At 43.5% G+C, this 72089-nt stretch overlaps 2 protein-coding genes across 2 annotated transcripts; both read left to right on the forward strand.

Moving 5' to 3' along the window:
• Positions 1-3336: 3336 nt before the first annotated feature.
• LOC147612293 (uncharacterized) lies at positions 3337-4209 on the forward strand. Its single transcript, XM_086782877.1, has one exon. It carries the CDS (start codon positions 3337-3339, stop codon positions 4207-4209), a length of 873 nt encoding a protein of 290 aa, XP_086639003.1.
• A 3734-nt stretch (positions 4210-7943) lies between these two features.
• LOC147612294 (sodium/hydrogen exchanger 1-like) lies at positions 7944-37089 on the forward strand. Its single transcript, XM_086782878.1, has 14 exons — positions 7944-8118; positions 17283-17577; positions 17949-18046; positions 18229-18288; positions 18425-18471; positions 18563-18757; positions 18869-18915; positions 27478-27544; positions 27653-27753; positions 27879-27980; positions 35479-35617; positions 35802-35864; positions 35977-36048; positions 36204-37089. The coding sequence occupies exons 1-14, from the start codon at positions 7944-7946 to the stop codon at positions 36555-36557; spliced, it is 1815 nt and encodes a 604-aa protein (XP_086639004.1). The 3' UTR covers positions 36558-37089.
• Positions 37090-72089: the final 35000 nt, after the last annotated feature.

The raw sequence follows: 72089 nt of genomic DNA on the forward strand, positions 1-72089 counted from the left end.
CTTGTTGTTGGTTCCCTAGTGGGGGACCCTGCAGAGTAGGTGTTAGAGCATTACCCCCTCTCGACCCCCAATTTGGGGCAGAGCCAGTGTGATGACCTGGTCTTTCTGAGACTTGGCAGAGCCAGTTGTGGAGTGCTCTGCGTTAAGGCGCCGACACTTAAAAACCTTGACTTTCAAGTCATCCCCCTCTTTAATAGTGAATTTTTGGATTTGATTCTCAAGATCAATGCAACGCGTCCGATCACATGCTACATATCTCTCTGCAAGGTGTGCCCATCTGTCAGAGACAGGGGACTGCTAGAGCTGCGAATGAAACTCCGGCAAAAGGCCTTGCATGAGCTCCACTATGGCAGTGGCATTCCTAGCTTCCCAATAGCGGATGACTTCAAGAGGTGCCAGTGAGGGGTGGGATTTCGGTTCAAGTCTCTTCACACTAGGTTTCAAGAACCTTGGAAAGTGAAAACCTGTTCCATAAGCTTAGCCCAGGTGGTGTAATTAGACCCATTGAAACGAGTCTTTTTTATGAAAGCATTTCTAGACATAGATACATGGAGGGAAGGAGATGGTGGGGCCCAAGATGGCTGGTACCCATATCCAAAGGGTAGAGGATTAGGTGTCACTCCAGAATAACCAATAATACCTGGCACATGTGAAGGACCTAGCGAGGGTACTCCATAAGATGGGATATAAGGCTGGGCACTTGGCGCAGGTGGAATGCCTATTTGAGGCACAAATCCTTGAGTAGACACATAAGCTGGTACTGGTGTAGTACCTGTGATGGGTTGGTAAACTACCTGATACCCCGGAATGCTAGGTGGTGACACAAAACCGGTGGGCATAATGCCGAGAGATCCCTATGTTGGGTAAAACCCATACGCAAGTTGATCTCTCGCACATTTGATCCTTTCATCCTTTTTTTCCTCACAAATACTATTAAGAAAGTTACAAAAGCTTTTGATGTTTTTCAAGGCTTAACCACAAACATATCGAGTTGTTGGTGTGGATGGAGTGAACACCTGATTCCACAGAAAAGATCCTCATGAGATATCGAGCTTAACTAGCTGCGGACATTGATGACACGCCTGAGTGATAGCTTTTGCACTTACGCCATTGGCATGATTGGTGAGATTATGGTTGATATGTTGCCAGTGGATGATAGGTTGTGTGACAACCACTTTGGAGTACTAGAGTTATAGCCATAGTCACAAGGGACGTGGGGGACGGGGGAACGTCGTCCCATAACGTGCGGGAACGGAAACGGACAGGGGACGTGTGAGCCCATGCTGTAACAAGGGGACGGCGATTCCGGGACGACGATTCGTGTGGGATGGAATGGGACGGGACGATCAGCTGACCGATGCGCAGCGTTGACCAGTCTGCCGTTGCGCCCTGTAACCGTTGGGCGCCTAGCCGTTGAGCAACCCTCCCCACTTGGCCCATGGCTATAAGAAGAGCCCCCATTGGCACATGCTATAGGAAACTTTCAAGTCTTCAAGTCTTCAAGACTCACCTCGGGTCTCCTTGGCACTTGCTCTAGCCTCTTAGCTCTTGCCTCTTGGCACTTGCAACACTCCTCAAGGCTCAAGCAAGGCTCAAGCTCAAGCCTCAACGCTCCTCAACTCTCAAGGCTCAAGTGGAAAGCTCATTGGCTCAACACTCCTCAACTTTCAAGGCTCAAGACTCAAGTGGGCATTGGGCAACCCAGCAAGGCTCTAGCTCTCCTCAAGCCTCAAGGCTCAAGTGGCATTGGGACCTTGGGTAAGTTGTAATTTCAAGTTGTCACTTGTAGTCTTGTTGCTCTCCTACACTCACCTCTTGCTCTAGCCTCTCCATTGGCAAGCCTCTCCTACATCTCTGTCCTACTCTCACCTCCATTGCTCAAGCCTCTCCTACATCTCTCTCCTACACTCGTGGTCTCACCTCCTCTTGCTTTAGCCTCTCCTACATCTCTCTCCTACACTCACCTCCATTGCTCAAGCCTCCTTGGCACTTGCCTCCATGGCATCTTCATCGCGACCATCCCCCGCACCTCGTTCCGGCGGCGCCAATACGAATAGAGGAAGGAGGACCGAAGGTTGGTCTTGGTGGGAAGAGGTCAACTCCGATCATCCCGGAAGTGGAGGAGGCTCTCGCCCATGGTCCTACAAGCTATGTCCATATAGGTGAACGGGTGGGGTGGATAAAGTGAGAGCTCACCTCTTGCATGAGCCCGGTCATGAGGTCCGATTTTGTGATCAAGTCACACCGGAGACGAGGAGGAGGCTTCTTGAACGTGTTGCCGCACATGAGGCCTTGCTTTCAAGGAGGAGAGTGCCGCATGTGGCCGTGGATCCTGCAACACTAGTGAGGCCATCCCAAGGTTCGGCATCCACATCGGCATCCCCATGTGCATCCACTTCATCGGCACCCGCGGGCGCATCACCCGCCCCACAAGAACGGGCCCCAACACCATCCTTCTCCATGCCGACCGCATCCACACTCATGCCGGCAAAGTACTCTTGAGGGTAGTTGGGACCCCAAGAAGAAGGAAGAGGTGGATACGGCCATAGCCCGCTTCTTCTTTCATGACCACATTGCTTTCTATGCTGCCAGGTAATCAAGAATTAAGATGTCTAGCTTAAGATCTATCATTTTACAATGTTCCTCTTAAAAGTTACTTGAACTTTGAACTTTGAAGTTGATCGGTTATTAAATTATTCATTTTTTGTGGATAGATCAGACTACTTCAAGGTCATGGTGAAGAAGATAGGGGAGTATGGTCCAAACTATACGCCCCCATCATCAGAGTCCTTGCGCACCACATTGCTAGAGAAGGAGAAGAGGCTTGTGGAGCAAGCAACAGAAAACACGAAGCGACAATGGGCAAGGAATGGAGTGTCCCTGATAGCCAATGGATGGAGTGATACGCGGAAGAGGTCCATCCATGGCCTTATCGCATATTCATGCGGTGAGATGTACTTCATCGCCTCACATGATGCTTCTGGGACCGGGAAGAGTGCTGATGTGCTAGCAGCAGAGTGGGCTAGTGGCATAGAGATCATTGGCCCAGACCTAGTTGTGGGCTTTGTTGCTGATGGGGAGGCTTCAAACAGGGCAGCCGGAGCGATCATTGAGAGCATGTACCCCAACATCACCGTGTCATTTTGCATGGCACATTGCTTAAATAATATCTTGAAGGATATTGGGGACTTGCCATGGATCCGGCATATCATCCAAGTGGGCAGCCAAATAGTGACATTTGTCACAAACCATTAGTTCCTACGCCATGAATTCTCCAAAAAATCTAGCCGTCAGCTCCTCAAATACTTAGATACGAGGTTTGCCTACAACTTCTTGATGCTCCACCGATTGAAAGAGTGTAGTGGTGCATTGAGACAGTTGTTCATTAGTGACGAGTTCACTTCTTCACCATTGGCTTCCACTAAGACAGGAGCTCTATGCAAGGAAAAAGCAGAGAGCCCTGATTTTTGGGAAAAAGTGAAGTGCATTGATGCTATGGTTCAACCTATTGTCCACTTGATGAGGCTTGTGGATGGTATGAAGCCATGCATCGGCAAGGTATATGAGGCTATGGATAGCATGATAGAGAAGCTGAGGGATTTGGAGCCAGATGAGGACAGGTACGAGGAGATCCGTGCCCTATGTGTGCGTAGGTGGAACTCCTACTCCTCTCCTTTGCATGCAGCAGCCTATGTGGTGGACCTTGAGTTTCAGGGTAAAGGGCAAGAAAGTGACGCAGAGGTGAGCAAGCTATGGAGACTTGTCTTTGACCTAAATGTTAGGCGGAAGATCCGTGACCAGTTGTCCAGGTATAGGAGCTTTCAGGGCTCTTATGGAGACATGGATGCACAGGATGATCACTTCAAAGTTGGGGCTGCTTTGTTGTGGGAAGATTTTGGTTCGGATGGACCTGAGCTTCAGCATCTAGCCATCCGCATTCTCAGCCAGGCAGTGAGTTCCTCTTGCCTAGAGCAACTTTGGAGCTCATACAGTCACATTGCATCGAAGAAGAGGAACCGTCTTGCAAATGATCTAGTCTTTGTGAGTGCAAACTTGCGAATGCTTTGCAAGAGTGCAACTGCAAAAGCTGATGCATTTACCGAGTGGGAGATGTCTCAAGATGACGAGGAGTTGGAGGAGCAAGTGGAGGACATCTCTATGGGGCTTGCACGCATTGCAGGGACCCATGATCGTGAGGCCAGCACTTAACATGCCCCTTGAGACTTTTTGACATATGTACTACTCTAGTGATAGTCTCTTTTTTGTATGCCACTTACGTGGTTAGGGCCTAGGCCTTTGCCCTTGTCTTTTGCTTTAGCCTTTGGCGACTGGGTCCTGGGTGCCCGATCTCCTTTTTTGTAACACCCATTTTTTTTGCTAGTATGACTTAATATTGATGCTTTGGAAGTGTAAAGTGACTTTGTTTTAGTATTGTTAAGTTTCTTAAATGAGTGCTTACTTAAAATTGCATATTTTGTATGCCGTCCCATGCCAATCCCCGTTCCCGATCCCGGTTCCCAGGAATCCCCGTCCTCGTCCCCATTCCCCGTTACGTTTCTCGTCCCTGTTCCTTGTCCCATGTTACTATGGTTATAGCATAGTTATAGCACCAGCTCATATAGTTGAATTCACACTATGGACCGACCATTGTATGTTATAGTATGAGAGCACTTTTCCTTATAGTATATACTTTTATTAGTTTATGGTTATAGAGAAGAAGAAGATAGAAGAAAATTTAGCCATCCATCTCTCTCTTGTGTGTGTGTGTTTGCTTACAAGGAACTCAAGCTCTCTCTCTTCCCCGCATTTTCTTTATCGTATCAGAGCTCTGGTTCGTGTGAGAGCTAAGGAGGCAAGCAAGAGGCAAGAACAAGGTAAGCAAAGCAGCAGTACACGGGTCAGGGTATTTTCATCTCTTTTTCTCTTTGATTTGGAGCAACATCTTCGGTAGCTCTATGAGAGCTTTCGGGAGATAGGGAAGTCATTGTCTTAGATTGAGACATCCTTTTGGATGAAGAAAAAAGACCATATTGTGTGTAGTTAATATAGTTAACTACACATAATAGTTAACATGATTTACTACAATTTTGTGTGTTTCAAGCACGTTTCGGGTCCCGTTTTGGCTTTTCAAGTTTTCTACAAGCACTCTGTGAAGTGTCAATTTTTATTGTATATGCTCAATTTCTGGTTTGATGTAAAATTGCAGCAGAAATTTGGTTGTAGGACAGTCTGTGTAGAGAATCTAAGTGTTGGAGGTGTTGGTGGATGTGTGTATGTGACTAGCTCACATACAATGACATTACAACAGGTTTACAGTACTGCTATTGAAGGTTGCAGATTTGTTGAAAGTGTAGAAGTTTTTTTGCAAGCACTATTTGGTAAGTTGTTGCAAATAAAGATGTCTGACAATCTATTACAGATTATGAGTGAGAAGTTAGACAAGAATAACTTCTAGGCATGGAAGTTTAGGATGACTAGTTTTCTTATGGGAAACGGATATCGGGAGTTCATCATAGGTGATGAAAAGGAGTCGGAGATTGCTGAAGAAAATTCGATCCCTCAACAAGTGCAGGCATACAAAGCATGGCATGAAAAAGTCAGAAAGGTGTTATATTGGTTGTCTGTGAGTGTGACAGATTCTATGATTGTGCATATATAGGATGCACAAAGGCTTAAGAAGGCTTGGTACACCTTGGTGAAGATGTACAACATAAACACCCAAGCTCGGAAGATGCAGCTAAGTAGGAGCTGCATAATGTGACCAGAGGAAAGCTAAGTATAAATGATTACTCAGTGAAGGTTAAAGGGCTTGCAGATGTCCTTGCTTCTATTGGATTACGAGTAGATGATGATGATATGGTGTCCATGACCTTGAATGGCCTTGGCAAAGAATACAATCATTTTTAGACCTTCGTTGGAGTTCGTGAGAATTTTCTTGATTTTCAAGAATTGATTGCTCTTCTCATCCATGAGCAGATGAATATTGGGAGAGATTCATCCTTTGAAAATTCAAGCGAGAAAGCCTACGCACATGGCAAAGGATTGTTATAAAAAGCAGAATGATATTAAAAGTGGAAAGTTGCAACAAGGCAACTATCCATCATCAAGTAAATAGGGTGGTGATAAGAGAAGTGAGCAGTTGTTTGTGATGCAGCAGATGCTCAGTTCCATAACAGGAGATGTGTTAGGATCTAGAGATGTTTGGTATGTGGATTTTGGTATCTCTAACCACATGACAAGTCATGGTGAGTGGTTTAGAGATATGCAGAAAATGGAAAAACCAAGTTATGTAGAAACAGGTGATGAAATTGCACATCTCATTGTGCATGTTGGTAAAATGCCATTGTCTATGCAGGATCTGAAAATAAAGTACTTGGTAGATGTACTTCATGTTCCAATTTGTCAACATGTAACTTGTATGTGGATGGTGACTCTAGTGGCTGTGAGCAAAGCCTTGATGAGGAGCTTGGCATTTTATTAGTAGTTCTCCTGGTATAAGGAGAACCAGGATTGTTTTGAGAACACCTGGCAATGATCCAGGTATATGCAGGTCTAAAATGGTTAGATACCCTGTTGATAGGTTAAGATATGATGGATATATAGACCATCATTATGCTTACATGGTTAAAGCAATACAAGACTTAGAGTCCACTTGTTTTGAGTAGGCACTTGGAAATAAAAAAATGGAAAGATGCCATGAATGAGGAGGTAGCAGCATTGGATGCAAATGCAACATGGGAGTTAGTGCCTTTGCCTAAGAAAAAGAAGGCAATTGGGTGTAAGTGGGTGTATAAGGTCAAGCATAACTTAGATGAATCAACGTATAAGGCAAGATTGATTGCCAATGGTTATGCACAGATCTATGGCATTGACTATGAGGAGACATTTAGCCGGGTTGTGAGAATGGCAACTGTGAGAGTTGTGATTGATATGGCTACAACAAAGGGTTGGTCTTTACATCAAATGGATGTAAAGAATGCATTCTTGCATGGTGATTTGCAAGAAGTATACATGATGCAACCACCAAGTTACGAGAGTGATGCACATCTAGATTTTGTGTGTAGGTTACGTAAAGCCTTGTATGGCTTGAAGCAGGCATCCAGAGCATGGTCAAATAAGATCGGAGAGTATCTTGTCAACATTGGTGTGACCGCTCCCTACAGGAGGCCTACAGATCGGAAGACAATATATACATATTTAGAACACTTAATTTAACTGTTATTAAACAATGGAAACAACATCAGCAACACAAATACTGGAAATATTGAAAATACAAATGACACCAGCACTGGGGTCGGAAAGGGCCGGCCCCCTCTCAATACTTTTTGTATTTCTTGGAGTATTTATATTTGTACAAGTGTCACGGGCCTGACAGGCTAGATTTCTCCACAAGGGAGTGAAAACAACCAAATAGAATTGGTTCAAGTCGATGAAGAGGTGTTGGTCGGAGTAGCCCCAAATCACAGGCTCATTCCCACCTTCACTGGGTGGACACTTGCCTTTCACTGGTCTTCTGGGACTGTGCACCAACAGGCACGTCCGTACTAACGCAGGCCAAGGGTACACCACGGAGGGAACATGGCCTGGTTCTCCCCAATGAGCTTTGCTCCCAAATTCCCTGGTGAGTCTAACCTTCACTGGCTCTCAGAAGCTCTGAGAGCGCGGTTAACAACACCACAGGGAAATATACTAGCCACACCAAGAAGAATTTCCTGAACATGGTCAGCATATACATGCCATGCTCCTGCACTACGCAACTCAAAGCATTTTTCTGAATTTAAATTAGCAAATTTCAGATTTATACAAATGAGAAAAAGAATACGAGAGCACTTGGTACGGTGAGTACAATCTAGATACAACCGGTACAATTTGTAGCAGGTACAATCAAGCACATTAGGTACTTCACACGTGTGCAGGTACACGTGGGCAGCCAACAGGTTCACATGGGCAGCCAGCAGGTACAGCAGGTACACAAGGGCAGCCAGCAGTTACAAGCGTGGGCAGCCAGGTACAAGCGTGGGCAGCAGGGCTGTGTGGCGGGTACTGCAGGGCTGGTACAGGCGTGGACAGCAGGGCTGTATGGCGGGTACAGCAGGCTGGTACAGGCGGGTACAGCAGGTACTGGCGTGGGCAGCAGGCGAGTACAGCAGCCAGGCGATGGATAGAAGAGGCTGCAGGTGATGGAGAGAAAGAAGCCACCAACCTCACACATGGGTAGCTTTGAATAATGTTCCATGCAAAAGCCTTTATCAAAGGTTATAAAACCTTAATACATAATTAACACTTATGGGCACCCACCTTGGCTATACACGGGTGGCACCAACAGGCTCCCATCCATACAGCACGAAGCAAATCACACACGGGTGACACGAAACCGGTTCCCGTCCATGTGACGCAGCACTGGTCGCACACGGGTGGCACTAATCTGGCTCCCGTTCATGTGACACCATAAAATTGGCCCTTTCTCATGGGACATTGGCCTGGCCCCATGTGAACATGGCACAAATCTAGCCTCTCTATGGAGTGAAAGTCCCATAGAAGTGGCTCTAGAAATGGAGATGGACCAAATGTGACATTCCCCCAGGCTTCTAAACAGTTGACCTCAATTGAAAAGCCTCAAGATATGCTTGTAGAAGCTGAGGGTAGTCAACAAAATAATCCTCATCTACCCACTTTGCATCAATTGGTAAATAATTTTTAAATTTCACAAGGTATCTCCTGGAAAGCTTCCCATGTGGTAACTTTCTCTCCTTGTGAAATACAATCTGCTCTGGCTGAAGGATCTCCTCAAGCTCATCAACTTCTGGCGGATCTTCTGTGACAGTCTCCTCTGGATCTGGCCCCACATACTTCCGCAAAAGACTCACATGAAAAGCATTGTGAATCTTCCAATGGCTGGGTAAAGGAAGCTTAAAGGACACTTCATTGATCTTGTCAATCACTTGGAAGGGTCCATAATATCGAGTAGAAAGCTTTGGATTTGATCCCTCTCGTCCTGGCCTCTTCCAAAGCCTAGCTTTCTCAAATTTCAGCAATATCCAATCACCTTCCTTGACTTGCATGTCTCTCCTATGCTTGTCAGCAGCCCTTTTATGCTTATCTTGTGACCTTGCAATGGTTGTCCACACCTGAGCAAAGGCTACATCCAAGTCACGCACATACTCATCAGTTGCAAAAATCTCATCCTTTGTACAAAGGATGGGTGGCAAGACCACTCTGCCATAAATAATCTCAAACGGGGCCTTTCTCGTGGAGGCATGAATTGTGTTGTTGTGGGCAAACTCTACAAGTGGAAGATACTTCTCCCATGCAGTCTTTTGATCTGCCACATAACACTTCAACAAATCCAACACGGCTGAATTTGCAGCTTCACTTTGGCCATCCGTTTGGGGATGAATAAGCTAATGAAAACTCAAGTTTAGTGTCCATGCTATCAAATAAAGCCCTCCAGAAGAGACTCGTAGTCCTGGGATCTCTATCCCCAACAATGGACTTAGGCATACCATGATGCTTGAAGATGTTAGCAAGAAAAAGCTTCACCATATGATCAACTTTAATGGTTTTCTTGACGGGAAAGAAGTGAGCTTGCTTGCTAAACCTGTCCACAATGGTCCAAATAGCATCATTCCCATGCTGGAATCTAGGCAAGTCCATAATAAAGTCCACAGTAATACTTTCCCATGGCTGCGAGGGAATAGACAATGGCTGAAGCAAACCTCGAGGCTTTTACCTGTCAAATTTCACCTTTTGGCAAGTAAGACATGCACGTACATATGCCTCAATGTCTTTACGCATGCTTGGCCAAAAGAAATATCTCAATCATGCGTGTAGTAGGCATGATACCTCTATGACTAGCATAAGGTGGAGCGTGACATTCCTCCATAACCTTTGGACGCATTTCCTTCACCACACATAAGCAGTTATCCTTCATAAGATAACCCTCTTTGATCACATAAGAGGCATGTGAGTGACCAGCCATCAAATCAGTCCATATATGGCAAAATCAGCATCCAAATGATACAAATCTCGCATGGCAGATAAGTCCCCATTAGAGGCCACTGAAACATAATACAATCTGAAAATGAAACATGGAAAGAAAGTTTGCCATTCTCATCTGCTTCTCCGAAAGCTTTGTTTGAGATAGAAAGTATCTCAAGCTTTGATGATCTGTCTTGACTACAAATTCAGCCCCAAGAAGATAATGTTTCTATATCTTTAAGGCATGAATTACAGCCAAGAGCTCTTTCTCATAGATATCCATATGAAGCTCGGCATCATGCAATCGACGGCTCTCATATGCAACTGCATGACCTTCTTGATTTAGGACAGTCCCTATACAATCGCCACAAGCATCACATTCCACTATGAATGACCTTTGCAAGTCGGGAACAATCAATACGGGTCCACATATGATAGCATTCTTGAGTTGCGAGAAGGCATCCTGCTCCTTTGGAGTCCATTTAAAAGTGACTTTCTTCTTCGTGAGATCATGTAGAGGGGTGGCTATCATAGCAAAATGCCTTATGAAGCGCCTGTAATATGAACATAACCCCAGAAAACTACGTACTTGATGTACATTTTGCAAGTCTGGCCAATTCCAAATGGTTTCAATCTTGGCAGGATCCATTCTTACACCATCCTTGGATACAATGTGACCCAAATAATGTATCTCTGAAAGGAAGAACTCACTTTTCTTGGCATTAATGATGAAGAGTTTATGCTTCGCAACTCTTCAAACACTGTGGCCAAATGAGTCCTATGCTCCTGCTTATTCTTGGATTTAACCAAGATGTCATCAAAGAATACACCTATGAATTTTCGATGGGGTCGGAATATCCTATCCATCATACGATTGAATGTGGTTGGACATTGGTGAGACCAAAAGGCATCACCAAAAATTCATACAATCCAAAAGCTGTCCTGAATGCAGTTTTGTGGACATCCTGTGGCACCACTCGTATCTGGTGATAACCACTCTTCAAATCAATACGGCTGAAACAAGTCGAGTCATCAAGCTTATCCAAAATGTCATCAATACGCGGGATTGGAAATCTATTCTTGATGGTGAGCTTATTTAGAGCTCTATAATCCACACACATGCGGAATGACCCATCTTTCTTTTGAACAAGAAGCACGGGAGAGCAATAAGGTGAGGAACTTGGCTGAACCAAACCTTTCTCCAAAAGCTCATTAACCTGCTTCATGATCTTGCAACTTCCCAATAAGTGGAGTAACCTGCATCTCTTTACCAACAAAGGCAGCTTCTGCTTTAATTTGAGGCCCCATGTCCTCAACCTCAATACCCAAGGCGGCTGCCATCTGAATATAGATGAAGTTATCTGTTGCACAATCATCAAACATAAATAGAGCGGGTTGATCCTTGATTTGACCCCATGCTTTGCATACCATCCTCTCTTTTTCATCATGCTTTGTGTTTCCCTGCACATCGGGAACTGCATGCACATTTGCCTTGGTTTGCTTGTCCTCATGCTTTGGTTTGCGGTTAGGGCATTGTCTAAACATATGCTCTTTGCTGCCACAAGAAAAGCATTTCCCCTCCTTTGCATATTGCTCCCTTTGCTCGGGGGTCAAGCTAAATTTGTTCTTCTTTGGCCCATGATCCTTGGATGAGGTATTTTCAGCTTTACCTCCCTTCTAGACCTCCCGGAAGCTCTTTTTAGGTGGTTGTCCACCTTTTTGCAGGTTTGGGACAGCCTTCTCTCTCCCCTTAGAACCCCCTTGATCTTGCTTAATTTTGAGCACCAATTGTTCCGTAGCAAGAGAGCAGAGGCTATAAGCTATTGCAGAGTGTGTTTCGGGTGCAATTTAATGTCCGAACGATAAGCTGGTTGCAATCCGGAGCGAAACTTCCTCTTTCTTTCATCCTCGGAGATTTGCATAAAGGGAGTTACCTCAAGTAACACTTTCCAAAACTTATTGACATAGTGCTGCACACTTTCATTATCTTTTTGCTCAAGTCTATCCCACTTGTGGGTGAGAGTTTGCTCCGCATTAGGAGGCAAGAATTGGGCATAAAATCTGTCCTTAAACTCTTTCCAAGTGCAAATGGGGTCTTTGGTGGTCTTTTCAGTGATCCACCAATGGGCAGCTGTCCCCTTCAAGAACATGCTTGCATGACGAATTTTGGACTTCTCAGTGAAGTCCTCATCACTAAAAGCAATATCAAACTGTGCCACAAAAACTAGCACCTTAGAGGCATCATACTCTCCATGAAAGGCATCAAATTTCACGGACTTGTCCCCTGCCTTGAACTCCTTGAGCTTCTTGGGATGTGGTACATGTTCTTCTCTTTTTCTCTTCCCCTTATCCAACGGGGCAGCTCTCTCTACATGAGCTTCATGGGCAATGATAGGTGTTCCACTAGCCAAAGTGACATGGGTCTTTGATTCTTGTGGCCCCACTGCATGTGACCTCGCTGAGAAATGCCTTGTCTCACCACGAGACAACTCAATAGGCAAGGTCTTTTGGCTTGCATGCCGACCACTGTCTCCATGATGTACATACCTAGAATCCAAATGGCCTTGAGTATGCATAAATCTGTTTCCTCCTGTGCGATGAGGAGTGGATGCATGGCGAGAGGTGACCGATACTTCTTCTTTATGCAAGTATGATCTCAACCTTTGAGAGGCTGGGTCTCCATGCTGCAAACGGGGTGGATTCTTGAACATAAGTTGTCCATCCTCTCCCTCTTTAAAGTCACCCTTGCGGATAAGATAAGAGAGTGCCAACTCCCTTGGCTTCTTACCCACTTCTCGAGCCATAGACTCAAAAGTCATGTCCACCATAGCATCAGCTTTCTTGGCTTCTATGACACTTTGTACATGGGGGTCCTCATGCAAGAATTTCAGCTCTTGCTCTTTTGACTGCAAGAGCCTCTTCATGTGCTCCAACTCAGCCCTCAATGCATTGGGCTCTTCCTTGTGCATGGGTTCTTTACCACGTGATGGTTGTCCCATATATGCACTGTCATAGACTCTCTCAAGAGGCTTATGCCTTCCATGCAATGCATCGAAATCCCCTGAAGCACTTGATTGGCCACTCGAATTCGGCACTTCAATGGGTTGCCCTGGTTGTCCATTGAATTAAGTGTTCGTGCTTGCTTCTGATCTCAAAACTCCGTGTCTCCTCTTGAGAAAGAGAGACGACCGGGCTCTGATACCAATGTGACCGCTCCCTACAGGAGGCCTACAAATCGGAAGACAATATACACATATTTAGAACACTTAATTTAACTATTATTAAACAATGGAAACAACATCAGCAACACAAATACTGGAAATTATTGAAAATACAAATGACACCAGCACTGGGGCTGGAAAGGGCCGCCCCCCCCCCCCCCCCCTCAATACTTTTTGTATTTCTTGGAGTATTTATATTTGTACAAGTGTCACGGGCTTGACAGGCCAGATTTCTCCACAATGGAGTGAAAACAACCAAATAGAACTGGTTCAAGTCGATGAAGAGGTGTTGGTCGGACTAGCCCCAAATCACAGGCTCATTCCCACCTTCACTGGGTGGACATCTGCCTTTCACTGGTCTTCCGGGACTGTGCACCAACAGGCACGCCCGTACTAACGCAGGCCAAGGGTACACCGCGGAGGGAACGTGGCCTGGTTCTCCCCAATGAGCTTTGCTTCCAAATTCCTTGGTGAGTCTAACCTTCACTGGTTCTCAGAAGCTCTGAGAGCGCGGTTAATAACACCACACAGGGAAATATACTAGCCACACCAGGAAGAATTTCCTGAACATGGTCAGCATATACATGCCATGCTCCTGCACTACACAACTTATAGCATTTTCTGAATTTAAATTAGCAAATTTCAGATTTATACAAATGAGAAAAATAATACGAGAGCACCTGGTACGGTGAGTGCAATCCAGATACAACCGGTACAATTTGTAGCAAGTACAATCAAGCACATTAGGTACTTCACACGTGTGCACGTACAACCAGCCACAGCAGATACATGTGGGCAGCCAATAGGTTCACATGGGCAGCCAGCAGGTACAGCAGGTACACGAGCAGCCAGCAGGTACAGCAGGTACAAGCGTGGGCAGCCAGGTGCAAGTGTGGGCAGCAGGGTTGTGTGGCGGGTACTGCAGGGCTAGTACAGGCGTGGACAGCAGGGCTGTATGGCGGGTACAGCAGGCTGGTACTACAGGTGGGTACAGTAGGTACTGGCATGGGCAGCAGGCGAGTACAGCAACCAGGCGATGGATAGAAGAGGCTGTAGGCGATGGAGAGAAAGAAGCCACCAACCTCACACGTGGGCAGTTTTGAATAATGTTCCATGAAAAAGCCTTTATCAAAGGTTATAAAACCTTAATACATAATTAACACTTATGGTCACCCACGCTAGAAAGTAAATGTATAGCCCAAATTTAAATGTGTGTGAACACATTAGCCATAAAAAATTAAGGTTTACTCTAGTTTATGGATTTTACCTTTTAAAAAGGGAAAAATGAAAATATGTACCACCTGTTCACACGCCACACCACCAAGTCAACAAAGAACATTCCACGGTACACTGGGGGCATCCCCGTCTAGTGTATTGGCATGGCATAGCAGGCAGACACACGCAAACAAGTCATGCAAAAACAAATTTATGCATGCAGGCATAAATGCATGTGCACAAATAGTGGACGAAATCTCCCTTTCACGAAACTTGTACAAGAGGTTCCTGTCGGGCACAAAACTGGCGCGACAAATATAAATAAGTATGTCCTGGTCTTCCTATGGAATGACAGTCCCATAGGTAAGACACCATCCTGGCCATACACGGGTGACACCAACAGGCTTCCGTCCATACAACACAAAGCAAATCACACACGGGTGACACGAAACTGGTTCCCGTCCATGTGACGCAACACTGGTCGCACACGGGTGGCATTGATCTGGCTCCCATCCATGTGACACCATAAAACTGGCCCTTTCACATGGGACACTGGCCTGGCCCCATGTAAACATGGCACAAATCTGGCCGCTCTATGGAGTGACAGTCCCATAGAAGTGGCTCCAGAAATGGAGATGGATCAAATGGTAACAACTGGATTTCAAATGTCTAATGCCAATTTTTCTTTTATGTGAAAAAGACAGACAGAGGGATCATGCTATTAGTCATTTATGTGGATGACTTGATTATCATTGGTGATAGTGATGTTGACATACATAATATCAGAAGACTTTTGAAGCAGAAGTTTGAGATGAAGGATTTGGATGAGCTACGATATTTATTGGGCATTGAGGTAGTGAGATCACCTCATGGCATTTTGTTGTTACAGAGGTAGTATGGCTTGGACATGTTGTCCAAGTATGGCATGACAGGCTGTAAGCCTATATCAATGCCATCTTTTTGTAGTTATAGATGAGCTTTTGGAGGACCTCACTATATATAGGCGCATAGTGGGTAGCTTGATCTACATGACCATTATTAGGCCAGGCTTGAGCTATGCTGTTGGACTTGCGAGTCAATTTATGCAAGTACTTAGAAAGCCACATGTGGATGTGGTTAGACGGATTCTTAGGTACATAAAGTCCACAGTTGATTATGGATTTTTCGATGAGGTTGGCATAGAGATACTGCTACATGGTGGTACATAAGTTGATTGGCCTGATAGTGTTGCATACAAGAGATCTATCAACGGTCTTATGTTTTCTTTTGGGAGTGCTGCTACGAGTTGGAGCAGCAAGAAACAGTTGAGTACAAAGGTAGAGTACAGAGGCGTTGGTATGGCGGCTTGGTTTTAGAAGCTACTTGGTGATATGAGTGAGCCCGTGGATAGAGCTGTTGTCATTTATTGTGACAACATGAGTAGTATAACAGTTGGCGAATAACCTAGTATACCATGCTAGAACGAAGCACATTGAAGTGCATTATCACTTTGTGAGAGAGAAGGTTCTGGTAGTTGATGTAGATTTGGAATATGTCAACACAGAGGATGAGGTGGCTGATATCTTCACGAAGGCATTGGACACAAAGAAGCTCCATAGGTTTAGGAGCGAGCTTGGAGTGTAGTGTGTGGAGTTGGGCTCGAGAGGGAGTGTTGAGATATCAAGCTCAACTAGTGCTACGGACATTGATGACTTGCTTGGGTGATAGCTTCCACACTTATGACATTGGCATGGTTGGTGAGGTTATGGTTGATATGCCGCTAGTGGATGACAGGTTGTGTGACAGCTACTTTGGAGTACTAGAGTTATAGTATAGTTATAGCACCAGCTCATGTATTTGGGTTCACACTATGGACCGACTATTGTATGTTATAGTAGGAGAGTACTTTCCCTTATAGTATGTACTTTTATCTTTTTATTTTATGGTTGTAGAGAAGAGAAGAAGATAGAAGAAAATTCAGCCATCTCTCTCTCTTGTGTTTTGCCCTTTCTTGTGTGTGTGTGTTTGCTTGCAAGGAACTCTCCCTCTCGCCCACATTCTATTTAAAAGAGAGTGTCCATGTCGATGATGAGATAATGAAGTTTAAAAGATGATCCCAAACAAGATCCTAGATTGGCGTAAGTTCAAGCAGTGTGGAATTTGGAGAAGAACCCTTTGGAGGGAACAATGGAATATGCTATGGGGAAAAGTCTGAGATGGTTCGAAGTTTAGCATTTTGTATATACATACATGGATATAGCATTGTCTTTATGTAGTTTGCATATTTGTGGAGTTTATGTCAATGTCATTGTAGTGGAATAATGGGTTCTCTACTATGGTAGACTCCCTGGGACAATCTGCTGCAGGGAGATCCCCATACTTCTACAGTGTAGAAGTGCTTGACAGGTTACCACTAGATTGGGAGATGTGGGTGTCGCATTAGCCCACTGGTAATGCAGTACATGGGTCTGTGGATCCTTAGTCACCCTCCGCTGAATAGTCATGACTAAATGTATGTTGAAAAGAACATGTGGTGGTGTGGTGTTGACTTCAGGATGATGTCATGTGTGGGAAAGTGGGATTTTGAATGTGTGGTAACGTATGTGTCACGTCTTGGGGTTATATGAAAGGTAATTCTGACGTGGATATTGTATTATGTTGATGCGGAAATTTGAGGTTCCAATATTGTACTGAATGTTTTATGCATGTGTGCTTATTCTCAGTTTCATTTGTTTCTGTTTGTGCTATCATTTGCAATATCCAATTCCTTAAGTGATGGGGAGTCTCACAAATGGCCTCTCTGCATCTGAGGCTGGGACGGCCGAAATCCAAAAGTGGGTTAATCGAAGGGCAAGGCTGCTGTCTTCCTTGTAAAGTGGGACTGTGCAGTCCTCTGTAGCCCAAGCAACCATGCCCCATGTGATGAATCAGAGGGTGCTCGGCTCAGATATGAAAAGCGTGAGGATCCAAACTTGATGGGCCTCTCAGCAATCCCAAAGGAAATGTTGCTGAGTCTCCACGGGGGTGCTCAAGTGGCTGCACTAGGAATGTCGGCCTACGATGGCAAGCCAAGTACCAACCATGAGGCTATGGTGTGCCAAAAGCCAAAGGAAGAGAGTAATCTTCTGCCGAAGGCGAAAGCTGTCCCAGAGCCTCTGTTCGTAGTATGCAAGGAAGTCATGAAGTATGCCCTGAGCCTGTGAGGGTGTGCTGGAGTTGCCGGGGTGTCATCTAATGTCTCTAAGAGGATGCACTGGCCTATTGAGTACTGGAAGAAGGGAATGCCTTGGGCCTCCAGAAGGTAGGTCGGGTTGTCCTGCCAATGCCACTCTCCTGGATCCCACTAGAGCAGGTTGGGTCATCTGCTACCTTCATAGGGGAAGGGTCGATGTGCCACTGGCGGTCATGGATACAATTCTTCTTTTCTAATGTTTAACTAAACTTTACGATTGATTGAACTAATTCATGGAACCAAGACATGATGATTTTTGCATTTGCTTGTACCTTTTTGTAACAATATTTGCAATTTAATACATATGTTGTTTTTTACTACAGGTTCCAAGTGAAGAAAAAACAATTTTTTCGCAATTTTGTGGCAATAGTGCTTTTTGGAGTGATTGGTGTCTTCATTTCTTTTGCAATCATTGCTGGAGGTATGGGTTTGTGATTGGAAGTTTCTTTGGCAGTTTTTTGATACACTTGAAACAGGGTAGTGTACAGCCTTTCAACTGTGCAGTTTGGATAATTTGCAGCAGTTTAGTTGATCTATCTTTACATATCGGAGTTTTTAAAAAAACCACACCTTGAGAGGAAGCTTCTTGAAAACTTGTCACAGGGTGCAGGCTGATATTTCCGCTTCTCAAGGTGGAAGGCTTAGAAATCCGAGATTATATGGGTATGAGCAAAACTAGCAACATTTCTTGTTTTTGCACTACTCTGGCTGTTTAGCTGCTGATTTAATTATACTATCTGGCATTACTATTGCTGACTTTTTCCTCTCCCTTTTTTGTAAATGGTCTTCTCCATGACAGCTCTTGGGGTTATATTCTCTGCTACAGATTCAGTCTGTACTTTACAGGCAAGTTGTATTGTGAAGTCAGACAGTTATCAAAATCCTCAACAAGCTCATTTAAGTCAGTTTTTGCTCTAACGTTTCTTTGCATGTTCAGGTTCTTAGTCAAGATGATACACCTCTGCTTTACAGTCTAGTGTTTGGTGAAGGTGTGGTGAATGATGCTACATCTGTTGTACTCTTTAGAGCTGTCCAAAACATTGACTTGAGTAAGGTTGATGTATTTACCATCCTAGAGATGTTGGGAGAGTTCCTTTATCTCTACCTTTCCAGTACACTTCTGGGTATTGCGGTAAGTGCACATTTTGTTTTTTAGATTTTAAATTTCTGCTGCTATCATGGTGTGGCCAAAATCGTATAATGATGAGGGATGTTTTTCAAGTCAGGCTACTTCTTTTTGCAGGTTGGCCTTGCAAGTGCCTATGTAATCAAGAAGCTGTATTTTGGAAGGTATTGGCTTTCAGTATTTATCTTTGAAAACTGAGAAAGGGTTTTGGCATGTGAACTTTTTGTTTGTCATTGATGTAAGTCAGGTAAAAATTCAAATGCTTTTCTTATGTCAAGAGTTGTGCCTTTTTTAGAATCAGGGTCTGCAATGGGCATAGAAAGCTCTATCTTCATGTGCGTGAGCGGGTGTGGTGGCACACAAGAACACTCTCAGGACTCTTCTCCTGACCCCCTTCACATCTGAGGAGTTGGCAGAGACTATGACGGCATTACCTAGTGGAAAATGCCCGGGAGAGGACAATCGTCTAGCCTTTTTATTTCTGTGGCATTGGGATCTCATGGAAGGTGGCCTCAAGGCTGCCTTCAACGAGATAATGGTTATAGGAGCCATGCCGGAGAGGTTGTTGGAGGGTTTGATCCACTTGATTCCCAAGGAGGGTGGTGACAGATTGGAGATCCGGCAGTGGAGACCCATCACCCTCCTAGGGGCTGCCTACAAAATTCTGGCCAAGGCCATCAGCCGGAGATTGCAGCCCTTTCTCCCCGACTTGATTCATGGTACACAGACAGGTATCGTTTAGGATCAAAGTAATCTCTGGACAACATCTTCACCTTTTGGGAGGCAACCACGTCGGCTAGGATGCGGTGGCAGGATCTGATGGTGCTCCTCCTCAATTTTGAGAACTCCTATGACAGAGTAGATTGGGGCTTTCTGGGGGGGGGTGGGGGGGGGGATGTGCAGGATGGGTTTCCCGGAGGAGTGGGTCCGAGGTGTATGGTGGTACTCTACTTGGCTTTTCATAGCCAGGTTCTTATTCAGGGTGCTAGAGGTGACAGATTTTCGCTTTCACGCTCAGTCCAGTGAGGGTGCCCTCTAGCACCTTATCTCTTCCTGTTCGTTCGCTAAGGGCCTAAGGCCATGAGCAATTTTCTCTTTGCCTAGGAGACCGGACTTCAAGGACTGTCTCCCCCCATCCGAGTGCAGGAGGAGCTTCTTGATTTTGAGCTCGTTGATGACATAGCAACATACCTGTCCAGGGCCGAGGGGAACCTATAGAGATTCACCGAGGAGTCGTGCATCCAGAGCACAGATCAACTGGCACAAGTTGTGTGGATTTTGGGTTGGCTCATCGCTTGCCCCAACTTGGCATCCAGTTGAGGCTTTTCAGTGGGTCCCAAGGGGAACTCCAGTTCGTTATCTTGGATGCTAGGTTGGCATTGATATCTCCCCTGAGCAGCAGCTCGCCCCCCCTTCTTTTGAGCATTCGGAAGAAGTTGGTATACTGGAGTTCGGCCAGGCTTTCCCTAGTTGGCTGGGTAGTGGTGGCGAACCAGGTTCTTCTTGCTACCATGTGGTACATTACCTGTTGGTCTTTCTCCCGGTCATGTAGTGGTTAGGTTCAGCATTTGATCCGAAACTTTTTGTGGAATACCAGTGATGGGAGACCGGCCAGGGGCAAGGTGGCCTGGAGAGCGATCATTCAGCCACAACGTAGAGGGGGCGGGGGCATCATTGACCCCTCCATTCAGAGCCATGCCCTATTGGGCAAGTTGATTGTTCGAGGTCTTCTTTCACGTGGTGAGCCTTGGAATGACTTCCTCTTGGCTAGGATCTCCGCACGCACGTCGATCTTGGGGGGCCCTTGGCCTCAGAGCATGAGATGGATCTTCAGAGAGATGCGGGCATGTGGCTTTAGCCCAACATTTGAGGACAGATTTGCAGCCAGTCTCTTGCGTGCTTTGGATAATCTCAAGCCAGCCCTACACAACAGTTAGCTCCAGTAGCCTCCGAGGAGCGGCTCCGGCAGCCTCTGATCTGGAATCCTATGGTCATTTTGCCTAGTGGTCAGATGCTGAGGGCTCGCCTGCATGTATCATGGGGAGCCATGAGTACGGACCCCGCAAGGTCAATTGGCTTGCATTCAGATAGCTACCCCTATGTTGAAAATACAAGTGAATAGGGTGTGTGCGGGAACAAGCCCTTGGTTAGAGGCTGTAAAAGAAGATGAGTAAATGTGAAAGAACCTGTGAAAAGGTGAGAAGAATCCTCCTCGGGTGAAGAATGCTTTTTCCTCTCCTGCTGTTGAGTCGAGCCCTTTCTTCTCTTTGCCCCTGCTCTCTTGCTCTAGTAGAGCTGCTTCTATCTCTTGTAGCTTCAATTCAGGTACATTCTTTAGTGTTGCTACAATGTTTTCATAATCACCTTTGTCCACACTCTTCAGAAGTACAGCTAATGCTTCATCATCTTGTACCTTTTTGCCAATAGCGTTGCTTAATGCTTTTATATTTGTTCAAGTGTGTGATTAAAGGTTCACTTTCCTTCATGTCCAATTTGTAGAATTGCATTAAGAGATTTATCTTTGAATTTTTTGCTTGTGTGCCGAACAATTTATTGAGTTCATCCCATGCATCTTTTGCCCATTGTATCCCTGTGATGTGATGAATGATTTCATCATTTAAACTGAGTGCAATAAGTCCCAATGCTTTTTCATTCTTGCTCTTCCACTCATTTTCCCCACCACAGGAACAAGCCCTTGGTTAGAGGCTATAAAAGAAGATGAGTAAATGTGAAAGAACCTGTGAAAAGGTGAGAAGAATCTACTGGGAGAGAATAAAGGATAGCATGAGAGAATTTAGGAAGTGTGGAGATATTCTGGGAAGTGTGGAGTTATTCTGGGAGATATTCAGGGAAAAGAGAAGAGGTGGAGAGAATCAAGCAAGAGGTGGAGATATTCTGGGAGTGAATCATGGAGAAATCAATGGGATTTGATGCTTGATGTAAACTCTATAAATTGAGGCATTGCCCTAATGAGAATTTGCTGGTTTTTGAGTATCCATGCCTACATTAATCTATTTATTAATTACCCACTAATTACGTCTTAATTATTTACTAATCACTTTGTTAATGATGTTGATTCTAGTGTTTGATCCACCATAGCTCATCATTATGCTCAAATTTCAACATGGTATCAGAGCCATGCCTAGAATCCATCAGGTTTATGAGCCCATTAGTTAATTAATCAAGATTAGTAGATAATTAGAAAATAATCCAAATTTTAGTTATTTTTCACTTCACCCCTTCACCCCCAGCCAGTGGAGGACTCCATTCACCTTGCACACTCACAATTAGGGCAAGCCCTTCTAACACAAGCTAGCCAACTCCCTTGGCTTCAAGCCTATCAAAACGGCGCAGCAAACCGCCAGCGAAGGAAGGAGAAATCGACGATTTGGCCGGCGTGTTTTTTCCTGAGTAATTTGCAGATTTCTCCTTCATCGAATCAAATGCTTCTAATTCCTCCTAGCCCAAGGTGTATTCAAGCATGCTCTACAAGCTGGTGAAGACAGAATTCAATTTCATCAAGTCTACAGTGAGATCCAAGCTCTTCATCAAATCTACAGGTGACTTTGGTAAAACAGAGATTAAGCTTTCAATATTTGGTCAAATCTTGTGTTTCTTGGCTTAATCCTCTACTAGACTCATTGCTATTGATGCCTTTGAAAGCATTTGAGCTCATTTGAAGTGTAAGGCACCAGATCTGGACTCCCCGCATACTCTGTTTTCTGCACACAAAACAGAGCATTAATTTGCTAATTAGTGATTAATTAGTGCTAATCACTGTATTTTGGTGCAATTGAGGGTTCAAATTAACCATTAGGTATCTGATACAGATCCCTATAACTTCAGATTGCAAATCGGAGTTGGTTTGATACTCCAACCATCCCGTACAAATTGGTTACCCTTGATTTAGTGTAATTTCTGGTGATTTTATGCTGATAAAATTGTTGTAATCATCTATTAAACACCAGATTGAGTTGTAAAAGGGTAGACACTGCCCTTGAATCTTGAAATTGGATCAAGAGGTAAGACCCCCTTCACATCACCATGAGTTCAGCACAGGAAATAGCCAAATTTAATGGGGAACAGTTTTATACATGGCAGACAAAAACCATGTATTTGCTGATGAGGAAAAATCTGTGGGGATTAGTTGAAGGGAGAGATGAATGCCCAGAGAGAGGGGAAAATGAGTGGAAGAGCAGGAATGAAAAAGCATTGGGACTTATTGCACTCAGTTTAAATGATGAAATCATTCATCACATCACAGGGATACAATGGGCAAAAGATGCATGGGATGAACTCAATAAATTGTTCGGCACACAAGCAAAAAATTCAAAGATAAATCTCTTAATGCAATTCTACAAATTGGACATGAAGGAAAGTGAACCTTTAATCACACACTTGAACAAATATAAAAGCATTAAGCAACAGCTGGCAGCTATTGGCAAAAAGGTAGAAGATGATGAAGCATTAGCTGTACTTCTGAAGAGTGTGGACAAAGGTGATTATGAAAACATTGTAGCAACACTAAAGAATGTACCTGAATTGAAGCTACAAGAGATAGAAGCAGCTCTACTAGAGCAAGAGAGCAGGGGCAAAGAGAAGAAAGGGCTCGACTCAACAGCAAGAGAGGAAAAAGCATTCTTCACCCGAGGAGGATTCTCTCGAGGACGAGGACGAGGACGAGGAAGAGGCAGAGAAGGGGGAAGGACCTTCACTTGCCACAAATGTGGAAAGCCAAGACACATGGCGAGAGACTGCTACAGCAAACCCAGTGGAGAAGGAACGACATCGGCAAACTTCATGGAGGCTCCAAAGGAAGTGGAGTCGGATCATCTTTTCTGAGAGAGAGAGAGAGAGATCCCACAATCCAATGTAACCTGCCCCAACAATGTAAAACCACCTCTGAGCCACTGATGATGTAGGCCACGTGGTAGATGTATGTGTGAGCACTTTAGTCAAGGTCGCGGGCACTTATAGTAGCCTTGGACACATAGAGAGAGAGAGTGTCAAGGACTATGGAGTTTAGGGACTTGAGGCACTGGTCGCGGACTGTCAAGTAAGAAAGAAACTTGATACAGGGTCTAGGTGTGCTGAGATAACTTGAGGGGAGGAGTAGACACTGGTCGCGGACTATCAAGTAAGGGGAGGCAAACTTGGTATAGGGTCTAGGTGTACTAGGAGTATTCACTTGAGGGGAGGTGTTGAAAATACAAGTGAATAGGGTGTGTGCGGGAACAAGTCCTTGGTTAGAGGCTGTAAAAGAAGATGAGTAAATGTGAAAGAACCTGCGAAAAGGTGACAAGAATCTACTGGGAGAGAATAAAGGGTAGCATGAGAGAATTTAGGAAGTGTGGAGATATTCTGGGAAGTGTGGAGTTATTCTGGGAGATATTCAGGGAAAAGAGAAGAGGTGGAGAGAATCAAGCAAGAGGTGGAGATATTCTGGGAGTGAATCATGGAGAAATCAATGGGATTTGATGCTTGATGTAAACTCTATAAATTGAGGCATTGCCCTAATGAGAATTTGCTGGTTTTTGAGTATCCATGCCTACATTAATCTATTTATTAATTACCCACTAATTACGTCTTAATTATTTGCTAATCACTTTGTTAATGATGTTGATTCTAGTGTTTGATCCACCATAGCTCATCATTATGCTCAAATTTCAACACCCTAGAGGCTCAAGAGAGAGGCCTTATGGGGATCCAGGCCAGAGACCGACTTAGCCTCGACATCAAGTCTTCCATCCCTCCGGAGTGGCATATATGGAGAGCTCGATGCAATGAAGCCATTGAAGGCATTCTCACCCCACCAGCGGAGTCTATCCGGAGCATCTGGGTCGATATCATTCATACCCTTTGAGGTCAGTGGGGGCAGCTCCAGGGCGGCTTAGACCGCATGAGGAAGTGTCGGGAGGTGGTGAGCCCACTTGGCATTACATACTCCCTGTGTGGTTATTTCCCCCTCCCCCCTTGTATGAGATAGCTTTTTCCTCCTAGAGCGGCCAGCTGGAGGAGAAGTGCACCCTCCCCTTTGTTCAACTTGACTCACATTTCCCTTCGGGGATGGATTTGTACTTAGCCATTTTTGTTGTTTTCTCAGTAATTGCTAGAAGGATCTTTTTCCTAAAAAAGGTTAGACTTGGCCTAAGAATTTTGCAAGTCCTAGACTACATGCAACCTATGGTACATGCATAAATGGGTTGAAAGTGCAAAAATGTGAACCCTAAGTCGGTTTTGAACTTTGCACATTGAAATTGGGACTGAAGACACCGTTGCAAGGGCTGAACTAATGCAAAACAAGGAAACCCTAATTTTTGACATGCAAACCCTAATTCAGCATGCAAAAATTCAAGGATTTCCCTAGGCTGACCTATGCTCTGACAGCACTGTTACATGTGTTTCGGAAGTGTATTCTTGATTAATGCTAATCTTACAGTTCTAGCAAACACACATAAGACAAGAGATTAAACCCTAATCTACTGTTTACTGCCAAAACATGCTCATATTACAATGGTTCTTGGATCTAGACCATAGTAACATAAAAACCCGTTTTGCCCTCTCGAAACAGCACAAAATGTTTCGAAACAAAACGAAACCTGCCCATCGAAACGGTGTTTTGCCCAAATGTAAAGTGAGGTCAAAAAAACAGGCGGGAGGTTTTTTTTGCAAATGCGATTTGTATCGTCATTTCTGTCCTTGTTTGCTGCCCATTTGCCACTTGACGCATCCAACACTTCTTCTCGGCCGCAACTTGTTGCTCTGCCTCTTCTCCTTGTCCACTCCTCCTTTTCGCTCCTTCACTCCTTCTCCTCCATGCCTCCTCTTCCTCTTCCCTTTTCCTCTTTCTTTCTTCTCCTCCACGGTCCACCCCTCCTCTTTCTCTCCTTTTCATGTCTTCCAACTTTCTCTCCTTTTCTTCTCACCTTCCTCTTCCCTTCCAACTTGTTTCTTTCCTCCTCTCTTTCTCTCCTTTTCTTGCCCAAATTTTGAAAATACCAAAACCCTACTCCCAAAATCATGAATTTCATACCCACCAGTTCCAAAACATGCATCTTCATCTTTCTGTTGGCTATGTTATAAATTTGATATGTGTATATAAGAAGTGTCATTTCGAAACCTTTGCGTTTTGTCCAAAACAGACGAAACGACACCTTCGAAACAATGAAACAACGAAACGGACGAAACGTTTCATGTTACTATGATCTAGACTTAGGTCCAATTCATGCATGTCAACGTACTGTGCATACAAAAGATATCTTGCTTGGTCTTGAGCTTGTTACTTGTCCTTTGCAGCGTAACGACTCTATTCTGGGTTGGGGCAGTCTATCGAGACAGACGGTAGAAGTCTAAGTTGTGCTGTCCAGATGCTTGCGTTCTTGCCTAGAGCTGCCTTTATGCGGGGGGTTCTTGCCAACACTTCAGGGATGCCCAAATGAGGGTTGAAACCCCTTTATATAGGGTTCTTAGTTGGCTAAATGCTGGTCGTTTTTCAGGTCGGCTAGCACTTAACAGGTCCAAAAACACTATTAAAAACTTCATAAAACATGTTTGTATTGTGCCCAACTTGTGTCCCAACCATTGGGCCATGTCCTGGGCAGCTGTGGGTCCTATTGGGCTGTCAAAACTACCCAAATTTCACTCTATTTGGCTGATACTGAGATCCATGTCTATGTGGCACTCTTAGATTTGATGCATATGACATCCAATGGGTGGTGCTGGCGTGACTCTACCATGCATCTGGTGGCTCCTACCATCCTCTTCATCTAGTATTCGGCCAAATTGGAACGCCACATTCTATTATAGGAGAGGGATGGTATCCCAGAGCACGCTGCCAGCTAGCTGACCTAGGGTCGGCGGTCCCTCGATTTACTGATGGACTATTGGCACTAGCTCTGGACAGCTTTTGGCCTTGGAAGATTACCCTCTTTCTTTGGCTGCTTGCACACAACAATCTTGCTGTGGGAGTGTGGCTGGACGTTGTGGGCCAGCCAGCTTTATGCCATCACCACGTTGCCCCAATGGAGACACAATGACATCACCTTTGGGACTGCTCAAAGGCACAACAGGTTTGGTGACGGATTCTCTGGCTGTTCACATCTGAACCCAGTACTCTTTGCTTTGTCACATGGGGAGTTACTGCATGGGCCATGAAGGTGGAACAACTCTACTTTATGAGGAGGATGGCATATGTCCCTTCAGCTCACACACCTCCGGATCTCATCCGTCTCTGCTTCCTTGGTACTGGTTTCCTGTGGATTCCAAAGGTCGGCGTTAGTCAAAGGTGGGAGCTCAACAGCATTGATGCTTAGCACATTTGGCGATGGGAGCGCTTCACATGCAACTTGGATCTGATGCAGCAGCATTGTGTAGCCTTCTTGCGCATGTGGAGACCAATCCCCTTCTTCACTCTGGCACGGGGCCCCAGGGGAAGGGGGGGTGGGGGGGGTAGGGTGGTGGGGGGTTGGCTCCCTACACAGTTGTAGCCTCTCTCCAGGAGGGGCCAACCGAGGGAGCTCCCTCTCATCTTATGGTTTTTAGATGTCACATGAGGGTTCTTGTACTTGTTTAGACTCTCTAGAGGGTTGTAGTCTGCACTACATGGATGATTTCTTTTGTTTGATGAAGCGTCTTTTCTTGGAAAAATAAAGTATTCGTATGCCATGTGGTACTGTTTTTTTATTGGCTTATTTTTGACTAGGCATTTTCCATCCATGTGGTTGCAGGCATTCAACTGATCGAGAAATTGCCATTATGATCCTATTGGCTTACTTTTCTTACATGCTTGCAGAGGTGAACTGTCGAGCATGGCGCTGATACTTGAAATTCCATCTATGTGGAAGTGATTGTTTTGTCTGCAAAATGTTCGTTGCTAACCTTATATTGGTTTTTTGTATGCAGCTGCTTTACCTAAGTGGGATCCTTACTGTCTTTTTCTGTGGCATTGTCATGTCTCACTATACTTGGCACAATGTGACTGAGAACTCAAAAATAACTACCAGGTGAGGGAGACACAAAATTGGCAATGATTCATGATTAGAGTATTTGTTCAGCAAAGTATGTGTGGTTGTTGAGTAGCCAACTTTGTTTAGAGTATTTTCAAGCCGAGTGCTTTGTCTGATTGCAGGCATACATTTGCAACACTGTCTTTCATTGCTGAGACCTTTATATTTCTCTATGTTGGTATGGATGCTCTGGACAAAGACAAATGGAGGAGGACAGATGTAAGGTAAGCGTTGTGGTTGATGCAAAAATCTGTGGCAAATCCTTGAAGTTTTTCTCGAGGTCCAAGGCTACCGTATGAGATCGTTTTCCTTTAGTAGCAACACTAAAGAGGTGTCCGCCTGTTTTTTGCCCACCTGTTAGCCCTGTTTTCTCTGCTTTTGCAGTGGGTGGGCACCTCCTCCCAAGCCCTCAGTCCTCTTCTTATGCCTGGCCTCCCTCTCTGCCCTTTCTTTCTCCCTTGTTATTCTTGGTGCTTGACGATTGCTAGCAGCACTTTCTTCATTTGACATTTGCGGGAGGCCCCCAATATTGCTTCCCTGGCCCTTCAAAGGCTTTCTCCAGTGATTGGGGCGACCTCTTGGATAGGTGATAAAGACCCCCTAGATGACGGTAGTTGCCATGGCACGTGTGGTAGGACTCTCGTCCCTCTAACTGGTCATCCACTCACGGGAGAACCTCTCTCTAGACTTCTCGATTCCTTGTTTGGATGGGTTCCATTTTCTCCAATGGTTGGTGTTCTCTGGGCTACCTGCCAGGGCTTTGTGTGCTGCTAGAGATGGGGCACTTCATGTGGTCATGCCCCCAAAAACAACTCTAGTGGTGGGAGGTCGTAGTAGGCATGGCTAGACGACTTTGCACTAGAGAGACCGCCTAGAGTGGAGGCCTCACATGAGAGCACCCCCATCTGCCTTCTCCCAGATTTGCAAAGGAGTAAGCTGAAGTAGTATAACCAAAGTTTGCCCATGTAGGAATCCACTGTCCCTTCATCCCGTGTAAGCCGATCCCTTTTCCAGTGTCCCCACAAGAAAGCTCTTGGACAGAAAGATGCTCAGTTAGAGCTTGTGCATACAGATGTATGTGAGATGCCTCAGCTTTCTTTGGGAGGGGCAAAATATTTTGTGTCTTTTATTGATGATGCCACACGCAAGGTGTGGGTTTATCCTCTTCGTTTGAAGAGTGATACATTCTCAGTGTTTGAGAAGTTTGTTGCGAATCAAACTGGCAAAACTCTGAAGGCTTTGCGTTCCGACAATGGTGGAGAGTATATGTTCAAATAGTTTCAGGACTTTTGTGATGCTAAAGGCATCAAGAGGGAGCTCTCTACTCCTTATGATCCTCCACAAAACGGGACAACAGAGAGGATGAACAGGACCATTCAGGAGAAGGTCCGTTCTATGTTGTCACATGTTGCATTACCTCATGGTTTTTGGGCTGAAGTTGTTATGACAGCCGTTCATCTTATAAACAGGTCACCTAACACGAGGCTTGGTGGGAAAGTGCCAGAGGAAGTATGGACAGGGAAGCCTCCGTCCTACAAGCACTTGAGAGTGTTTGGTTGCGTTGCGTACGTGCACATACGTAGGGAAATACGCACCAAACTTGATCCTAAGTCTCACAAATGCATATTCCTAGGATATGGTGACAGAGGTGAAATGGGGTATAGACTTTGGGATCTAGTGAATAGAAAGATTATATGCAGCAATGATGTCATTTTTGATGAAACGTGCATGTATAAGGAGCCTGCAAGGCAACAGGAGCCTGGCAGAATCATCTTTGATGATGATGGACATCATGAACAACAACCAAGGGCTGTAAATCAGCCATTACAGCAACAAAACCAGCCCTTAAATGGTGCTGAAAATGGTCCAAATGGACAGCCAGAGATGGCAGAAGATATCCCTATGGATATCCCACAGTTAGAGGAGATACCGGGCATGATCTTTCAACCTTATGGCATGGAACAGGAGCCACCAAAAGGTGATATGCAGGCTGGACAGCAACCTGCAAATGATGATCATTGGGTACGGAGGTCCACAAGACCCTCCAGACCCCTTGACAGGTTTGTTCCAAGGGTTGACTACTTGATGCTCACTGACTGTGGGGAGCCCTCTTGTTATAAGGAGGCTTTACAGAGGGCAGACAAGGCTCTTTGGGAGCGTGCTATGAAGTCAGAGATGGATTCTCTGCACAAAAATGGAACATGGAAGTTGGTGCATTTGCCTACAGGCAAGAAGGTTTTGCCATGCAAGTGGGTTGCACCTGATGCAAAGCCAAGATACAAAGTTGCACCTGATGCAAAGCCAGGTTAGTGGCTAAGGGCTTCAGGAATATGGTGTGGACTTTGATGAGATCTTCTCTCCAGTGGTCAAAATGACCACACTTAGAGCTGTATTAGCTTTGGTTGCTCATGATGATCTGGATTTGATTCAGATGGATGTGAAGACTGCTTTTCTTCACGGTGATCTCCATGAGGAGATATATATGCAACAGCCAGAGGGTTATGCAGTGAATGGAAAGGAGAAGCTTGTATGCAAGCTGAAAAAGAGTCTTTATGGGCTCAAACAGGCACCAAGGGAATGGTATCATAAATTTGATACATTCATGAAATCCCAAGATTTCAGGAGGAGTGACATAGATCACTGCTTATACACCAAGAAAGCTTTGGATGGCAGTCTATTGATCCTCATCTTGTATGTTGATGATATGTTGATTGCCGGGAAATCTCGTAAAGAGATGGATGCCTTGAAGAAGAGGCTGCATCAGACCTTTGATATGAAGGATTTGGGTGATGCAAATCACATTTTGGGTATGCGGATACTTCGGGACAGAAATCAGCATGTGTTGTATTTGTCTCAGAAGGAATACATTGGCAAAGTTTTACAGAGATTCAATATGGAAGGGGGGAAGAAGACTAGTACTCCTTTGCCTCCATATGTGAAACTCAGTGCTATGGACAGCCCACAGTCGGATAGTGACAGGGCTGATATGGCCAAGATTCCGTATGCTTCAGCTTGTGGTAGTCTCATGTATGCCATGGTTGCTACCAGGCCGGACATTGCATTTGCAGTGGGAGTGGTTACTAGATACATGGCCAAACCTGGCAAGAAGCATTGGGAAGCAGTGAAAGGTGTCATGAGATACCTGAAGGGCACACAGGATATGTGCATCTGCTTTGGCAAACAGGATGCATTAGTGCATGGTTACACGGATTCGGATTATGCCGGTCATCCAGATAACTGGAAGTCTACTACCGGTTATGTGTTTACATTCACAGGAGGTGCTGTGTCATGGATATCCAGGATGCAGAAGTGCACTGCCTTATCTACTACAGAGACCGAGTATATTGCAGCCACAGAGGCTTGCAAGGAGGCATTATGGCTATCTCGGTTAGTGGTTGATTTGGGTTATACAGGGGATATTCCATTGTGCATTGTGACAGTCAGAGTGCCATCCAGTTTGCAAAGAACCCTATCTTTCATGCAAAGACGAAGCATGTGGATGTGAAGTATCACTTCATCAGAGAGGTGATAGAGAACAAGCTGATTCAGCTTGTCAAGATTCATACGGATGACAACCCGGCTGATCTGTTGACAAAGAGTTTGCCTCCAGAGCGGTTTGCTCATTGCAGACACTTGATGGGCATTGGATGAGGCCAGTTTCAGCCTTGATATGGCCTTGTACATTATCATGTAAATGCTGTTTTTTCTTTTCCTTCATTTAAGGGCACTTTACCTTTAAGTGGGAGGTTGTTGGGGTAAAGGCATTATGCCCACCCTTATAGTGTGTACAAGCCCATAAGTTTTATAGTACATAGTACACTTAGTACTTTTAATGTACTAAGTGCACTATGTGTACTAGAGCAAATATACATGTGTGATAGGGGAGTCACACACTCATACTTTGAGTTGACTTATCCCCACATGTCTCTCTCACTCTCTCCCTTCTTCTCTGTGTGTGTCTCCCACATGAAACCCTCTCTCTCTCCCTTCAAGGGGGACTATCAGATATGATTGCCAGCACCATTGGTGTGAAGCAGGGCTGCCCTCTCTCCCCGACACTCTTTGGCTTATACATCGACGAGGTAGCAGACTACATCATACACGGAGGAGGCTTTGGAATTGACATCTCAGGTACGACTGTACACATTCTATTATATGCTGATGATATCATTCTTGTGTCGGATACTCGGACAGGGCTACAAAGGCATCTACAGGCCCTGGATACTTTCTGTGCGGAGCGAGGACTCACAGTGAACCTTGGGAAAACCAAGGTTATGGTCTTTCATACATCAGCAGCAGTCAGATGCCAGACTATCCTTACACTAGCCCGGGGACAGGTAGAGGTGGTGGGCTCATATGTATACCTTGGGGTCACATTTACCAGCTCATCAGGGAGATTCTCTATGGCACAGGCAGCCAGAGACAGAGTGACACGAGGGTACGCAGCACTAGCAATTTTGGAACGCCAGTGTCACCAGGCACACTTCAGAAGCCCCGTACTAAGGGGTGGCTATTTGATACACTAGTTACTCCAGCATTGACGTATGCAGCAGCAATATGGGCACCAGGTTTGGCTACATCCTCATGGACACAGATAGAGCACCCTCAGATTTTGATGCTCTCATGGATGATCCGCAGCAAACCTTCAGTACCACATGATATCCTTCGAGCGAAGTTTGCTGTACCACCTATGTTAGTAGAGGCCATGTTCCAGACTATATCTTTTATACACAGGATGCGGGAGCTCCCACTAAATCGGGTATCTCGGGCTGCTTTTGAGGCATCGAGACAGCTTGCTGAGGAGGGACATACCTGGTCATGGTACTCCCAGGTGGTACAGTGGATATCATCACACAGGATTGATATTGACAGATTACCACCCTTTCAGTATGACCTAGCTGCACCACACAGACGCCTCTCTCAGACAGAGAGGAACAGAGTCATGAGACATGACATTTGGCAGGGCCACATACAGGAGACTTGGCTCTCTCCCAGTCAGCCACTCCCGACGAAGATGCTCTACTACAAAGACCACTTCTTGAGCACCTCCAAAGACGGCTTCATCCAACGACCATGATACTTTGATACTTTGGCTATCTCCCAGTCAGCCACTCCCGACGAAGATGCTCTACAAAGACCACTTCTTGAGCACCTCCACAGACGGCTTCATCCAACGACCATGATACTTTGTGGTCCACTTATCACATGGAGCCAGAGTAGCCATTGGGCGACTGAGGGTCTCATCACACCAACTAGAGATCGAGACTGGGAGAGAAGCACGCATCCCTCGAGCAGAGCGCATTTGCAGATTATGCCAGACGAGGGTAGAGACAGAGGAGCATTTTGTTTGCCAGTGTGGTGCTTTGCAGGAAATCAGGGCATGCTATCTTAAGGTTTTTAGAGGGACCACATCACTTAGACAGATCTGGGAGAGATCGGCGGACCAGAGACAGCTAGGCAGACTACTACTAGCACTACAGAGACACAGGGAGATCTTACTTCAGACACCCGCACATCATAGCGGAGGAAGACAGTCCCAGTTGATTGACTTCTTCCAGAGATTGGCACCAGTAGCCTAGCCACACACATTGGGAGTGACATCTCAGCGAGCGGAGGAGATTCGAGCTAGGCGACGACCCAGACTAGCCGGCTACTAGACACCACGGCTACACCACAGAGAGATCACGGCCATCCGGTCTCGACACCAGCAGGAGGTCTAGGAGCAGCTGGCACATTTTCGCTCTGATCCAGGACGCATGTTCCAGACATTTACGGCATCCTCAGATCGGATGTATGACATATTGTACCCAGACTATGGGACTGGATGGAGTTAGGAGTAGATAACATATCATACTTGTATCACCCCTTCAGCATATAGAGATGCATTAGTAGCCCTAGTACTCCATCCACACCCTCTCGTTTGTACACCACCATTGAGTCCCCTATGGTCGTGTTGTCATACTTGTACATTTTATTCTCACTTCACATTTTCCTCTTGATGACTGGAGGAACATCATTGTACTACTTGTTTGTCTCATAGGCCAATTTTGGCCTTTTGCAGACGTTAATATATCTTTCTTTCTTTCTTTCTCATTATCACTATGGCTGTCCTCCACCTGCATTTGCCATAGCCCTGGACAACAGAAGGGTGTGGAGTGTCTGCTCAATCTCTTCCCTAGTGAATGTGGAATCCAAGAAACTCCGCAGAGCCAATGAGATGATGGCATGACAACCAACACTCAGTGAGGATTTTGGACCGTTTGCTCCAGGCTCCACCCGGATTGAGGAGATTTGGACCTCTCAGACCTTCGCTCTTGGACAGGCAGCGATCGATCTGGATACTGCACTACTAGAGATTAGCTCCTTCCTTCAGACCTCCGCCCAAGAGAGACTCAGGGCATTCAGAGAGCAGGAGAGAAGCCTTTTATGCAGCTTAGCCTCTCTTCAACGTCTTCAGGATTAGAACCCATAGATCCCCTGGGTTCACGCCCAAATGTAGGCAGCATATACTTTGCTAGAGAGCCTGGAGGAACAATGGATTGAGTACTGATACCACACATGGACATCCTTCTGGACCCAGGCAGGGGACAGGGTCTCCCGTGAGTTTTTTGCCTCCTTGGGACCCCACTTTAGGCGAGAGGGGATACGAGCTCTTTGCCGGCCAGACAAATCTATTGCATTAGAGCCTCATGAGGTTCGGACGGTAGCCTAGACCTTTTGCAATGCTTTGCTCCCTGCTGACTTGGATTCCCCTCAAAGAGGCGGATTTCCCTCTTCCTTCACCTTTGGGACTCCATGGGAGGAGGCTTTCGGGCTGCTTTCAATGAGGTTATGCACACATGCTTACTTTCCAAGCACCCGACCGAGGGTTTGATATGCCTAATCCCAAAGGAGGGTGGGGATCGTCCGACATTGGAGACCCATCACCCTCTTAGGGACGGCATACAAGATCCTGGCCAAGGCGATCAGCTTGCATCTTCAGCCCTCCCTCCCTAATTTGATCCATGCTACTCACAGTGGCTTCATCTGAGACCGCAACATCTTGGAAAACATCTTCACCTTTTGGGATCCAACAACCATAGCCAGACTTCGGGGGGAGGACGTTGTTGGAGTGGAGATCAAAGTAGCAACACACACATTTGTCATAGATGCAGCAGCAAGGAGAAATAGATGGAAGCACAACACTCAATGTAGATTGATGAGAATTAGTGAAGTACAAGTGAAGTGACATGATAAGGTCACTTACACACACTCATAAGAGTGCATACGCCATTGCCTCTGCTGAGGTCTAATAGTCCCTTGGACACCACGGGCCTGAGGTGGGATTGCCAGCAGCATAGCACTGTGGTACATTTGTTGGCAGGTGTGCTGCAGTCAGACCATGGAGGGATGGCCACCCCTCCGGCAGAGATAGACATCATTCACATCCTACAGGGAGGTTGGGAAACACCTGCAGGATGACTCAGAGAGAGCAGTGGTGCGCAGCCTTCCTAGGAATTTGAAGTCTGGGTCCCATTCTTGCTTGTGGCGACAGTGGCATATTCCGGTATTTGAGGCCGTCAGTGTTGCCTTGGGGGGGGGGGGTGTTACACTACTAATAGGATCTCTTTTTTGGGAAAAAAAAGTGAACTCGGTCTACCTTATAAGAGCAACATGTGAGAAAAACACGAGTGACACAATTTCTGACTATTATACTAACTTCAATTAATGTGGTCCATACAGTGCTGCAACTTCAGCTGGACTCTCTGCAACTTTGATTTTGGTAGTTCTTATTGGCAGAGCAGCGTTTGTATTCCCATTATCTGCCTTGTCAAACTTGGTTCGGCGAGCTCCTGGTACCAAGATTAGTGCTCGCAAGCAGGTAACTTCATCTTGTGTAGGTATTTCAGCCTCACTGATAATCACTGAACCAAATCGCTCTGAACTTTTACTAATGGTGCTAAAATTTGGGGCACTTAAGAGTCCTGTTGGAGCTTGTGTTAGTGTATAGCAGTTTTTGGGGAAAGTCAACTCCAAATAAGATAAAAATATACCCATTTGCACAGGTGATTATCTGGTGGGCTGGCCTTATGAGGGGGGCTGTTTCCATGGCCTTGGCCTACAATAAAGTAAGCCCCTTCAAAATTTTCAATATTGAACAGCTCTCAGAGTAGACACTCTACAATTAGTTAAATCAGTATATTGTTTAGTAAGAATGCGTTTGTCTTTTCTTTCTTGCAGTTCTCAGCCATAAGCTCAATCAATGCAACAATGATCACCAGTACCATAATCGTTGTCCTCTTTAGTACAGTGGTAAGTTAAATAGGTGCTTCTTCTAGCATATACTAAGGTTTTCCTCTTCCCATCTTATATCATATTCCTCTTCCCATCGATTGAAAGAAAAAAAGTATATTAGAGAAACTGTTCACAACCCTTTTTGTTCTTGCTGTATTATTATGGCTGTGCAGGTTTTTGGACTGCTGACAAAGCCACTGTTGCAGTGGTTGCGTTCCCCACCGCATCTCAGGTCAAGTGGTGACAATTCCGAACCAACTACTCCCAAAGATGCCAGTTTTAGCTCAGAGTTCCAAGTCCCTCTTCTTGAGGATGGTGAATTAGATCAGCCTAATAATGTGGGGACTAGGAGCAGTCTTCAAATGCTGTTGAGAACTCCATCTTCTTCTACAGTGCACCATGTTTGGCGGAGATTCGATGATTCATACATGCGCCCTGTGTTCGGGGGCAGGGGCTTTGTGCCACACCTTCCACGGGTGTCAAGTGGAGAGGTTTTACAAGAATCTCATGTGTTGATACGACCATGAAAGGTGAACGCACGACTGTCAAAGCAAACCATCCTTTTGTGCACAACAGCTCCGGCTATTGTTCCCCTTTCAAAATGGGGGATGTTTGAAATCTTACGATGCAAAGCAGCGATGAAAGAAGCTACAATATGCATATGCTCATTGAAAGAGGTCCTCTGAACAGCCACAGTACACAACACCATCCTGAATGGTTGGTAAAATGAACAGGTTTTTGTAATCATCATATCTGGTTTCTTATTCTTTGATTCTTTTCTCCCCAGTTTATGGTCTGTGCCGATTGACTCTGGTTTTTGCTTTGAGAAAGGGGAGGAGACCCACCCCTAAAATTATCAATCTCTTGTATCATGTATGCACTACTTGTGACCACCTTGCAGACTTTGTAGCATTCTGATACCATGACGATGGAGTCCTTTAGAAGTGCTAGTTTGGTACACACCATTAGGATCTGGGGAAAGGGATCCTGTAAAGATGCCTAAAAGCATAGAATCTTTGAACCGGAAATTTGTTATACAGTTTGGCACAATCTTGTTTATATGAGTAATATCCAGATCCCAAATATGTTTTTTTTTGTGGAGCATGCTGAGTCTGATTCTCGAGTTTACAACTTAAACCAAAGTTCTCCAAAGGTCCTTTTTGCCAAGGAGAGTTTATGAGCCAAACCATCTGAATAACCTTGGATGTAAGCTTTAGCTATTTCTAAGTTCTGGCATTACTTTGTAGCCATCTCGGTTGCTTGTGTGTGCGTTTGGCCAAAAGGGCATGTACTTGATAGCGGGTGCGGTTGGCCACATGTGCATTTGGTAAATTTTACTAGCCATAAAGCCATGGTCACCTACCACTTATGGCATAGCATTAGACACCGCTCCATAGATAGCAGTACTCAAAGTTCAGGTGAGTCATTGTACAAACGCACACTCTAGGACTGACCAGAGCATGATCATTGTATCTTATTCATGTTGTTCACCTAGCATTGGGAATCTTCAAATAAAAGAAAACTGCACTCATTAGCATGGAGTACACACATGTGCAATCTTGTAGGACACGAGTGAAGCTTGCATGAAGCAAGAAATGAGTAATCTTGATGATGGCTTATAGTTGTTTTTTATACTTGCACATTATGTTGAAGCCCATCCTTGTTGCCTTGATCCTTGGCCCTATATCCACACCCATCATTCATGTACCATGGTCTTTCGTCCATATAAGTATATACAAATCGAAAGTAACCACGTTACAAACCATCCCCTTCCATTGGTTTTGTTCTCAAAATAATGTGCATGGCTCAAAATTTGTCCATGAGAGTATAATGTCTTCCACTTATTAGAAACTGCATGACGGGCTCTCAAATCAAGTTTCAAATGATTTTCCATATCCATATGTGAGTCTTGTGAAAGATTTCTTGCATGAGAACTGAAATCTTCCACTTATGGGGCCTCCAAAGTTGTCATAACAGTAATTTCAAGCAAACAAATAGCTTCCGTTTGGCATCAATATCACTCATGATATTCACTCAAAAGCTCTTCAAATCATTCTACCATAGAATTGGGCTGCTAAGAAGCTTGTTCAAAAGGTAATCCATGCTATTTGATCAAATATTAAACCATAGTACGATTGCGAAGCACTCTTTCTTGCTTGTCCACTATTCTCTTCGACACATATTCAACCCTTTCTTTATCCATTGGTGGTAAGCCATAAAAAAATTGTACCTTTGCTCCAACATAAGTCTTCAAATGTAACACATGGAATATATCATGTATCTTGGTAGTTGGTGGAAGCAATAGTTGGTATATAACCTCTCCAACTCGCCTCAAAACTTTGTATGGACCATAATAGCAATGAGCCAACTTGGTGTTAGTGTTGCCCTTGAGAGAGCTATATCTTGATTTAGGGAGTCCTAAGAACACATAATTCTCTTTCTTGAACTCCAATGGCCTTCTATGCTTATCTACATAGTGCTTCATCCTTTCTTGTAACCTCTTGATATTACTCTTGCATTGTTGAAGAAGCAATACTTGCATCTTTTTCGCTTCTTCTTTTGCATTTGGATTAACACCCTCTTGCTTAATGACCATCATTTGGTACATATCAGGAGCCAACACCTAGCTTATGTCTTGTTCTCCCAGAGCACTATAAGTCTTTTACAATTAGGAACCGTAAGTTAGTGCTTGATAATGCTACACAAAAACTTACAAGTGAGGCAAAAGGAGTCTATGATGGTCCAAATGAAGTAAAGGAAGTAGATTTGGCTAAAATTGGGGAAGACCCTAAGCCAATCTTTATATTAAAAGACCTCACTTCGAGTCGGGAAGCTGAACTCATTGACCTCCTCAAGGAATATCAGGATTGCTTTGCATGGACTTACCATGATATAAAGGGAGTACCTGTTGAGGTTATGTAGCACACAATTCCCATGGTACCAAATGCTAAACCTGTCCATTAGCGATCTTATCCAATGAACCCAAAGTATGCTCAGATTGTTAAAGAAGAGATAAACAAGCTCATCAAATGTGGATTCATCTATGCGATTGAACATTTGGATTGGGTGTCACCCATTGTGGTTGTGCTTGAAAATAATGGGAAATTGTAAGTATGTGTCGATCTCAAGAAGGTCAATGCAGTAACAAGACGAGAACATTATCTCTTGCCATATTCAGAACATGTACTCGAACGAGTAGCTAGCAAGGAAGTATACAACTTCTTAGATGGTTATTAACGGGGATAACTAATTTTTCATTGCTCTGGAGAATCAAGCTAAAACTACTTTTGTTACAAAACTTGGAGTTTACGTTTATAGAGTTATGCTATTTGGCTTGACAAATGCACCAGCCATATTCCAACGGCTTATGAACAATGCCTTTAAAGATTTTTTAAGGACATTTCTTGAAACTTTTGTAGATAGTTTATGTGTTCATTCATCATGGAAGGAGCATTTATCCTACTTATATGAAAGGTATTTGAACGATGAAGACTTTATCGCTATCTCTAAACCCGTTCAAATACCAAATCTCAATTAAACATGAAGTCATCTTAGGACATAGTGTCCCAAAATAGGATTTCCATAGATGAGAGTAAAATCAAAATTATCTAGGAATTATCGCCACCAATAAACTACAAGGGAGTCCAACGGTTTATGGGACATGTAGACTACTACAAGCAATTTATCCTCTTCTATGCCGAGATTGCACGTCCCTTGTATAAGCTTCTCATCATATTTGAGTGAATAGAAGAATGCCAACAAGCCTATGATGCATTAAAGCAAGCTTTGGCTAGCATTTCTCTTATTTTTACGAGTGCCAAACTGTGACGTTATCTTCCATGTGTATATTGCTGCTTCTAACTTCGCCCCACAATGGATGCGTTCTAGCTCAACTAGGTGAACATAAACTTGACTATCCTATAAGTTTTGCCAGCCACAACAATTGGATGAGGCTCAAATAAATTATACCACCACCACTGAGCGTGAAGGGTTAGCAATGATTTATGCTGTGAAGAAATTCCGACATTACTTATTAGCTAATTGTTTCTCGTTGATTTTCCTTTTAGCAGAATGGCAAGACAGTAGTCTGTGGTGACAAACCAGTCAGGCAATGCCGTGGGAGAAATGCAGTCACCCACCAGAGTTTCTGGGTACAAACACCAACTCTCAAATGGCCACGGGGACACACAGGACACCTCTCTCTACTGAGCAAACCTTCACTCTCACTCTCTCAGTTCACACTCCGCATTTCTCCACTAACTATCTTACTCACTTTCTCACACATAGAAAGCATGTTCAGTAAAACAGAGACACTACAGACTTAAACCACATAGTGTAGAGAGCAATACAGAACAATAATGAAATGGCAAGATTGCTCTTAGTTATATTCCAGTAGTATTGCAGACTGATACAGAGCAATTGCCCAACATAGACTATCATTTCTTGATTATTATTACTATAACAAGCTTCATGACACAACTGTCAGCTATCAGTTGAGAGCATACAATGACTGCACCCTTCATGTATTCCTTCTATCTGAGTATCTATCTCTATTCCTGTCTAACACCATATCATCCCTTCGTCACTATCTACAGTGACCAGTTGCCCTTTTACATTGAGACTTCTTGTTCTTGACAATGGCTCTCTGGTAGTTACAGTTCGCCACCTCCACACGTGCAATACCGAGGTGGTGCTCACAACGTGGGGGGGAGTGGGTTGCCTACGCTTTTTGCCACCATTGAGCTGCTGGGCGCAACACTTGGCATGCCTGGTGCTTGAGCTTCTGCTCCTGAACCAGTTTCCCTGACAAATTTCTCTTTGAATCTTATAAACATTTCTGGGGGAGTATGGTCCGGGATGTACACATCATCTGCGTAGGTGGCATGCTTCTACATCCTCTTTAATTTTTCTACCTGTTCTTCTAAGCACCCCAGACCCTTATTGTCAGTCTGTGGTGTCTTCTGATAAAAAACTTTTACCATCGATCTTAGTGGAGTCTACCTTAGAATTTTCTTTTCTGCCATTGGTATGGGCCTCTATTCAACCTGTATAACTTCTTCATATTTTGCTGGATCATATAAAGGTGAGCCTTGTACCTTTTTCGTTTTCGGGTCTCCGGTGCCCCACTTCCAAACATTGATACTTGTAGGTGGTTGCATTCTAGGTGACCATGGGTGTTCTGGAGAAAGAGGTTTCCTAGAGTAAGAATGGACCTTACTTTATCTGCATTTTGAAAATATGGTGGTATCTCTTTGTTAGCTCTCAACAGCTCAGAGAACACACATGTGAAGTGTTAAAGAATGTATTGTCCAGGCTGGCCCACAGAGATGGTGAGCTGTTGTGACCAATCGATGTTTTAGGTGCTCATTTTCTTGGGCTTGGTTGGCGTCATGTTACTTTCAGACCTCAACCAATAGCTCTTCGCGCTCCTTTCTAGGTACTGGGGGGTGACAGCATTGTCGTGCTTTCTGTGGCTAGCTCTACATCGGTCTTCACTTTTGCAAGCTCTGCTTGGAGTCTAGCCACTTCTTCCTTTGCCTCCCTTAGCTCTAATTTTCATTGTAGCCTTGTCTTCAGGGTCTGATGTACCCTTTTTACCACTTGCTTTGCTTCCTCTATTTGCATCTGGAGGGTAGTTTTGTAACTTTCCCAATCTTCGAGCCCTTCATTTCGGAGCTGATTCTCATTTTCCATGCAGTGCTGCGTTTCCAGCTCCAGTGCGTTCAATTCTTTGATGTGTCTATTTCAAATTTGGTGCTCCTTTCTAGCCTTTGTTTATAGTCCTCTGCCTGCTCTTTGCCCTTGTCTCTATCTTGGAGAGCTTCTCTCAATATATATGCATATTCACTGGAGGGTGTGGTGTCCTGCAACTCCTTCTGCAACACCTTATTTCTTTCAGCTAACTTCTTTGCCTCCTTTTCCAAGTGTTCTTCTTTCCAAGTAATGGCCTTCAATGCTTGTGCCAGATTATGGTCTTCACTTTCCACTCGATTTCCCTTTTCGGAAGTGCTTATTTTGGGGGACTCCTGGCTGCTTTTGTTGTTGCTGCTGTGGATGTTGTTGTGGCTCCCTATCTGCATCTTCATCTTTATCTAGGTCATGGATGACCTGTTGGCTTGCAAGACATTTGTTCATAAATCTCTATTAGGGCTTGCAGCACCTTCAAGCCTTGATCCCACACCTTGCTAAGTCTAGCCTTGTTTTTATCACTGTTGCTTTAGCATCTAATGGTAGGCACATAACTTCTTCTTCTTCTTGGTTTTCTAGGGCTTGGGCTTTTTGATTGGGTGACTACAAACGCTATTGTGTTGTCCATCACTTCATGCTTCAGTCCTTGGATGGTGTCGGCCCAGACCTTTGCTGGCTTCCTTGTTTCAACTAATTCTGCACACAGCCCTTCCACCTGAGCTTGGAGCAGGTGCCTCTTGCTGACGAGGGCTCTGATCTTTCTCTCACTCAGCAGCTCCTTTTGCTGTACTAGGGCCCTTTCAACCATTGCTATCTTCTTTTGCATCTCCTCATTTTGCTGTGCCATCATCTGAGTTTTGCTTTCTAAGTCTTTGGCTTTACCCATGGTGTTTACTAGCATTCCATGCTATTTATGATTCAAGGTGCACATGTTATTAATTGTACTCCGGGCCTTCTTCTCATACTGCTCCTCCATAGAAGTGAGAGCTTGTGAGAGGATTTTCTGGGCCACAGACATCAGCTCTCTGTTTGTATGCAGTTGTTGGATGGGAAGTTCCACCTCCAACTCTCCGGGTAGCTTGAAGCTGTGGCTTGGCCCTTCCTGCACTTTCTGTGCCAGGGCCGCCACCCAAGGCCACAATTCTGTTGGTATGACCACTTTTTCTCTTGTGGGTAATTTCCCCTTTTGAGATTCTTCTCTCTTTTTGTGTTGTTCTCCTTCTTTCCTCTTCTTCTCTTCTTCCTCCTTCCTTCTCTTTTCTTCTTCTTCAAGTTTCTTCTTCCTTTCAGCTTCCACAGCACCTTACTACTTCTGTTTCTCCTCTAGCTCCCTTTTTCTTTCTTCTTCTGCCTTCTATTTCTTGACCTCTTTTGGGTTAGGCAGCATCTCTTCATCTATCCTTTGCTTTCTCTTCTTGATAGCTTTCTGGAAAATCTTCTGCCATTCCTCCTCATCATCTATGTCATCCTCAAACGAACTGAAAGTTACCTTTGTAGCTTTCGAAGATCCTCCGACTTCCTTATGTTGGTGTCTGAAATGGACATCTCGTGTCCCTAGCGATCCGCCGACCTGGCAGCCTAAGCAATTACTTGTAGGTGCACATGTACTACTATGGGTCGTTTCTCCTTACCCCACGTGGTTGCCCTCTTTGCTAGATTTTCTTTGTAAATGGCGGCCCAGTTTATTTTTTCTCTGCTTCTACTACTTTGAGCAGTCTGTAGTTTTTATTGGACAAATCCTCCATCTTGTCCATAAACATGACATTCTGCAAGAAAATGTGAATTGTTCCTGCCTGGTTTCATCCGCCATGTCCTTCACACCTGATGCATGTTTCCAGTCTTAGGAATTTCTTCTTCTATCCTTGACTTCAAATTTGTGTCCATTGCACCATCCATTGGCAATCCTAGTGTATGATGCACTGCTTTGCCTCACTATTGGTATCCCTCATGACAATTGGCCACCATAGGCCTGCTTGCAAATTTTTTTGAGCTATTATTTCTCCACCCATGTGTCCTCCGATGATATTCTCTTAACACCACTTGCCTGGTCATTATCTCCAAGACACATCTGCGTAGGATCTGGTCTATGCCTCTTTTGTAGAGCTGCCCATGGTGAAATTTTTGCTTCTTAGGGAAATTCTCTTTTCCCTGTCAGCGGTGTAAAGTCCCATCTTCCAAAAATTGCATCATGTCATAATACTAGTTTTCTTCTCTTCAGCTGCTGCTACTATTGTGAATAAGTTGGTATCTGAGAGTTGATCTTCTAAACCCTCCAAGGCAGGTTCTTTGAAATCTAGTCGAGACAAAAAGCCCACTATTGCATTTTCTTTTCTGGGTGTGTGTTGAATCGTGAATTCAAATTCTTGAAGTAGAAGCATCTTGCCATTTTTCCCACCATAAAAGCCTTGTTCACTAGGTAAATGAGGGCTTGATGATCCACATGGAAAACAAATTTGTTTCCTAAGAGATAATGTCGGAACTTGTTCATAGCGTAGATCATTGAAAGGGCTTCACGTTCTGTTGTGCTATAGTTCCTTTCTGCCCTTGCGAGGGCTTTGCTGGCATAATGGATAGGCTGCATATAACCTTTTTGCTTTTCCTGCATCACTGCACTGCTCATCACTGCTTTGTCATAAGCATCTATATAAACATGGAACATTAAATTCCATTTCGCGTTGATCATCATTGGTGCAGATGACACCATGCACTTCAGCTAATGGAATGCCTTTTGACACTCCGGACTCCATTCATACTTTGCATCCTTCTTAGTGAGTGCATATAATGGGAAAGCTACATGTGCTAGATATTTCAAAAATCTCACCTGCTACTTCACCTTGCTAAGGAATCTTTCAAGTTGCTTAATGTTCTGGGGAGAAAACATTTTGGATATGGCCTCCGCCTTAGCCAGATCTATAGCCAATCCTTGGGCTGACACAATGTGTCCTAACAATGTTTTGGATTTTCCTCCGCCTTAGCTGGATCTATAGCCAATCCTTGGGCTGACACAATGTGTCCTAACAATGTTTTGGATTTTCCTGCAAAAGCATGTTTGGCCGGCGGATTTAACTTCAGCCTTGTATCTTTGCATCTTCTTTTAGCTCGAGGCTGATCTTCACATGCTTTTCTTCTTTTCCATCCCCAAGATTTACCTCATGTAGTTTGTCTGGGCTAACTTTAGCAGCATTGTTTTCTTGGTTCTTCTTTTGCTCTTGCACCCAATCTCAGATTTCCTGGATCTCTTCTTCTTGCTCTAGATTCTGGGTCCATTTGATTTCTTTCGAGGCTTTTTCCTGCAAGGTTTTTCTCAGTTTTAGTCCTCTATCTTTTCAGAATCTGCTTCTTTTCTCTTCATTTGATTGTTTGCTACTTCTGCATTTTCACCCTTTGCTTCCGCATAATGCCTTATTACTTCACCCACATTCAACATGTATATAAGGGTACCAAATCCGAGTGTTTATGGAGTATTCTGTTCTCTTCATCATCATCAAAGCCTTCTGTTCTCCGAGTGTTTACGGAGTATTACTTCAATATGTATATAAGGGTACCAAATCCGAGTGTTTACGGAGTATTCTGTTCTCATCATCATCATCAAAGCCTTCTGAAATGTTGAATGTTTCAGCATGGACTGGCCTCTGAGTAGGTTCCACTGATCTCCTTGCATCAGAAAGATGATCATGTACTTTTCGCTGCCCTTTCTGATGGTGATTCTGTTCTTGCTCGAGTCTTGCTTCACCTTGTCATGTCTCAACCAGGGCCTTCCCAACAACCATTAGGACATTTTGGAGGTCATTCATAGGGCCTTTTATTAGTAGAGAGAGAAAAAGGAGTGCATCCAATCAGGAAGAAGGCAATGTTACGTTGAAAAATAGGTTTTCTTTTTTCTAAATCCAAAAATGTACTCTACTTACACTTGATTGTTACTTTTCACACCCGAATGCATTAAACACACCTACACTTTTGTAGGGAGGGAAACTTCTATTAGAATCCATGTATTAAATACACATCTTTGCAAAGGAGGGAAAATTCCCTCCCTCTCAAACTTCCTCTTGGGCTTAAACAATATCTCATGCTCTTTTCATTTCCTCTACCTTTTGCTGCACTCCATTTTCTGAAGCTTCAGCCTTTTATACTCCATTTCTTCTTGAAAAGATGGGTAGCAAATCTCATTTTATATCATCCCAATTTTGTCCCACTAATGGCATCATAGATGATTCAATTCCTAGGACAAGGAGACCAAGATCATTAGTGTTTGCTATACTTGTATCCAGCTCTCTCAATACGTAAAATCAATGGATTGAAGAGCTAATCACCAAGGGCACATGGGTCCTTATGCAGTCAAGGAAGAGAAGAAACACAAGCAACAAGAATACATTTAGGGCGTCATGGAAAGGAAGAGTGAAAGACTTCAAGATAGAGGCTAGAAGGACAACCATCAAGGAAGTCCTAGTGCAGTATATATATATGCATAATGAGCTTGTGCTTGAGAATCCAAATGACATAAAATTACCCTCGCATAGACTAAACTGTAAGTTAATCTATCGCTTGCCAATCTTTCATTTTCTCATAATGGTCTAATGAACTGTGTAAACTGTCCACGTCTATGGTTGCAGATGTGTACCCCTCATCATATGAGGAGTGGGAGCCAGTTTAGTGCATCATTGGAATTATGAATGTGGTTCGCGTACACATTGGTCGGCTACAGTATGAGGGAAGGAGCAACAAAAGCCTTGTAGATGCAGTAATCTTTTTCTATGATCATTTCTACCATCTGCTAAACAAGAAACACAATCGTTTGGCTGCTTGGAAGAGCTACCTTTGCAAGCTAAGTAGAACTACATGGATTGGCCTATCCCATACCCTTCAGTAATGGAGTCAACAAAGAGCAAGCTCTTCAAGGATGTGCAACGCTCTCTACGAGGGAGCATTCCAACTCGTGTAGTAAAAATTATTGTTTACCTACCAATTACTATGTTCGTGGAACTTTTTAGCTTATTTCAAGTGAAGATAGCAAGAACCATGCTTGTTTGCAAAGATTTGGACACATTCCTCTTAGTAAGAATTCTTGATGAGGGATGGCTGAGTAAATTTTTTGATGATATCCATTGTAACATTGCACTAGAGACAGTAGTTGTGAAGTACATGATTGTAACTCAAACTTTTATCTTGTCCTTCTAATATAGTAGGTCCTATTACATTAATAGAGGCTTGGTACCAATGGATCAGGAAGCCGCAACTGCAATGGACAAAAAAGTCATAGACATTGAAGTGATTGATGAAGCTTCAACACTGGTGACAATTGTTTATATACGAGAGATGCAATTTACAATAGCTAAGGAAGGATATTGTCAAAGAATCCTTGCAAGACACGCCGGCACACTTTAATTTCATTCACAATGGAAGAAAGGTCCTCCTTAGAAGGGAGAGACTAATACAATGTAAAGAATTGGGTAACATAGTCAAGATCATTCCTACTTGATAATACCTACTCCAATGTACTCTTCTGACATAATTAATCAAGTCTATCTTGTTAATGACACTCCTACTTGACATTACAAATTTGAGTGTACTCTTTTAACATAATTAATCAAGAGCCTTTTGTTCAATGCAGTACTTTCAAAAAACAAGACAATGTATACTATTTTCCAAGACACATTACTTAAGTGAGAATAGAACAGCAGTTGAAGACATTACATTACAAAAAAGGATTTCTCATTGCATAATCTTGTACAGAGTCTTTTGATTTGTACAATCCATCTAAATATGGAATCAATTGTTCTTCCAAATAAACACCATCTGCATTACCTTCGAAAGGAAGGGGTGATATCCATGTTCCAACGATGATGGGATTATACATAGCCTTCTCAGGGGTATCATTAATTAATAATGTATTTGTGGGATTATACGGGTGTTGGATATCCACATAGCGCTTCATAAGTAAAGGCACCCTAGGTTTGTTGGGATGATGAAAAACACCTAGGTCAATGTAACAGTGCCTTTGGTCAAATACAAAATACAATTATGTTTCCTCAATCTTAGATTCTCTCAAAACTAGCATGACAAGAGGCCTCAAATTATGCGTGATCATTGAGGACTAGATGGCCAGTCTAAAGTGCTTAGTTACAAAGTTGATAAATTGATATAGTTTGGGCCTTAGCATGACATGCATTTCCTCAACTTTGTAATTCCCTGTAGCACTTTAGTCTCCAAAGCTCTTGGGCTATCTTTTGAGAAACAATCCATTAACATCCAAGATGATAAGCCTTCTTAGCATTTGGAACCATTATTGACATGACTCTAATCAGTCTGAATATGATTGAAACTTACAATCATTGTGAAGGGACAAAAACAGCTAATAGAAACAATCAGTTTGAATATGATTGAAACTTCTAATCATTGTTAAGGGACAAAAATAGCTAATAGAAACAATCAGTCTGAATATGATTGAAACTTCTAATCATTGTTAAGGGACAAAAACAGCTAATAGAAACAATTCTTAAAATTGAGTTGGTTACATTACATCAGGTAAATTAGGCATGGGATCTTCATCAAGATTGGGATCCTCACTAGCCTTGGAATCCTCATCAAACTTAGGTTCTTCATTGTTTGCCTCCCTACTAGACCTCTGCAGTCTGCTTCGCGTCTGTCTTCTCTTCAGGCTTTGGCTCTGCCTCTTCAGCCTGCTCTACCTCATCGGCCTTGGGATGTTCAATGTTAACCTCCACATTGGACCTTGGCTCTGCCTCTATGTGCTCAGAGGGCTTTGGCTCGCCCCCTACAGCCTAAAGGAGCACCTCGACGTCTGCAGGATCGAGGAATTTTGGCTGGTTCTCCTCAAACATCTCTGTGCTATTCTTTAGTATCAATCGTATCATGCTCCACATAGTTCCTATCATAATTCTGTAATGCGGTTTGAAAAAACAAAATTTACAATGTCAAATTGCAAATCTAGCTAAATCAATGTCCACCCGATGATTCTTCCACTTACCTTGGACATGAAGGGATTCATGGTGGAGAAGAGACTCTGGAGAATATATTCTGCATGTATCATCAATCTCCACCCTCAGGAATGTGAGTCTCCTTGCTTGGGCACTTGAACAGGCTTGACCTCTGATTTGTACAGTTCATGGTCTCCATATAGGGAACCAAGAACATGAAGAAGCCTTTTTATACACCTGCACAATAAATAAGCTTTCACAATAAGATACATTGCCAACTTCAAGGAGCCATAGATACTAGAGAAAGATGCTTTGAATATTTACTTACAGGCCTAACTCAGGGTGTGATCTTAGTTCTGAATTAAGAGTCCACACGATTCTCTTATCCAATTCTATAACGGCAAGGCTCCAATGGTTCCTGCAAAAGCATAAATATCTAAAACTAAGGCATCCCCTATCTATTAGATGCATATAAGTAACAAGATAGAGGAGTAACATACCCTGATTTGTATGGAAAAATTAATATGGTAACCTCTAGCATGTTCAAATAGGTGAACCACTTTTGAATCTCTTATTGGGAAGTACTCCTTCTTAGTAGTGGTGCCAACGGCCGGAGAGTTGAGAATAAACACCTTAGAATGGCTCTCATGTGGAAGCTAGAACTTTATTAAACTGCAAAAACAAGGGTAACTAATTGAGGAAAAAGGGAAGAAGTGTGTGTGTGTGTGTGTGTGTGTGGATGTCATGTAAGTGTAAATGTGTGTGTGTATGTGTGTGCAGTTTGTCACGATAGAGCTTTTCAGTTTGGCTTCAAATCGTCTTATCATGCCAAATCGTAAAAACCACGCACTCTCTCTCTCTCTCTCTCTCTCTATATATATATATATATATATATATATATATATATATATGTAGCATTACTGGATGTGTATGTTTGTGTTCTATGTGTTTCTCCTTGTGTGTGTGTGTGTGTGTGTGTGTGCACATGTGCGTAGACATCTGAGTGTGTGTGTGTGTGCGTGTGCGCGTGCATGAGTGTGTGCAAGAGAAACACATACCAAAGCTATCGATGGCTCGATGGATCACTGTCGTGCTCGATGGATCTGTCTCTGTCTCTGTCTCTCTCTCTCTCTCTCTCTCTCTCTCTCTCTCTCTCTCTCTCTCTCTCTCTCTCTCTCTCTCTCTCTTCTCTCAGGTGCACTGTTACAAATAGAATTAAAAAAAGTCGTTTTTAATATTCACAAACCCCACGTGTCAATTGTCAACATCACACGTGTCCATTATTACTACACGTGGGCGTTATTACTACACATGGGCTCGTATAAAGTTATTTAATTCTCATGCCACTATTAACGGTTCTCGTATTTGTTGAGAGAGAGAGAGAGAGAGAGAGAGAGAGAGAGAGAGAGAGAGAGAGAGAGAGAGAGAGAGAGAGAGAGAGCATCCAATGTTTTCAGGAACCCACAGATAGAGAGATAGAGAGAGAGAGAGAGAGAGAGCATCCAATGTTTACAGGAACCCACAGATAGAGAGAGAATCCAGCATCCACGCCCACATAACCAGAAAGTAATGGCAACATGTAAGTTTGCTTGTTCCTCTCTCTCTCTCTCTCTCTCTCACACACACACACACACACACACTCAGATACGCAGACACACAGACATACACAATCTTTCACACACACACACACACACACACACACACACATAGAGAGAACCATATACAACACAGACACACACATATAGTACACTCACAAAGAGAGAGAGAGAGAGAAGTTTGTGCAGTTTGGCGTGATATGGCTATTGTAAGGATAATAGAGGTGCTTTATCGCACTTATATCACATCCACAAATACACACACAGAACCATATACAACACAGATACACACACACAGAACCATATACAACACAGATACACACATACAATACACCCACAACAAGAGAGAGAGAGAGAGAGAGAGAGAGAGAGAGAGAGAGAGAGAGAGAGAGAGAGAGAGAGAGAGAGAGAGAGAGAGAGAGAGAGAGAAGTTTGTGCAGTTTGGCACGATATGGCTCTTGTAAGGGTAATGGAGGTGCTTTATCGTGCCAAATTGCACACACATACATATACACTTATATCACATCGATAAATACACACACACGCACAAATACACACACACACACACACACACACACACACACACACACACACACACACACACACACAACCATATACAACACAGACACACACATACAGTACACCCACAATGAGAGAGAGAGAGAGAGAGAGAGAGAGAGAGAGAGAGAGAGAGAGAAGTTTGTGCAGTTTGGCGCGATATGGCTCTTGTAAGGGTAATGGAGGTGTTTTATCGCGCCAAATTGCACACACATACACACACTTACAAATACACTTATATCACATCCACACACACACACACACACACACACACACACACACACACACACACACACACACACACACACACCGACACACACAGAGAAACATATACAACACAGACACACATATAGTACACCCATAAAGAGAGAGAGAGAGAGAGAGAGAGAGAGAGAGAGAGAGAGAGAGAGAGAGAGAGAGAGAGAGAAGGGTTTGGGCTAATGTTGAACCTACAAGGAGCGGGAACTCCTCCACTGGCTGGGGGTACAGAAAGCTTCTGAGAGAGAGTATGGCACGATATGGCTCTTGTAAGGGTAATGGAGTTGCTTTATCGCGCCAAATTGCACAAACATAAGAAGGGGTTTCTCTCCTTTTCTAATTCATGCCAGTGTCTTACTTATCAGAACAGAGAAAACTTAAGCGGGGAGACTGCGCTAGATCCTCCTGAGTTTAGTGCTGGGGTAGGAGTGACATATGCGGATGAAGTCTGCAAAGCTGTTGATGAGCACAATAGTCATTGTAGCACCTTGAGGCAGGGAGGAGCACATTCTCTGTTGAAGCACATTCTCTGTTGGAGTAGAGTCTCTCTTGTATCATTCCTTTTAGTATCTTGATATACAGTGTTGTGTTCTTGTGGTGTTTTCTCTATCTCTTTGTGTGAGCGAGAGGTCAGTTGGTGGGTGTGGTGTGAGTGAGAGGCCTATAGGGATACTGCTGTGCTAGGTGGTGGTCGGAGAGCACGGTAGACAGTGTAGAGCATAGGTCTTACATGTCTAGCCCAGTGAGGTTGACTCATCCTTGGTGGGTATACTTCCTTGTTGAGAGGATCCACACTCCCTTTTTCCCAACCCTAGGGTTTGTGTCGATAGTCCTCAAGTTCCCTAGCGACGAGGACCGGCGGAGTCACCCATAGATAAGAAAAAAATTGGCAATCATGATGGTACTCTCCTAGTGGTCAAGGATAGTCTCTCAAAAAATTTTCTTTTTCTTTTTTGGTGAGTTCTAATCATGGTGAGAGGAGTGTTGTGTATGCCCCTGAAGACTAGAGCTTCTGGAGGTGATTCATCCCTTCGTTCTCCTCTTCGAACACTAGTCATCGTAGGGTTCTTCCTCGTTCCCTTACTCTTCCCCCAGCATCTTCCTCTTCTAATCCTATGGCAACTCCAAGGCCAGAGCCGTTGGCTAATGTCCTTCACCATGTGCAAGTTAAACTACCAACCTTTAAAGGTACCCTCACTGAAGATGCGAAAGACCATGTGCGGTGGTTTCTCACTATGTGTGACTCAAGAGGGCTCAACCGAGATGATGCATGCTTGGTCTTGTTCCTAACAACGCTAGAAGAAAGTGCTGACTGGTGGTATAGTCAATTCTCCGTCAACCACTTCCCGGATTAGGCCACCCTCATGCTATAGTTCTTGGCTAGCTTTTGGCCTAGGAACTACTTCTACCTCATTACTCAAGAGCTCAACCGACTCCCCATGAAGGTGGGGGAGTCAGTGGCCCAACTTGTCACAAGAGCTAAAGTTTTGGTTGCTTGGCTACCCCAAGATCCTGGAAACTACATGCTGACAATGGGTGCTTCGCACTCTCTACTCAAATGGTGATGAAGATGAGAGAGACCTTTCCACCCCAAGGCACCCTCCAAGACTTCCAAGACAGAGCTACACAACTGGAGAACACTCACCTCATGGCGGAGCATAGTACCTCTTGGTCCCCACTTATCCCCGGCATGCCTTCGGCTCCTCCAACAGTTTCTCTAGCCCTAGCGGTAGCCTCTACATTTGCTTCCCTAGATGAGCTAGCCAAGCTCAAGAAGGAGCTTGAAGATTTCAAAAGGTCACAACAGAAGGATGCGGCCGTGGCAACGCTCAGGAAGGAGATCAAGCATCTCAAGGTCAAAGATCCCAAGATGAGTCCATGGTGCCCGGTATGTAGCTCGCAAGGCCATCTTCCAAATGATTGTCCCACCAAGAAATATTGCTCATTTTTTTCAAAAGTGGGCCATGAGGATGAGTGTTACTACCTCAAGGGACTTCACCTTATGCAACAACAACTTAAGCAAGGTGGCACCCCTCTTAATCCCTTCGTGGAAGACTAAATGGTGACCCCAACCAGTAGTGCTTCAACTTCTGCCTAGGCCCCTAACCACCAAGCAAACCCAACACCCTTCTTGAACCCTCAATCAGCTGGAGTAGCTACCCCCAATCGCAAGCTTATATTAACCCTGTTACCACTGGCCCCTCCTACTTAGCTTCCCCACATACCCTTCCCTCCCCCATTGCTACTTATGCACCAACCCCTCAACTGCCCTAGGCCACATCGCCTCAGGAGGGAGCTCAAGTAGCCACGGTAGCATACACCAATACCCCTCATCCTAGAGCAACCCTAACAACATACCACCCCTTGCCTATACAAATCCCATATCAAGCAGGCACTCTCCCAACCTATCAGCTGTACCTCCCACCCATGCCAATCCCACGAACACCCCAAGCCTATCAAAACCCACCCCCGGCGGTCTATGCGGCAGCTCCTCCAATACCTCCGACTGCTAACAACACGTATGGGGCTCGGCCTAACCAAAGGTTCACCAATCTCCATCCTCCCAACAACCCCACCCGACCTCTTATATGCTACCGTTGTGGGGGGAGTAGCCACATGCAAGCTCAATGCACTGTACCACGACGAGAGGGCTCGCTCCCATGCCTCCATTGCCTGAAGAGCCAAGACCACTACACCCGTTGTGGGGGGAGTAGCCACATGCAAGCTCAATGCACTGTACCACGAGAGGGCTCGCTCCCATGCCTCCATTGCCTGGAGAGCCAAGACCACTACACCCGGGATTGTCCTAGACCCCACTAATTAACATGGTGGGTGGTGCCACCTCCCACTGTTGGCACTCCAATAGTGGTAGTGGTGCCACCTCCCATTGCTGGCACTCCAATAGTGGTAGCCTGTCACCCGGTCCCAAGGAACCCAAAGACACCAACTCCTCCCTCTGATGGTGCAGTCTACCCATCCATTGTGGAACAAGCTTATAAGGAGGTTGTGGAGGAATTCATTCAAACACCACCCATGGAGAAGGAAGCAGCGCCTACCTTCGTCATTCCCCTAACCCCCATACCTTCAAAGGCGGGTGACGGGTCTACCCAACCCAAGGTTAGTAATTTAAGTTGGGAGGAAGTGTTGGCAGTGGAAAAGGTGGAAATCATCCTTCCTCAATTATGTGGTTTGAGCTAGGAAATAGGTGAGCAACTTCTAGGCTTGGTCCAACATTGGATGGATTCGAAGGCAACTAGGGATGAAGCCACATCTAGTAGAAGTGGGCGACGGTGGAGGCAGCAAGCAAGGGTATGCCTCACTACCCCAGGAGTGGCCGATCACCGAAGCCCAAGGGCGTCAGTCTTCATGGGAGGAACTCAAATTGCAGGGGCCATTGTGGATGGTGGTTCTGGTGTTAACATCACGCTTGAAGCTACTAGGGAGTGGTAGTAGCTCAGGTGATCCATGATTGGGGCCGAGACAACTTGCATATCCTTAACCCGGGGATGGTGACTTTGCCCTTAGAAAAAGGTCCCGATTATGAGAGTGCAAGGGGCACTGCCCTACATAACATGATTCCCATTGGGGAGGAAGGAACCAGTGACAATGAAGAGCAAGAGGAATGTCAAGGATTACCAGTGGATGAGGCCTGGGATCCATTCGGCTAAGAAGGAGAGGAGGCGGCAAAACCTTTATGGAATTGGTTAAATTCCTATGATGGATTCTAATGCAATATGGTGGACATAGTGGAGTTGGAACCAGACCCCATTCAAGAGGTTTCCCAAGAAGAAGAGCTCTTAGAAGAAGCAGCAGTACCAGATTGGACAGAATCTTTGCTCACTTTGGCCTCCTCCTCTGCACTAGTGTCTCAACAAGAAGAGATAGAGGTCATAGGTCTAGGGGAACCTGAGTTTTCTCGACAACCTCGCAACAAGAAGGTCGCTCAAGAGGAGTCATTAGAGGTACCTATAACCGCTCCTAGACGCACTCGCAACAAGAAGGTCGCTCAAGAGGAGTCATTAGAGGTACCTATAACCGCTCCTAGACGCACTCGCAAGAAGCAGCAGGTAAAGCACCTCTTGACTAGGGAGGAGGAAGCCTTGCCAGTAGAATAGATACCCGCTTGCTGGACGGAGGAACGCATTGGTGATTTCCCTCTGGACACATCACCCCAGCCCATGACCCCTTATCTCTCCATAAAGCAGCACTCCCACCGCTCCTCTTCCACCCACCACTTACCATTATGAGGAGGTGAGAGAGCTGAACCTGGGCACAACAGAGGATCCACACCCCATCTTGGCAGCTTTGGTCTGGGAGGACCCTTCCACTTTTGAGAGAAGCACCAACTTTTTCAGTGAACACCAAGATGTGTTTGCATAGACCTACATGCACAGACCTAAAGGATCTCCTAAGGATAGACCCAGCCATTTGCACTCATAGAATTCCAGTAATAAAAGGTAGTTGGCCAATCAGGAAGGGCATCCACTGCGTGCATCCAAAATATTCTGAAGTGGTGAAGACAGAGCTGGACAAGATAGAAGAGGTAGGTATCATCGTTCCCATTGAGCACTTCGAGTGGTTGTCACCTATAGTGGTGATTCCAAAAAAGAATCCTAACAAGATCAGGATCTTTGTAGACTAAAGAGCCCTAAATTAGTGCACAATCAAAGATGGGTTTCCCTTGCCTTTCATAGAGCAGGTTTTGGAAGATGTGGCCAGCCAAGGGTGGTGGTTCGAGCAGCAGAACACCTGCCTCACCTCACTCTGGTGTTCATGAAGTGTCAGGTATCAGATCTCCGCCTCTCCCAAAAACAAATCTCCCCTCTGAGTAAATTTTTCCATTAAACAAAAAAAAAGAAAAAAGAAAAACAAAAAACATCCTCACCGACACTCCCCCCTCATCTCCCTCTCTCTCTCTCTCTCTCTCTCTCTCTCCCAACTTGCTCTTATTCTCCATCCCCTTGCACCGCCTACCCCCCCCTTCTCCCCAGTCAACCAAAAAAAAAAATCCCCCTCTTAGTTTTTTCTCTCTCCAAAAACCAAAAAAAGAAAAAAAACACAAAAATCCCTCCTCTTAGTTTTCTTTTTTCCTTCTTCTTTTACAAGAAAGGGAAAAAAAACAAAAAACAAAAAAAGGCCTCTCTCTCTCTCTCTCTCTCTCTCTCTCTCTCTCTCTCTCTCTCTCTCTCTCTCCCCATCGGCCGCCCCCTCTCTCGCTTACCCCACCGACCTCCCCTCTCATGACTAAGTGATACATCATGAATCAAGAGGGATCTCTGGTTGGAAAGAGGCATCACGATCAGGATTTGATCAACACTGTTGGATTCCCAAGTGAACTATGGGTGATCTGCAAGCAAACTAGAGGGTAAACTAGGGGTGAACTCGTGGGGGTAAAATCAAGGTGAACTAGGGAGAGCACTTTCCAAAGTCTTATGCACACAACATACAAGGAATACCTTAGGGAATTCCTTAAGGTCTTCATGGATGACCCTTGCATCTATTCCAAATGAAAAGCACATCTCTAGAGTAATACTAGGCCACATTATTTCTAAACATGGCATCTCTACCGCCGATGACAACAAGGTGAAGCTCATTCTTGAGCTTCCACCACCCACCAAGTTCAAGAGTGTCCAATATTTTCATGGGACATGTTGGATACTATAGAAGATTTATAATCTTGTACAGTCCCCACCAAGAGAGACCCCATAATCGAGACAGAGCATGGCACCTTACCAAAAAGGCGGCCCCCTACCAGTTGATTGTGCAGAGCAATTGTACAAGTTAGGCCAACATGGGATCCTAAGACATTGTCCTTGACATAAGTAGGAATTCGAATACGTCAATGTCTTTGAGTAAGCCCACTCTAGTGTAGTTAGTGACACTTCTTAGTAGACACCACCGCAAAAAAAAAATTCTTTTAGAGCAGGTTTGTGGCGGCCTACTTTGTTCGGAGATGCAGTTGAATTTGTAAAAGATTGCGATGATGAACAACTGAATTTGTAAAAGGTTGTGATGAATATCAATTATTCGTTGGGGTTCACAACCATGACAAAATGCCTCTACAACCTGTAGTGTCTCTACAACCATTTAAGAAATGGGGCATTGACTTTGTTGGATTGATTAATCCAGCTGCTCAAGGAACTTAAGCACAATTTATCAGTGTCATTATGGACTATTATGCCAAATGGGTTAAGGCTTGTGCTACCACAAAGATTGATGCCAATAGCCAAATTCCTTTACGAAAATATAATTATTAGATTTGGGTGTCCACTCGACAGAGGGACTCAATTCATCAATGATGTAATCAAGTTCCCGATGAGTGAATTAATGGTAGTACACCACAAATCCTCACCCTACTACCTCCAAGCCAATGGATAGGTTGAGAGCACCAATAAGATTATTTGTGCTATCCTAACCAACAGTGGAGGCCCATGCATCTTTTTAATTAAATATACATGATATCTTTGGCTAGATTTTTAAAATGAGGAGGATTTTGATCTAATATATTTTAAATTAATAATTCTTTAAAAAAATCTTGTTTTAAGAAGAAAACATATTTCTTTTAACTATTAAATAATATATTATTCAATTTACATATGTTATTTATTTCTTAAAAAAATAAAAAATTATTAAAAAATAAAAAAATAGTTAAAAAAGTGTATCTTTAAATTATATTTATATATTAAATAAATTAATAAATGGTAAATTTAAAAAACATATGAGTATAATAATATATTTTCTAATTGATGTATATTTTATTTAAAAATAATAAATATCATAAGATTATTTTACATACATATGCATGGATTATCTATAAATTATATATATATATATATATATATATATATTACATGTATGTGAAATTATGAATGGATGCACCCATGCATGAGAGGTAATGATGACATAGAAACTTGAGTTAATGATGTAGCATGGTAGAATGCTGATGTGGCATACATGTGTGTGACAAGTGGCACCAACTCAAGATGATGTGATATATCCATGGTGGATGTTTTGATAACATAGACTAATGATGTGGTAATTTGAGTGAGATGGTAGCTCTCTCTCCTTGATGATGTGTTAATGCATGTGACATGGCATCTAATGAGGTGGCATGCCATGTCATTTGGCATATTAAGATGTCACATTGAGGTGAAATGCATGCATGGCCACCTTAGGGTCTCCACTTAGGTTTGGTACATCACCTAACCTAGGTTAACCAAGCCTAGTTAGACTTGGGTTTAGGCTTGGAAGGGAAGAAACTACTCAATAGAGCTGTTTTCACATAAAATGGATAAAAATATATCTTTTCTTACTCAAATTAAACCAAATGTTTTTCATAGATTCACCATGATTAGCACTACTTTCTCACATAAAATTATTGCATAATCACATAAAAATAAATTTTTATAAATTAATTTACTAATTATGTTCAGTTGTTCTAAGACTTTGAAGTAAATTTCCAATAGAGATCTTGGAAAATCTAACCATTAAGAATGAAATTTGACCATATGGTCAAATTTTTCTCATAATTAATTTTTCTCATAATTATCTATCCTTGGATCATTTGATCAAGTAAAAATACATAACTTTTGTTATAAAGATGTGTTGTGCGAAAAAACTACTCTTTTGTATACTTTTAAAACATATAATAATTAATTTAAAATAGAAATTGCATGCAAAAATTACTCAATAAATCAAGTTAAGATCTCCATTACATGTCTTCCTTGTGTACCAAGTGGGGATGGAATTGGAGTTAAAACAAGGAAGTTATTAACATTTTCATGATTATACTGTATATTGGAATTGGAGTTAAAACAAGGAAGTTATTAACATTTTATGATGATACAATCTACCTATTTAAGTTTGGGACATGCCATATACATTGTATTTGTGATGCATGAATTTTCTAAGAACATAATCCGTAACAAAAGGTTAGCCAGGGAGAAGGTCAACCTTTCATGGTTCATAGAACATTGGCATTTGAACGTTGTTATTTTTTATTGAACCATATGTTTAAGTGCTTGACTAACAGTGTGATATTTCATTAGAAGAGCGCAATGTCAAATTCCTTTACCAAGTGGGTGAGATTAGTCAATTTTAGTGAAAAAATATTACTTTTTGCTAAAAAAAACTTTGAAGGTGATCCAAAGTGAGGACCCTTATTGTAAAACCACTCCTTCCATTATCTTTGCTTATACAAATCAGCCCCACCATATCACCTTTGTATAAAGCATACAATTACCCCTTTTGCACAATTTATCTCAAAGTATTGCATATAAACTCAAACAATGATTACCCATAGCTCATTACAAATATCTTAAAGAGTACTACAACTTTTCTTTTTGAAGCACTCTAAAATTCCTTCATTTTTAAAATTCATAGCCATAATAGTGAAGCTAGGTTCCAAAAAACGACAATTTTGAGAAGCCTTTTCATATCAATTGTGAATGACCGCATTCTACCTCTAAATTTTGAGCTTACCAAATGATCGAAGGTGCTAAAGAAATATACTCATTATCACTTCCAATTGCATACGATACCTCATTTGGTGGTGCGCAATTACATGACAAAAAAAAACATTTTGAGACATTTTTTACCCTCTCCACACAATAGTAGTCTTACTCAGAGCTCAATATATTTTCGATATAAAAAATCCATAGGCTCATTGGAAAGATCTCAAAGAGTACTAAATTTTTTCTTTTTGAAGCACCTTAAAAAATTTCATAGTTTGGGAGAGATGATCAAAACCCGAAGCTTGTTACCAAAACAAACAAGTGAAATAATGAGTTTTCCCTTCCATATGTGAAAAACATTACGTTTTTACCCTCTCCACACAACAATAGTCTTACTAAGAGCTCGATATATTCTAAAAATAAAGCATCCATAGGCTCATTGGAAAGATCTCAAAGAGTACTATAACTTTGAATTTTGAAGCACCTTAAAATTCTTTATAGTTTGGGAGATATGATTAAAACCTAAAGTTGGGTACTAAAACAAAAAGTGAAATAACAACTTTTCCCTTCCACATGTGAAGAAAATTACTCACATCATATACCCTTATTGATAAAGAGCTTGGTTTTTTTATTTAGCCTTTATGGTGCCTTTAAGTCCCCCACACCAATTTGGAAGAAGTCCGCTTCAATCGGTGGTGGTAGAGTCGAGCACCCTAATCCATGACTTTGAGGTAAAGCTCCTCTAATTCTCCCTTGAATTTGATAAGGTCCTAGAAATGGAACCAAAATATGTACACCCTCACCAATCTAAATGGTAGGGCTCTGTTTGGGACATCATAGCATAGCGGAGGCTACACTCCAACCCACACACTTTGTCAATCCGTGAATGCAACCCGGTTAGCGCATAGAGGCTATCCCGAATGGGAGAAGATGAGTTAACCACACACTAATGACTTCTAGTCCTACTCAATCCTTCTTCAACACTCAAGCAATCAATCTTACATAATCAAAGCATCAAGATTAGGCTACACTTAAGCATAAAAATGCAACTTATGCAAAGAATCTAACATGCAAAGAGCTATCACACAAGCCTCAACTACACATCATTTCATGCACAAGCTTCATCACATGCACTCTACAACTTCACAAATCAAAACATCATTAAGAAATCTAGATTAACAAGTGTGTAGACCAAAACCTCATATCATTGAAAATGTAGAGAATAGAGAGTACAAGATTGAAGCATGAATGGAGATGGAGAGCCTTGGGAGAGCACTTGAGAAGGAGCTATGGAGCAAGCTCTCTCTATGAGCCTCTCAACCAAATGACCAAAGAGTCCTCTCTAGCTCTCAAATGGGCCACCTTTTATACAAAAATTCTAGAACTCCCAAAAGTTCCCATGTGGGATTATTGTCAAGCCCTCTCCCACATTCATCTACAACTTGGAACTCTTTTCAAGAGCCCTAAGTGTCTTTTTTGTTGCATCCTTGTATTGATCTTCATTCGCATGCAACACTCCCCCCTTCCTATTTTGCGCATGTCCTCGAGCGCGGTAGTAGCAAGAGCTGCAACAAAAAAAACAATGGATACAAGTAAAGTCTTTTATTGAAGAAAAGAAAAGAAAAGAAAAAACCAGCAATGATAATTTCACACGTGAGCATACAAGTGCAAGGCTGATTAAAGTTTTAATGAGTCCTAAAATAGGTGAGTAAAGACTAGTCAAAGTGAGACTTAAGTGGTAGATAGTGCTATGCAAAGGCAAGTGTGCTTTGTACACCGCCGGTTATGACCGCAGTCTCAATGTCCTACAAGTATGTAAGTTATTCCTAAGTGGCAAATCTACTCCTAAATATGAGCAAAGGTGATTGGAACTCTTTTTTTTCTTTTTTTCTTTTTTTCTTTTTTTTTCTTTGATGTGTGTGTAGAAGGTGATAAAGATTAAGGTTCCATCCCAAAGAGACCCAAGCAATGGCCAAGAGACCTCTGCCAAGAGAATCTAAAGACCGTTAAGTATCTCAAGGGCGACAGATCCTTTTTCTTTCTTTTATGACCTAAGGAGTACCCCATGAAGATGAGGGCATCGGTCTCGAGGGCCCATAGTGTACCCCAGAGTCCTACCAACATCCATCAAGGCGATAGATTCCTCAAAGGTCTTTTTCTGAAGCTTTTAGACATCAGTGTTCACCCCATAGAAACCAAGGCATCGGCCCCAAGGTGCTAAGACAACCCCAGGTCCTACCAAGCATTTCTCATGGCTGTAGACACGTCATGTCTCAATTTACTTTGGATATATATATATTTTTAGGGTATATTTTCGTAAATTTTTATTACTCCTAGCACCTAGCTCATATCTAAGAGGTAGCCACCACTAGGGATAACTAATATACCTTGAAAGCATAAGAACTTGGCATATTCCATTGGTATATATCCTACACTGTCTTTAGATAGAAATATCTTTTACTAAGTCTTCTAAGACTCTAGAATTCACTCACCATATTTTAACAACTAATCAAAAACTTAAACCAGCCAACATTGTGTGAACATGCAAACCATATATTCGAAAGATAAGAGCACATAAAGAAATAAAGATTAAGATTTGAATACACCTGTTGTAGTGCCCTGTTGATGTTGTTCGTTTGCATTGATGCATTGCTGATTTTGTGCAGATTGCTCCTCCTTGATCTTTGTAGGTGTAGCATGTCTCCCCCCTTCCTAATTTGTGTGCACGATAGGTGGACTATTGGGGCGTGTTTGATGCTCTTGTTTTTTACGGAGATCTCTGCAAAATTTTTATTAACAAACAAGAAAAGAAAAGAAAAGAATAAAATTTGCCATTGGTGCCAAACACCGAATATAGCCGAGGGGAAAAACCCAGTGGGAGAAAAGTGCCCTGGCTTGTCGATCTTATTGTGGAGTCACTGAACTTACCCTTGCGCTGGTGGTGGATCCGTGTCCTCGTCTGCTGGAAAGATGGTATCAATTTCCTCAGGATGCAGAGACAACCCCTCACAAAAACCGGCCGCTAGAGAAGGTGGTAGAGGAAGGAGTGCTTCCTCACTAAAATATGGCATTGGTTCTATGGGAAGGTTAATCAGACAGTTTCGATTTTGGAACTGCGCAATATAGGTACTCATATTTATCCAATATTGACATGTTGAGGCTTGGGGAAGGAGGGCTTGCAAGATCGGTGGTTGCAAAGTCATTTAAGCTTGTATCCCTCCATTGTTGTGCTTGAACCTCCTCAGGTAATCTACGTTGATTTGGTCCTCTCTCTGGTATTCTCACATTAAGAAGATTATGGCGTTGGGGTGTAATTCCCACAATTTGCTTCATTAAGCCCGTGCCATATCGTCTAAAGTAAGAGCGGCATATCCAACAAATATGTGAAGCTTCTCCTAATACGAGCCGTGCACACTCTTGACAATGTGGAAATGGGTGATGCTGTTGATAGAATAACGTGACAAAGTGATGCCCACAGCAATTTTCACCTAAGGGAGCATAGAAGTACCTAGAATGTGTTTGAAATGGAGGAGCACTATAACCCCCGCGATGATCAGGTCGAGTACTATCGGGGTCAATGCATGGTGGACATGTATCTCGCCAAATATCCATCAGGAGTTATCTGGACGTAGAACAATGAAATTTAGAACACACATATCCATCATGACAATTCCAATCAAAAACAAGATTATCTCAAAGAGAACACATCTTCTAACGGCATAAGGAACTACATTATTCAAACATTGATTTACCAAAGAGCTTTAATTGTAGTGTTAATGCCTTATCTTTAGTTTTTGGTATATCCTTTTTAAGAGGTGGAAACTTTAGTAATTGTCTTGGAATTTGAGCAAGATAAGAGGATTTAGGCATTGAAATGCTAGAATCTATGCTCAAATGAGACTCATTTGGACATGTCGTAGGTACACAAGTTGATGGTTGAATTGTGTAACAAGGAGAAATCGGGACAACCGGTGTTTCAATACATGTTTTAGGAAGATCAACACAAGTAGTTTTGTAGGTGCTATCACAGCCACCTTTCCTTTCTTGAAGAGTTTGTGTTGATTTCTTTTGCACCCACTGATATGGAAAATCAAGGGTGGCTTTTGGAATCTTTCTGAAACACTCTTTTACCCCTGCCAAAGCATGGCATTTTGGAAGCCAAATTGCTGTTGCACCCTCATAATAGCCTTGTGCTTTAAGAACATGTTTTGGGACCCATCGATTAACAATCCGAGGTTTAGGCTTGGAAATGATGTGCTTCTTAGGAGGCTTAGCAACTGGACTAGATGGTACAAGTTTGTACGCATCTTTGGGTAGCCACATTGATAATTCCTTCTTACCTGGCCTTCTTTGAGCAGCAACTAGAGTAGTTGGAACATGCCAGCCATGGCCCTCACTTGAGTACTCATCAATTATCCACATCATTTGTTTTGGAGCTTCAAGAGTAGATTTTGAAAGTGGGTTTTGTAAGGTAGAAACATCACCCTTTTGACACGATAAAGCTCGTGGAGTAGCAGATCCCAAGATGCAATCAGAATCAATTTGCAACTTGTATTGTCTATTTTTCCAATCTAATGAGCAATTGGTAGCACTTAACCACGATCTACCGAGAACAACCTCTACTACTGCCTTGGACTTACGTGCCACATAAAAGGGCACTGACATCTGGTGATCCTAAATGGTCATCATAATGACACATTTTCCCTCTATAGGGTTATCTTCTCCGGAGAAGCTTCGTAGGTCCACAGGAATTTGCACAAGTGGTGGTTGACCCAAGGCTATCCAGGTGTCAAACGAGAGAACATTATAATCTGCACCAGAGTCAATTAAGGCAGAGACAAAGTAGGTAGTCTCATGAAGATGAAGGCACACTTGAATATTGAATGGATCGACATATGGCTCATCAGTAGCCAACTGTATGGCTAACATAGAAGCTTTGCGACGCTCCTTAGCTTTTGCAACTCTAGCTTTAGCCTCCTCTTGAGCCTGACATTTAAGTAGGTCAAGTGCTTCTTTCCGTGTTTGTGCAGCATGCATCTGTTGAAGCATGGCTTCAGTTAATGGTTCATTGTATTTCTTGAGACGACTTCCATTAATGAAGTTAGGCATTTGCTCACCGGCTAGTGTCTCTAAACGCACTGCACCACTTGGAGTAAGCTCATTAATCACAAACGGTCCTAGGCCACGTTTGTTGAGCTTTCTCTTATGTTTCTTAAGTGTGTACAAGAGCACCAGGTCTCCTTTTTTGAATCGGCCAGTTGTTACATTTCTATCATACCATTGCTTTTGTCTCCTTTTCTCGGCATACATCCCCATTACCGCCAATAAGCGGGTCTCATCAAGCTTTTCCAATTCGTCAACGCGTTGTGAAAGCTCATGACCAGTCCAATCCAATTGTTTAGCTACTCGTAGAGTAGGTACAAGAAATTCAATGGGAAGAATTGCATCTAGCCCACAAAAGCAAGTTCAAATGGGGTTGTGCCCACAGATGTTTTATAGGCTGTCCTATATGCCCAGAGAACTGAGTGCAACTTTTGCTCCCAATCAGTCCTATGTCCCTCAACAATCTTTGTGAGTGCTGTGCAGAGAATCTTGTTAGTACTCTCGGCTTGTCCATTGGTCTGGGGATGATAGGGTGCAGAACGCTTGTGAATTACCATAAATTCTTGAAGCAAAAATTCTATGACTTCATTTACAAAGTGTACACCTTGATCACTAACGATCTCAATAGGTAAGCCATAGCGTGTAAACACGTACTCATACAAGAACTTGGCTGTGGTTCTGGCATCATTTTTGACTGTTGCCTTTGCCTCTACCCATTTGGTCAAATAGTCGGTTGCGACTATAATATATTCTGCATGCGTGTGACGAGCTGGAGGTTTAATGGGACCGACAAAATCAATACCCCATTTTGCAAAAGCACGTGTGCTTAACATAGGCCGCAACGGCATATTGTCCTTTGTGATGGGAGGTTTGGTCCTTTGACAATCGTCACAACGTTTCACATATTCTTCGGCATCCATTTGTAAGGTTGGCCACCAAAGCCCAGACCACCTAATCAACTTAGCTGTGGTATTGCCAGAAAAGTGTCCACCACCAACACCTGCATGTGCGTGAGTTAAGATTTTCAGATAGTCAGCTTCACATACACACATGCGTAAGTTGCCATCCTTGCCCCTCTTGTAGAGTTGGCCCTCTATTAGCATATAGTTTGCCGCTTCAATTTTAATAGCCTGCTTTCGATGTTTAGGAATTGTTTGATCCAAATGACCATGCTGAAGATAGTCCACAATATACTTACTCCAACTTGGTGTAGTTGAAATTTGGAATAATGTGACATTATGAATTGGCTTCTGAATTTCACATGAAGCACAGTTACGAACAAATGTTTCAGCATCTGCATGCATGGTAGGCCACCATTGCCCATCTTGAGATATACGTCGCACACAAGTAGTAGCTGATGCATGTATTCCATCGATACCCGCATGTGCCCATTCCAAGATTTCCTCATATTGGTCGGGGTTAGGTATAAGCCTCAACACTCCATCATTACCCTGACGATATAATCTCCCTGAGATTAATGTGAATGGTCGCCATAGGTCCACATTAGGACCCGCTAGTTGTATCTGCCCACTTGTCAAAATTTCTAAAATGGATTCAAACCATCTAGGAGCTGTCTCTACAAGGAAAAGTGTTGAATCTAACATATCATCATCCACACCCACAGGAGCTTCTCCAGAGGTGATTCGAGACAAATGATCTGCCCTTAGATGAGTTGTTCTTTTTCGAACTGCAACTTCAAAAACAAACTCAAGAAGGATGATAAACCACCTTACTATCCTTCCAGTTGCACAAGGCTTATTCACCAAATATAGCAATGCTTGATGGTCCACAAAAAATATGAATTTGTTTGCCAAAAGGTAATGGCGAAACTTTTTCACTGCATATATCATGGACAATCCTTCTCTTTCTGTTGTGGTGTAATTCTTCTCAGCATTGTTCAACTGTCGACTAGCATATGAGATTGGGAAATCCTTATTGTGTTCTCCCGATTGAGCCAAAATACATCCAATTGCAAAGTTTGAAGCATCAATATGGACATGAAAGATTTGGTTCCAATCTGGTGCCCGTAAGATGGGTGCAGTCACTAATGCTTGCTTCAACTTTTCAAAGGATTCCTCACACTCATCAGTCCAATTAAACTTTACAAGAAGAGCATATAATGGTCTGGCTAGGACAGCATACATATAGATGAATCTACGGTAATAGCCACAATGTCCCATGAATGTTTGTACCCCTTTAGGGTTGATAGGCCGAGGTAATGAGACAATGACATCAATTTTATCCATATCTGTTGAAATCCCATTGCGAGAAACAATATGGCCCAAAAATTTTCCCTTGTCTTACCATGAATTTGCACTTGTCAGGATTCAAGCATATACGATAAAGTTGACACTTTTGAAACACAAGTCTCAGGTGTTCTATATGATCATCACGCTCTTGTGAGTGAACACATAAATCATCCATGAAAATCTCAAGAAATTGCCTAAGGTACTCCTTGAATACATGACTCATTAACCGCTGAAAGGTTGCTGGTGCATTTGTTAGACCAAATGGCATAACACGATAGGCAAAGATGCCATCTTCAGTAGAGCAAAGGCTGTCTTGTGTTGATCCTTTGGATCAATTGACACTTGATTGTACCCGGAGAATCCATCCAAGAAACTATATGCCTTTTTCCCTGCAACTCGTTCCAGAACATGATCCGTGATTGGAAGTGGGTAATGATCACGCACAGTAGCTGCATTTACCTTCTTGAGGTTTACACATACTCGAAGTTTTCCATTTTTCTTGGGCACCACTACAATAGGGGAGACCCATTCATTGTGTTCAATCTCATAGATAAATTCTGCCTCTAAGAGCTTGTCTATTTCTTCCTTTATCTTCCGTGCAAAATTTTCATTGTAGGTATAAGGACGTTGCTTGGAGGGTTTTGCATCCTCTCGCAATGGAATTGTATGCTGACATATGCTTGGATCAACTCCTTTGAGGTCTTTATAACTCCAAGCAAAAACATCGCGATTCTCCTTTATTGTTTGTATTAATAACTTCTCCTCATCTAAGGACAAGTCTGTGGCAATCCACACATAGCGAGGCTCTTCTCCTGGCTTAGCAATATCAATCTTTTTTGCATCTTCTGGACCATCGTATGAAACCCCTGGCACGCTTGGTTTTTGTCGCATGGGCTGTTGAAGAACAATCTTCCGATCTTGAAGAGTGTACTGTGTGAAATTGGGAGGAACATTGAGACCTTGTTCTTGTCCACTTGAGTCTTCACTCATTGAAAACCATGCGACTTTGAGCTCTCCTTTGCCATCTTGCATCAGATTTTTTTGTTCAACCGTTGTCTTTGCACTTCCCACACTCTTTTTTGAATCGGTTTTAGACTTGAGTTTTGGTTTTTGTTTCTTCGTTTTTTTACGATTTTTGCTAACAGTTGTTAGCTTTTCCCCTGCTTGGAATCCATCTGATCGTTTTACTTGGTCTTTGATACTATCTTGTGCTTGGACATAGTATAGATATCCGTTCTTTCCTGAGAAGTGAGGTGGTGGTCGAGAGTTTTCACTCTTAGACTCCTCCTTTTCTTTTTGTAGTCCCTCACATTGTTCACGCTTATCTGGTCTACGGATTCTTTTATGGCTCTTACAGCATTTACGTTTAGGTCGGCTTCGAGGGATCTCTACCTGAACCTCCCTTCCTCTCAAGAGTAGGCGTGCCTTTCCTAACTCTTCCTCAGGGATTGTCACATCATTATTAAAATCAGAGTCCCAGCCATCTTCCTTATCAGCATCATTAGCAGATTCGAGTGTTAAATCCTCCACTGAGACTTCCTCGACATGCATCGCTGTTGTGGATGTATCTCTATAGTACAAATCATCTAGAAGGGCACGTGGTTGTACCATTCGTATAGGAATAATATCATATCCATCTGAGTCACAAAATTGAATTGGCTTCGGTAAAGCACATGTCGATAATGTTGCAAGGACATGACTCCATTCTAATGGATCAATTAAATGCTCAGGGAAGGGTTGTGGAATGTATGCCTCGTCTGATACACTTCGATTACCCTTAAGTCTCTCAGTGTTGAAATCCCTACATGAGGCTCCACACATCCATAGATCTTCTCGCCCATCTGACAATGTAACTCTTGAGCCCTCAGATGAAGCAGAATCAAACTCATCTATTGGAGATCTTGTTACATCACGATATGAGTGATTCCTTAGTTTGACCCTTGTGATGACAGAATCATGTCGGAGGTACAAATAATTGTATCCCCAATCTTGAATCATTTGAAATTGTCGCATGAATGGTCTACCCAATATCACTTCATAGTTTGGATGTTTTCCAAAATCCACTACTGCAAAGGTGTGCTCATATTCAATCCCACATGTGGTGACCAATATGTTCTCAAGCAGCCCAAGGGGATGTTCTAAGCTTCCATCTGCTAGCTGCAAGCGCATCCTGGTACTCCTAATAGCTGGTTTGCCCCACTTTTCCCAAATGGACCTTGTCACAATGCCCACTCCTGCACCACTATCAAGTATTGCAATTGAAGATACTTTTTGCACTTCTAATGGGAGGGTAGCATTTCCCTGATCGTCCTCACAAAATTTTCCTACTTTGTTGATAGGAACTGGCATTACATGCTTTGTCTCAGGGTGTATAGTACACTCATGGTGACCCTTTTGTAGCAATACCTGCTTTGACAAACATGTGGCAATATCATTCCACAACTCAGGTCGAATTTTTATCAAATCAAGCAAAGGTAAGGTACAAGCCACTGGTGCTGACAAAATAGCTTGCACCATACTCATATCTTTCTCCTTTGTCAACCTTTTATGCATGGAGAGTATCCTCAAGGTTTGAGAACAGTTCTCATATTCTCCCAGATATGATGGTAAGGTTTTCATTGTATGCTTACTTCTAGGAGAAACAATTGTTTGAACTTCCTCCTGGATGCTTGGGCGTCTAAAGTTGTTTTCCGTGCCTCTGGTAAAATCCACCTCAGAGAATGGAGGCGAACTAATTGAAGACATGTTCTCATGAACTTTCTCATGAACTGCGGCCCACATCTCATTTGCCATGTCCTCATTAGCATCAATAACTTCATCATTGCATGGGAAGACAAGGCTAGGTGGTGGCAGATTACCCCCTTTCAAGTGGGTGTCAATTGGTGCAGACCTTTCGCTATGAGCTTGTGAAATGAGCTCACTTTTCATTTCCCGACTTGATGACACTTCTGGTATGGTTTCTAATGTTGGCTTAAGAGAGGTTGGGCCCCGAGGAATAGGTGGTGGTGGTCCCTCAAGTATTGACTGAGCTTCCCTAATGAGTTGCTGATGTACAGCTAGATTGATCTTCTCCTCATGAGGGTTTGGGTATTCTTGAAGCTTCTTGGGTAGCTCAGATAAAGCTGCAATGCGACTTCTATGAGCATCAATGATGGCCTCTAGAGTCTCATTCACTTTATCCACAAAAACAGAACCCCCAGAACTAACCTCAGTCGTACTAGCCTCATCTTGTTTAGCACTAGGCTCAGGTTGAGGTTGATGTTCCTCATGCACTTCTTGGGATGTAAAAGTTTTATCCCTCATGTTTTGTTTAGAGGCTTCTTGAGAACTAGTGGATGCACTTTTAGTTTGCTTGTTTCGGTTCTTCTTCCTCCGAGTGGTTTTTTTTCTATTGGACTGTAGGGTCTTGTCCACTAGTTTTGTCTTTGCATCCCTAGTTCGAGGTGTCTCATCAGTCTGTATTTCGGCATTTCGTGTCTGTGATCTAGTCATGACTCTAAGTGGCACGACATCCTCATTCTCAGATGAAGGTGGTGATGGAACTGTGCCTACAAGGTTGAGTGAGACCTTTGGTTGAGAGGTGCCTTCCTCATGTGGTTTCAGCAGACAATCCTTTGGGAAGTGTTCTACACAACACCCTAGACAATATCTTTCAATTGGTGAAAACTGTTGTACTGTTGTATTGGACCGAGATGCTTGCCCTGAGCGATGTGGACAATCACGAGCCCAATGGGGTTCTCCGCACTCATAACAGGGGCCCATTGGTTTGGCCTCTACTTTCCTTGGCTGCCATTGACCTGAGGGGCCTGGAGTCCTAGGTTGGTAGCCGCCTAGCAACATTAAAGAGTTTTGTTCCCCTGGTTGAACGTCCAGTGCTGGGCTTGGGTATGCAGGACTTTCAAAGATATTTTCTTTGGATGAATATGATGCGTATTCCTCCTCCACATAGCCCGGGTTTATTAAGTCTCTACACATATTTGAATTGTCGTAGTCGACAACCCTCACAGGAGCAGTCCCTGGAGCAGGAGGTTGAGCACCAAGAACAGGTCGTGCTTGCTCTTGTGCCATCGGTGGCTTACATTCAAAATTAGTATACTGTTGATACATTTGTGGAGCCACTCCACCCCTTGGCTGCTCACGTTCCTGTCTCATTCTCGCAATGCGAGTACATTCCTGTGTGGTGTGGGTAAAGTTCCAAGCACAGGCTTGGCACCACTTTTTTGTGGGTTGGTTTGTGACTAGAGGAGAAAAGGTGTTACAATCCTCTGTTTTATGGTTACCGCCACATGCTCCACAAAGATGAGGACCTGTAGGAAGTACACTCCTCATTCTCTGCTGCTGTTGTTGTGGCTGCAAGGGTGGACGATAGGTCTGCCCCAATCTCCTTAGTACTAGGTTAGCTATCTGGTCTGGATTTACTAGCGCGCTAGACCCTGAACTTTGGTCATCTCCCCACTGATCTCTAGGTTTCACCTCTGGGCCAGAACCATCTTGGAATTTGAAGTTATCGGTGAAATCCATAGCATCATGGCAACATTCATTGAAATTTGTATGTTTCTTCGCATAGAGATGTGTATGCAGTGTTGAATTTTTGAGTCCTTTTAAGAAGAGAGAAATTAATCGACTTTGGGCGGGCTTCTCATCCTCTGGGCAACGATTAATGTACTGCTTCATTCTATTTACACAGTCCCTAACACTCTCATTCTCGCCTTGCTTGAAAGAGTAGATGTGTGCTACCGTGTCATGTTGAATTCCCATCAAGGAAAAAGTAGCAATGAATCTCTCTTCCAAAACTCATAAAGAAGATTTGTCTGAAGCCTCTAATACCTGAAACCAAGCAAGGGCTTTTCCCTCAAGAGTGAGTCCAAATCCTTCAATTTGAGTATGCTTATCAGCCACTTGCTTAGCTCGAACTGCTTGCCTAAATGCTGCTACATGATCGTATGGATCTCCCGACCCTTCATACTTCTTTACCAGTTTCTGAAGAGTTGATGGCCTTACTTGTCTTGAATACTCATCATAGGGCCTACGGCCTCTTACTCTCAGTGGGAATTGTTCCTCTCCTGCAAGCTTCTCAACTACCACCACATGAGCTAGAGGAAGATCCAGCTGTGGCAATCTAGTTGTGGCATAATATCCCTCTAACAAGTCCTTATAGACCTCTTGAAGTGGGTCATCCTGTAAGACCTTTGTCACTGGAATTTGTCGTACAAACTCCCA

The sequence above is a fragment of the Cibotium barometz genome, chromosome 45, assembly GCF_041138505.1.
Source record: "Cibotium barometz isolate CiBa-2024 chromosome 45, ASM4113850v1, whole genome shotgun sequence".
NCBI lineage: Eukaryota > Viridiplantae > Streptophyta > Polypodiopsida > Cyatheales > Cibotiaceae > Cibotium > Cibotium barometz.

Coding starts and splice junctions, on each gene's coding strand:
- LOC147612293 (XM_086782877.1), top strand. CDS start 3,337: ATGCTCCACCGATTGAAAGAGTGTAGTGGTGCATTGAGACAGTTGTTC.
- LOC147612294 (XM_086782878.1), top strand. CDS start 7,944: ATGGGCAGCCAGCAGGTACAGCAGGTACACAAGGGCAGCCAGCAGTTA. Junction 17,578..17,948: donor GTATGCAAGGAAGTCATGAA/GTATGCCCTGAG, acceptor TTTTTACTACAG/GTTCCAAGTGAAGAAAAAAC. Junction 18,916..27,477: donor AAGAAGCTGTATTTTGGAAG/GTATTGGCTTTC, acceptor ATGTGGTTGCAG/GCATTCAACTGATCGAGAAA.